This window comes from Camelus ferus, chromosome 14, assembly GCF_009834535.1.
Source record: "Camelus ferus isolate YT-003-E chromosome 14, BCGSAC_Cfer_1.0, whole genome shotgun sequence".
Classification (NCBI taxonomy): Eukaryota; Metazoa; Chordata; class Mammalia; order Artiodactyla; family Camelidae; genus Camelus; species Camelus ferus.
Window position 1 is genome coordinate 8,241,164 of NC_045709.1, and position 72,089 is coordinate 8,313,252.

Below are 72,089 nucleotides of genomic sequence, written 5' to 3' on the forward strand. Positions count from 1 at the left end.
GCATCGACCTGAGGCTGATTTTTCACTATAGCTGGAAGCCTTCACATGAGAAGCTTTAGGCGACTCATCCCAGGCCACTAGCTGTGCACCGTTGCCTTCCATTCTGTCCACACGGAGTGACAGAAGTGCTTTTCCAGAGTTGATCGGAGGGAAGGGATAGCAGATGCTGCGAAGGGATAGCAGATGCTGCAAAGGGCTGCCCAGAGCCCTGGCCCCTCAGGACCGAGGCACTCTTGGAATCCCCAGGTGCTGGGGGTGTTGGCTCATAACTGCACCCTTCTTCAGGAATTGCCCTCACCCCAGGTTACAGCCTCTCCCTGCAGCCTGCGTGAATGATTCTACCGTGTGTGGGGGACAAAGGCCAGGCCCCCTGGCCTCGATCTGGGACAATTCAGGAGGGCTATCCCAGCCCGAGTTCCGCACGGGATCTGACAAAGCCTTCACGGCAACTTCGTTACAGCCCAGTGCCCTTTATTCCTGTTTCCATTTCCCACTCACAGGGGTTGTTTCTGAGAGCACATCCACCAAACCTCCCCTCAGCCAGTCTCCGCATCTGTTTCTGGGGAACTTGAGCTAAGACAAAAAGAGATACAATTAAGGATTCAGCATGAACGTAACAATAAGTTGACCACATCTTGATTCTCTGCTCTTCAGTCCAATATATGAAAATATGAATAAAAGGAGAAGCAAATAAATGTGTGTGCGTGTGTGTATGCGTGTGTGAATGTGTGTGTGTGTACAATGCTTTGATTACTTCCTACAGTCAAGCACTGTTCTAAATGCTTGTCTTACATTAACTCACTTAATATTCAAAACAACACTAAGAATGCGGCACTGTTATTTTCCTTGTTTCCGGATCTGGAAACTGAGTTAATTGCCCATCTCATAAAGCAGTAACTGACAGAGCCCAGATTTTAACCTGAGCCAAAAGACTCGCACAATCATGGTAGAACGTTGAGGGCCACACTAAGAGCTGTGAGGGTCTGTTGCTTTGTTTGGGGCAGCAGCACCGCCTCTGAGTGATCAAAAGTTCTGTACATCTTTTTATTTCCGCTTTGTCCTCTACAGTCCCAAACCGGTCCCCATGTGGACAGGCTGCTTTTGATTAGTGTAAAATTACTCATTTTACGCCTGAAACCAGTAACATTCATCCTACTCCCCTTGCTAACAGTTGGTTTATGAATTGTTATGTTGTGCCTTTGTGACTGGGACATGGGAAGAAGTCTCTGGGGGTTTCTAGGAAAGCATCTGTTGGTTATAAAAAGACATAAATGAAGAGAAGGCTTCTTTTCTGTCCGGATGTTGTTTTCTGATGTGGCAGAGGGAGCAGCAGCAGCCAACTGTGATCACAAGGGATGGAAGCTTCTTTAGGACAAAGCCAACAGGCCACAGAAGGCAGAGAGGCAACATGGAAAGAATGTTGGTCCCTGGCATTTTGTTTAGATTCTGACTTAACCAGCTATACACTCATCATATCTACAGACTTCAACTTATGCGAAATAATAAAGTTATGTATTGTTTTAGCTCCTGAACTTGGGTTGGAGGCAGAGAAGGGGAGTTAGAAGGAAAAAAAGGAGATTGGAGGATTAGTAAAATAAATATCAAAAAGATACAGTAATAAATAGAGGACAAGAAATAAGTTGGAAATGAAAACTAACAGAAAAGGAAGACTAAGAAAGTAGGATAAATGATGAGAGAAAAAAGGTCAAATGTAACAGAATTAAAAATAAAGCATGAAATGAATTTTGCAAATCTTTATACAGTACTGAATCTGGACAGTCACTGAATTAAATGCACAGAAGTGGAAGGTCATTTATTTCCAAGATCCTTCAATCATTTGCATGTTTTTATAATATTGATCCCTCAAGAAGGATTCAGCGTAAATTCATTTGAATATGTTTTGTGTACCAGTAGCTTTATATTTATTATTTCAATTGCCATTGTTTACTCCATTTTTTAAGAGATGACTGTGGCTATAGTTATGTAGTTATGACACTTTAATTTTCTAATAACAGAAACCTAATTTGCCTCAATTTAAGGGTACAGGAAAGGATTTATTTCTAATAGATCTCCTTATCTCAAAGTAAGAAACTGTCATGCAGAGGAGCTGTGAAGACAAACCACTAGCACCATACAATGCAGTATAAAATCAGGCTCACCGAGGAAAGTGGAGCAGGAACACTCACTGTGGATCTCAACCTCCTACGGGTTAAGTAGGGTATAGACGATCCGTATGCACCACAGCCAGAGTTCCAGTAGTGAAGAGCCTGCCCCTGTGGCACTCCACACATTTATAGGACCAGCGGTCAGGGAACACCCATGTGGCTCTGCAACACTGGAAAAGCCAGGGACAGAAGTGGCCTTGTTACAGAGGGAGAGCCTCAGCGCCCGGTGGCTGATATGGGCACGCCCTTCCATGCCTAACCCAGACCCGCTGAGCCAGCTCCCTGCTGTACTATGGAAAGGGAAATAAATCCAGCTCCAGAGCCATCTGGACTTTTCTCTTGGCAAGAATGTAGGTGGGAACTGGGATTGAACAGTTCTCTCTATCCATCCTCTTTGTTACTGCCTCTGGACCTAGTTCAGTGTAACCCAGTGAAAAACAGGACTGTGATGGTTCCTGAGTGCACGTGCTATGGTACAGCCACCTAGAGACGGATCACAAGTATCTGAAAGAAGAACAAACTCATGAGCCCACGATAGCATCTGTTGATCTAATGAACTGTGGTCTGCAGGTTAGGTCATATTAAGTGCATATGGAGTGTCTGTTACAAGCCTTTGCATGGGTGTTAGGCAAAGAATTCAGTATGCTTCCACTACAGAGAGACTGTGCAAGTGGTAGTAAATGTTAGAGCCGAGGTTTAAACTTCACTCTGCTAATTCAAAACTTTCGTCTTCATCAGTGTTACAAAGATGAATGAACCGAACTTGGAGACACTAGAGGGCAGTAATTAATTTGTTCCCACTGAGCTTTTCGTATGCTCTTTGAGGTCTTTCTGAATCTTCAGAAATATTTATGCCTTTAATTTTTTCAATCAAGATTTTTTTTATATCTGCTGTAAAAACTATTTTGAAGGAATAGCAAAGAAGCAAATGGCCTGTTAAATAATGTCTATTTAACATATAAATTTGGAAATATCTTTAAAAGCCGCAATAATAGAGTAGTAAAGTAAATCATAATGCATCTATAAAGTGCTATGCAGCCATTAAAAATTATAATTTTGAAATGTTTTAATAACATAGAATGGTCATAATATAGGAAAAAATAGGATATGGTACTGTATGGCATAATCTCAGTTTTCTAGCATGAATAGTCATATATATTCATGGAGAAAAACTAGGATAGTCTGTGTGGCAGGATTGCAGGTGAATATCATTTAATTTTTTACTGTTCAAATAATATAAAACATGTTCACTTCTATATTCAGAAAAAGGTAATTCTTTTATATAGTGATTGTGCTAGAGACAGGTTATTATGAAAATTTATTTGTAGATTTAACTTATTTTATACAATTAAATTCCTTTTAAGTTTTTTTTTTTAAATAAGCAAAAGGTAGTCATTAAAATGGCAGAATTATACAAGAACTTCTAAACAAGATGAATGAGAAATTAGGTAATAAACAAAAATCAGATTTGTGAGATATGAACATTTTTCTTTCATTCTTTTGTTTTTATACTTTATCTTACAGAATTACAGATATATTTATCTCCCAGTAACAGCTTGATTAATAGCAAATAAAGCAGAAGGTCAAATAAGTGACTTGGAGTGCCTGGTGCTAAAAAGAACAAAGAAAGAAGGAAAAAAGCAAAACTTTCCCTATAGTTAAAATAATTAGGTTTATCAAAATGGCAAATGCTTTGCTGAAAAATCTGCTCATCTGGAAGTCAAAGATCAGGGTACTATTTGAAGAAACATTGATGTTTATTTTTTGTGAGCACCCGCCTTACTTTGTATGACCACTTCCCATGTCTTACCCCTTTCCAGGATGTTATCTCCTGGAAGACACAAATTGTTCTTTCACCTTTGCAGCTCTAATTTATAGCACGTTGCTGGAAACATTGTAACGTGAAATGGGGCTCCTCATTGACTTTCAACAGCCTGCTTTCTAGGCAATATCACCACATCTTGATTAGTTTTCTTCACTGCTCTCCACCCCAGCTAACCCATGTGGGGCAGAGAGGAAAAATTCCTGCCAAGCCCCACTCGAAAGACAGAGCTGAAGCATTTAATTAAATAGTTGTTGTTTTAAGCCTCTAAGTTAAGAAGTAGATTGTTATACAGAACTGAAATAGAAGACTTAATGTCCCCAAAAGGGGGAAAGTTCATTATTTAAAGTATATGCTTCTCATACTAGAAACATTTTTTTTTCCTCTAGGGACGTTAAATAATGTATCATGGTAAGCTTAGTCTCAGTGAGAAGGAGATCGCTGAAGATAAATGCGAAGATACAGAGTTATCAGAGAGCAGTAATGATTTTTTGTGAAACCTTGGAAACCAAAACATATACTTTAAATTCTGGTTGTGAGGCAATATAGCCACCAAGATTTAATCAATGAGCCCAGGGACCACAGTACATTATACAACCTGCACAATTATTAGATCCTTTTGTTTTTCAAACTAAAGATGAAAATGCTTATAAAATGGTAGTAACAACATTTCTACAAACTATTAAACATTTTTAATGTGCATTGCTAGCTGGTGTCCCACCGGAAAAAAAAAAGTGTTAAGGTAGCTATTTCAACAAATCCACACAACCACTATGTATTAATTAGTCTTTTTTTGTTTTTTTATTTTACTTTTTTTTAAAACTTTTTTTATGGAGTTATAGTCAGTTTACAATGTTGTGTCAATTTCCAGCGTAGAGCACAATTTTTCAGTCATACATGAACATACATGTATTCATTGTTGCATTCTTTTTCACTGTGAGCTACCACAAGATCTTGTATATATTTCCCTGTGCTATATTTTTTTAATTGAAGTATAGGTGATATACAGTATTATATAATTTACAGGTTACAGTATAGTGATTCACAATTTTTGAAGGTTATACTCCATTTTATAGTCACTATAAAATATTGGCTGTATTCCCCATGTTGTACAACAGATCCTTGTTGTTTATTTCTGCCTAATAGTTTGTACCTCTAACCCCCCTCCCCCTAGATTGCCCCTCCCCCTTCCCTCTCCCCACTGGTGACCACTAGCTTGTTCTCTGTGTCTGTGAGCCTGCTGCTTTTTTGCTATATTCACTAATTTGTTGTACTTTTTAGATTCCACATATAAATGATATCATACAGTATTTGTCTTTCTCTGTCTGACTTATTTCACTTAGCATAATACTCTCCAAGTCCGTCCATGTTGCTGCAAATGACAAAATTATATTCTATTTTTATGACTGAGTCGTATTTCGTCGTGTATATGCATACCACATCTTCTTGTCTTCATCTGTTTTTGGACACCTAGGTTGTTTCCATACCTTGGCAACTATAAATAATGCTGCTATGAACAGTGGGGTGCGTGTGTCTTTTCAAATTAGTTTTTTGTTTTTTCAGATATATACCCAGGAGTGGCATTGCTGGGTCATATGGTAGTTCTATTTTTAGTTTTTGAGAAACCTCCATACTGTTTCTCACAGCGGCTGCCCCAATTTACCATCCCACCAACAGTGTATGAGGGTTCCCTTTTCTCCACATCCTCACCAACATTTATTATTTGTGTTCTTTTTGATGATAGGCATTCTCACAGGTATTTGAAAAAAAAAAAAAACTTGCAGAATATGCCAGTTTAAACGTGTATTCCTCCTACACAGTCTTCAACATCCATTAAACCACTTGTCCTTTACAAAAGAGCAGCAGGGCCAGGCAAGCAGAGGCAGCACAACCCAGACAGTTTGGGAGCCACGGTCTCTGAAAAGCCCTCTAGAGGAGGAGGATGCCCAAGACCCTCTCCCTTCTGGTCAGAAGGGAGCTGCAGCGGTGCGGCTGGGGGCAGGCACTGACGTTTCAGGGTTGTGGATCACATATGGATTCTAAGCTTTCTAAACTGTGAACTCAATGACCAGATCAAACTTTTTGATTATTTCATATGGGGTAGGGGTGACTCTATCATGTGTGAGGTACAGATGGTGAATGGAATATTGTTAAACAGAAGGGCAGACGGTGATAGTAACATAGTTCTGTTTCTCCTCCATCCAGGCACAATGCAGGGTTGCATTCTCTGGCCCCCTGTGGTTGGGTAGGGCCATGTGACTCGTTCTGACAGACAAGTGGTGACAGAAGTGCTGTGTAATAGTTTTGGACTAGAGTTCTTAATTGATGACTTGGCTTGGTGATCAGCGATTCCCACAAAAATGAGTGTAAAATAAGACTAGAACTCCCTGGACATACACAAAGGGCATGGAACAAACATGATTGAGAAATAAGTCTTTGTTTTTAGCATTGATGTTAGGAGTTGGCACCACAATATCATCTAAGCTATCCTATCTAATACCGCCTCCTTTTTGTAGCATAAACTCCTCTCCAGACTTTTCCAGTCTGGAGTTAGCGAGGTTTTATGTGTTTCCTCCTTGAATCGCTGTTTACTTCATTTGCCTGTGGTTTTTCTCATTATAATGCCATTACCCCATGATGTGGGCCCGAGAAGTGGTACGTGTAAAACTACAACTGTTACTCTTTTCTCACTGCTGTGGAGTTTATCACTCACCGGATCTTGGCTCACCTTGCTTCTGTTCTGGCAAGAATGCAATCACTCAGCAGCTTTTCTCTCGGAATATTCTATCTACCTGTCTACTTATCAACTATCATTCTGTCTGCTTATCTATCCTACGAGTCCTTCTCTATCTACTCTGTTCTGTTCTATCCGGCCTACCCAGCTTCTCCAGGGAGACTACAGGCAGTATGATGGAGGTATCGCTCAGTATCTCTCAGTGAGGATCTGTGCTGACAGTAACTTGACCCTGGGGCCCCCACCAGGTTTGGAGAGCAAGTCATGCCCTTACTTAGGTTGAGCTGAGAATAGCAAGGGACACTGAGCAAGATCTGAGGAGGTCTGGGAGCCGGTTCACAGCTATGGATCAGGAATCAGGCCAGCCCTGAAGCAGTCTGTCGGCATCCAGGGAACCAAACTGGTTCCCCAACATCAGGAGAAGGACTGATGTGGATGGAAAAACAGATCCTCTCTGCCACATGAGGAAGTTGGGTACTCCATGGCTGCCGTGTCATTTCATTAGCTCTACTCTCTGACTAGGACCTGGGGGTCAGCTTGAAACTGGCTCCTATGAAGGACCACACCCCATTCACGTTATCTTCAATGCTCACGACATGCAAATCTCCACTTGAAAAGTAAAAAGAGAGATCAGATTTTATAAAGCAAAAAATCCTATCACAAACCAGTCATTGGAATTTCTACTTTTTTAAAAAAAATGGATTATTTGAAGCTTAACAGAATTTCAATAAAAGACATGCTTCTGTTTTGAAAAGATGTATCCACCAGGGGAGATAGATAGGCCAGTGTTCTTACACATTTCCTGTGAATTTTATGAATATCCAAGAATGGTGAATGTCAACATGAATATTACTTAGCATACTCCTCTTTGAAGCAAGAAGGAACAAATGCTGCCAGATCTAAACTATAATTGAAGTCAGAAGAAAAATCTAACTCAGTGCTCTCATTTTACAAAGAAAGAAATATCAGTTCACCAAACTACTAGAGCCTGAATGGTCCCCCTCTAAATTATTGGCCTTCATATTCATCCAGAGTAGTGATAAACTGAGAATTTATATTTAAATTTCCTTCTGCTCAGGGTCATTTAATTCAAATTTCAGACTGATTAAGCTATAATATTGACATTATTTTTCTGACCTTCAGAATTATTATCTTTAAATTGGCTGGTTGTTAACTTTCCTTTAGACATGAGGCGTCACTATTTAAGAACTCAAAGCAAAAGAATCACTAAGTAACTCAAACCCTAAGGTCTTGCTCAAAGAGTACATTCTTGTTTCATATTGTAACTTATTTTCCTTTTATGATTCAGGGTTTTTTGTATTCATAGTACTGAATAAATTCTATTAAAAAATTACTTTGAAATGGTGGCATCAAGAAATAGAAATTAAATGCGTAACTACATCTTCTCAGCTTCTCCCTCTTTCTAAGTGATAATTTCCTCAGCTTCCCACCTTCTAGCATAAAGTGCAGAACTTAGGAGTTCACTAAAAATAAAAAATATTTACTATGATGGTTTCAAGTCCCCAAACATTAACACTGAAGTGCAGTGTATGGCCATTTTCTAGCATCAGTGAGTCCAGCTGTCTCTCACCACCTTGGCCCAGTCCACCATCTCTCACTTGCCTAAGTAGAGTAGCCTCCCTAGTGATCTCCCACCTTCCTTCTTTGCTCCGTATTATCTTTTCCCAACACAGTGGACAGAGTGAAGCTGTTAAACACGTGTTCAGTCATGCCATTCCTCAGTCCAAATCTTCCAACAGCTTCTCATGTCCTTCAGAGGAAAAAAAAAGCTAAGACCTTGCAGTAGCCCTGAGCCCTGTGTCATCTGACCCCTCACCACCTCTTTACCCTGTTTCCTACTGTCCTCTCCTGCCTCACATGGCTTCAGCCACAGTGACCTTCTTACTGTTCCTCTAACACACCAGGCATCCTCCCATGTGGAGGTTTGGGATTGTTTGTTTGTTTGTTTGTTTGTTTGTTTCACTTCTGCTGTTCTCTCTACCTGTAATATCCTTCTCCCAATTACCCACATGACTTGCTTTCTCACCTCCTTCAAATCTCTGTGCAAATATTATCATCTCGAAGAGGGCTTCCCTGACACACTAAAATTCCATCATACCCATCATTCCCTGCTTTATTTTTATCCATAGCAGTTATCACCTTCCAACGCAATGTGTATTTCTTTGATTATTATCTGTCCCCTCACTAGGAAGTTCCCAGAAGAGGGGGACTTCCATCACGTTGTTCACTGTTCTATGTTGCCTAGAACAATGTCCTTCACACAGCAGATTTTCAATAATATTGTTGGATGAGTTCATCTTAATAAGCTTAAAAATAATAAAGATATCAAAAGAGAAATTAAAACCATAAGACAAGAATTAATTGCTATAAAAAGAATAGAAAATTTTTAAATACAACAGATGTCTTAGAAATGACACAGTCATGGAAGCTAAATACTTAACAGAGTGGTAGACACAGCCAGAGATATGATTTAAAAACTGGAAGAAATTACTCAAGAGAGCAGAAAATAAATATTAAGAGATAGGAAATAGATAAGAAACCTGGAGGACAGAATGAGAGGGTCCAAAAAATGTCCATAATAGTTCCAGAACAGGAAAGTAGGAATATAAGACAAATTCAGAAGATATCTGCTCATTTTCCAGAATTAGTGAAAAGTAAGAATCTGTGAATCCCAAACAAAACATATTCATGTCTATATACAAAAAGAAAGAAAGAAAAATGGTAAATCATCAACTAGTAGAAATATATAAAACAATGAGAGGGATAAACCAGATTACTTGCAGAGGAACAACTGTTAGGCTAATATGGACAAGTGATCTCTTTCCTGCATTCTCTCTCCTTCCTAGAAGTAAGCACTGTCTGATAGCTTTTAAAAAAAAATCAGATCAGTAAGAGAAAAATATGAAAATGAACAGGCACTTTAAAAAAAAAAAACACCAAAGAGAATTTCTAGAAATGAAAAATGTAACCATTAAACAGAAAACTTGTATAAATTAAACAGATTATTCATTCACTGATGATAGGGGGTTCATTGGCTTTTTTATTTATTTATTAATTTTGTTTGCAGGGGGAGATAATTAGTTTCATGTATTTATTTAGTTTTTTGATGCAGGTACTGGGGATTGAACCCAGGATCTCACGGATTGAACCGAGGACCTCATGCATGCTAAGCCTGTGCTCCTACCACTTGAGCTATGCCCTCCCCGATAGGGGGTTCATTGCCGTTTGTCTCTTGAGTTTAAGATTGTGAAAGCTTTTAATTTGTTCCTAATTCTTTTATGTATCATTTGAATTTATGTATAATTAGCTACAAGCAGTGTATCTTGTTTCAATGTAATAACTAAACTGCTTCAGAAATTCTGGGAACATTTTTGTGGAAAGGAACTCTCTGTTATTTGAGTGTGTATGTGTGTCTCTGATTGCCACTAAAGTCTTCATTAGTCAGGAGAGACTAGGCAGGCTTAAAACAACAGAAGCTTAATTCTTGGTTGTGATATAACCTCATCATGGGTTGGCTCAGGGCTCTGCCACTCTCACTCGGAACCCAGGTTCAAGGGAACTGCTCTCTCTGGAGTACTGCCAATAGCCATGGCAGCAAGAAAGCTCAAGTTCAGCAAATCGGCACTGGCTGTAAATAAAAATTCCTGTTGCAGGTGATGTATGTAATTTCACTTACATCATTGGCCAAAGCCAGCTCCCTACCCATGCCTAACTTGTAATCCTACCTTCCACCTAGAAGCAGAAATGAAAGTTTTACTGTAAAGCATTAACAGCTACCACAGAGTTAAATGATTTTTCTCCATATGTTATCTATTATTTGTATCTCTTCTTAATTGGATTGTCTATGTAGTTTCTTTATCTGTCTATTAAGATACTTAGAATTTTAGCAACACTCAGCTCATTCTTAACTGTAACTGGAACCCTAGTGAAGCATACTTCTAACCACAGTCCCCAGTCAATTTGAAACAGCTCTCTTTCACCCTAAATTGGGGACCGTCTCTACTGACTTTACTTGTCTTTCCTTTTTATAGCCCTGTGCAAATGTCCAACAAAGGCTTCTTATTGTTCTCTTGCCTCTCCTATATAGACAATTAATATAACCCTTCCTCATAATTTCTGGACCTAATTCTTCTAAAAGCCCCAAGTTCCGTCATTAATTCCATCATTCCCCATCTGCCACATCCATGTCCAGTCCCAGACCAGCAGCTCAGCTTGGTGACCAGAGCAGGTGTTTCCTTTTGCAGATCTCACTATTCATCCACATACTTTGACATCCCTTGACACATACTCATGGGACATTTTGCACATCAATGACCGAGATGCTGAGGAGGGTACCCAATGACTGCTCACTCCTGGCCTTCAAACTTTACATCCTCTGTAAGCCGAATCTTGCTAAAGCAACAGAAGAAAGAAAAAACATTGACAAACTCCCAGTACAATACAGTATTTCATTTGGCTCCTGAGTATTTTCCAAATGTTCTAAAAGTGCTAGCCCTGTGTTGGCACATAGAAGGTGTTCACTAAGTTGAACCCAAATCAAATAAGGAGCAGAACCACATATACAGAGTTCACGGTACCTATGAGATATTCTATATGGATTTTTTACTGATTATCCCCAACAGAAGCCAATACTTTTGGAAATTCAGAGCAATCAGAAAGAGAAAAAAGAGGGATCTTTAATTCTTTAAGCACACATTCTGCAAATATTCTGCAGTTTGTCTGTCTTAACTTTTGGCTAATTAATGCTATTTTGGTGAACATCCAAATTGTAATAGAGTTTATGTAATTAAAGCAAAAACTATCACCTGCTTAAAAGGAGTTGCAGGTGGGAGGAATTAATCTGCTAAGCAAAGTGCTTGCTTGGTTGCAGAGTATAAACCTTTCCTTACAATTTTCTCTCATATCTGTGATTCAGTGATTTGGTTATTTTGTGAGGAAGTTTTAAAGGAGCGTAGAATATCTTGATCTTTACATGATTTCTTTTTATTCTTATGGCCCATTATACAGTGAAGGCACATTTATCCAGGTATTAGCTATTAAAGCAAAGGGAAGATTGCCTGTGCTCAAAACTACCCCTTGAAAATCCCTTGACTCCCCAATAAAGAGGTTGGAAGACCTGGTATTGGGGGAAGGAGTTAAAAAATAATTTTAACAATGTTTTTCACAGCCTAGGGAGCACATCTTGCAGAAGCAACACTTTAAAGTCTTTGCCACTTTAAAGAATTTAGCCAAAGGAAAAGCATTTTTTTGGCCTCTTGAATCAGAAGATTGAATAAAGCATAATACCTTCCCCAATGTGGGTGGCTCTCATCTAATCAATTAAATACCTGAATAGGAGAAAAAGGCTAAGTCAGAGTGAACATTGGCTGCATGACTATTTGAGCCAGGACACTGGTTTTTTCTGCCCTCAGACTGTAGTTTACACCATTATTTCTCCTGGATCTCTGGCTTGCCAACTGCAGATCTTGAGATTCTCAGCCTCCATAGTTGTATGAGCCAATTTTTTAATATATATATTATATGTAATTCCTTATATAAATTATAATAAAAACATCTTTCAACTACATCTATATTATCTATATATAACCATATCCATACTTATATGTATATCTACATATCAAGCTAGATAGATAGATATCCTATTGGTTCTGTTTCTCTGGAGAATCCTATTACATACATCAACTATATGATCCACCCAAAAGAAAAGAAAGTATATGTATATACAAAGGCTTATACACAAATGTACCACAAATAAAAGCAGCTTTATTTGTAACGGCCCAAAACTGAAAACAGCCCAAATGGCCATTAGTAGACAAATCAAAAGAATTTTTAAAAGTGGTATGTCCATAGAATGGAATACTAGTCTGCCATGAAAAGAAATGAACTGTTGATACATGCAGTGACGTGGATGAATCTCAAAATAATTATGCGGAGTGAAAGAAGCAGACAAAAAGACTACAGTCTATATAATTCCATGTACAGAAAAGTCAAGAGAATGCAAACTAATCTATAGAAACAGTGCAGCATTTATCTAGAGAGAGAGGTGTCTGGTGCAGGGAAGAGGGATACAGGGATAACATAGGGCCATGAGGATACTTTTGGGAGTGATGGATACATTTACTGTCCTGATCATGATGGTGGTTTCACAGATGTGTATATACGTTAAAACTTACCAAATTTTACATGTTAAATATATGCAATTTATTTTAAGCTAGTTATTCCTCAATAAAAAACACTATTTTATATGTCACTATAGTTTGTGTTCCAAGTTGAAAGATACTTTGAATGAGCTAAGGATGTTCTCTCAGAAGAGGCTCCTTAGCTGCAGAAATAAATGTCTAATTATACTTTTTGTTTAGGGATAACACAGGTAGCATGTTTGAAATTTATTATCTTTAGAAACAATGTTCAAATATATGCTCATTCTTAGAAATCTTTGGAAGTTGAAGTAATTATTTTTGCTCGTGTGTCTTTACTTGGGGTGCAACAAGTAAAATACTTAACGAGATCAGTGCTGTGACTTACTCTCAATTGGCTGAAACTGTCATACATGAATTAATAAGATTCCACATCGTGTAATTATATTACTGATCTAGGAGCACACTGAAAGTGAAAATTGCAGTGTAGAACTTGCCAAATGCACTGTCTGAAGGATCAACTGGTCCCTCCAGGAGAAAGGAGTTGCTTTCACTCAATGGAATCATCCTAGATTGTTCAAGAAATCATAGATCACATAGCCAAATGAATAAATAAATAATACATAATCCACCTGTATGAACAAACTTGCAGGAAAAGCATCTGACATTGTCAGTGAGCAACTAGGACCGGGGAGAAGTGTTCCTTTGATACTCAGGAACTAGGATGAGATAAATGATGCTTTTGGGTTCAGGGAAGGTGTTTAGATTGCTTTAATACTGCCCCAAAGAGAGGGGGGTGTTACAAGTAACAAATGAGAATCTGCCACACACGTGTGCACATGCACACACGTGTACATACACATATGCACATGCATATCATATACCAGCACTGTTAGTATGATGAGGGAATTGGTGTAGCATACATCCAACAATGTCTAGACTCAGACAGCCCTTGTACATAGTCTTTTAACTGAGCATCAAATACTTTGTGATCTCCCCTTGGCCAAAATTCCAGAAGCCAGTATGATGAGGTGCTGAGATGCGGCTTGCTGCAGAGATGCTAGTGGAGGGAACAAAAGTAATAAATGGCTGCATTGTTCTAAGGGGAGGGTTATCTTCTCCTGGGGCTGCGGGGACCCGGATGCAACTGACACAGTGAGCGTTGGGGGTTGAACTGAAAGCATCAAGTAAAGGAGGAGACTTTAGATTGCATCTTGTAGCTGTGGGAAGTCAATGCGGGGGAAATACCAGAATCCATTTTTGGGTTTTGTTTCATTATTTTAAAAAGAACACAGTGTAGAAGACACATTCCTATGTCTATGTTGTCCTGCTCTCGAAGATTTTTTCCCGGCTTTAATAGTTTTATTACTTACCTTAATTCTGCAGAGAATTGGTACTCACTCCACTTCCATGTGCTCAGAGTTGTTCCCAGAGCTGTGCTACGTAAGCTGCGAGGATAAAGCCCGGGAACTGTAATGATCTCAGACATTTGATGTTGCTGAGAGATACTTAGGAAGAATATCAAGAGATAAGTAAGAAATAAACTCCATCTCCTGTAGCTCACAGGCAGTACATCCTCCTTATGAAGGAGAAGGGAAGGAAAAAAGAACACCTGCATGATGAGCAGGAATGAGGAAATCACAAACCGCGCCCAGCTGAAATAGGGCGTGAGATAACCCTGCGTGGAAGCCCAGGAACTCACACGCTCTGGAGATGCTCATTCAAGGCTGATGATGTGATAATAAACTAGAGCTGTTTTAACTATTCGTTGTTTTCATTTTCTGTAAGACAAACTTTCCTTCTGGAAGGAGAGGGTCTGCACTCTTCAAAAGTCGCCAGTGTCTTTGTCACCACTGCTAAATCCAATGAACTTTTTCTTACCTTCACCTTAACGGACCTCATTGAACACTATTGAAGTGTTCCCTGCCTTTCATAAGGCCGCGCTGTTCTGCTTGTCTGACATTTTGATAGGTTTGTATTATTGTTACCTCTTATGAAGGCTTTCTTCTCCATACTTCTATCATCTTGTCTTCAGCTCCCTGTATTTCTTCATCTAAACTCTCTGTGTCCCCCAACTACAGTGCTGGCTGTGCCCCGAACACCATGAACACAAGACCCCATGCCTTGGCTGAGTCCTCCTCCCTTGCTGGAAACACTTTCTTCCCCACTCTTTTCTGTCTGTAGAAACCTCTTCCTTCAATGCCCAGGTCAAGGGTCACCTCCTTGGTGAAGTGTTCCACAATCTGTTGTCTTCAGTGTTTCTTATATAACAAACCAACACCAAAATTTAGTGGCTGCTAAACAACTACTATTTATCTCCTAATTTTATGAGTTGGCAATTTAAGCTGGGCTCAACTGAGAGGCTGTTCTATTCTATGTGGTCTTACCTGGGGCTGGCCAGCACTACTGGCATTTAGCAAGTGTGCATCGGGATGCTGGTGTCCTGTGATGCTCGGCAGTCTGGGACAAGCAGGAATTGTCCCGTGTCGTGCATGACTTTCTAATGTTCCTCTGACATTGAGGAGGATGAAAAGCCTATTATAATTAATTAGCTTAGCACCTAACTCTGTTTTACATATGAAAGCAAGCTGCTTCTTGCACAGTTTTAATATATACTGGTCCTACTAGTTTCTATCGCAGTATCTCCCTGTACCTCTGTGCTGGCATTTTCTTTCTGCTGGTACAGAATGGCTCCTGAGCTTCCTTTAATTCTAACTTATTCAGTATAAGTAGTACAAGTCTCTGACTACGTCAGTATGGCTTCTAGAACAGAATATTATATCTGCGAATTTATGAATTGAAATATCTATTATGTATCAAAATAAATCACTTTTATCTTATTTCTCACATATATTATAGTTAAGGCATTTTTAGTTGTGTGTGTATATAAATTACCTATCTATAAATTTTATTTTAGGATAATAGAGGGGTGTTATAAAATGTTTGTCATAAAAGTGCTCTTGGGTCTGAAAGGTTGAAAGTGACTAGCCTAGATGCTCCGAGGTTCCTCTCTTCCTCTGAAATGCCATGACTCACCACTGGTCCACATTATCCTTCACTGAGAGCAAACAGCAGGAGAAAAGTAGAATATTTTACTTGTGGCGACACACTCTACTGCCCATAACTTGAATACGTATTTGATTGTACTTTTACACGAAGATGGTGATGTGAGTGTTGACCTGTCCCCCTACAAATAGCCACCCAATACTTGAATAACCTAACTAAATTATCTCCAAATAATGGAAACTGAGTTGAGCCACGTCCATAGTTTCCACCAATTTCCTGTCACTTACAAAGACACATGCAGAGTATCTCAATTATGCTGACTTTCAATGATCTATAAAGACATCCCTTCTGTTAATAGTTCTCTGAACCTCATGCCCAGCTTGCTTTGCCTCAGCGGGCTTCCGCATCCTGTTCCCTTCAAAAGACTCTTCTTAATTTGTTTTGCCACCAAAAGAGATAAATGAAACTATTTCTCAAAAAAAAGCTTTTCATAGAGCTGAAATGGCATGGCAAATAGAGACAGCTGAAATAACTTGTTTGGTTACTGTCTATGGTTCTCAAAGAAAACAGTCCCCATTGGGAGCTGTATGTAGTTCTGCAGTGCTTAAACAATCTAAGTTATTTATTTTTGTTTCACCTCTGAAAATACAGCCATACAAAAAGTACAGGAGTAATGCATATTTTAAATACTGAATATTTTACTCCCCCTGTGTTTTGCAAAATGTAAGCTTCTTTGTTTTTCTATAACCAGAACAACTTTTTTATCTTTACCCACCTCCAAAATATTTATTTGACTTCATTCCAAGTGAAGTTTGTCAAATTCAGTGATCTCTTAATCATTCGGGGTTTCAAACAGTTTTTTTAGGATTGTCTCCACCTCTTATCCTGCAGGGAGTAGCACTGGGAGGGAAGGGGGCACCACTCTTTTGTCGTGAACTGTTCTCCGATGGCCTTTGCTGAAGCCACTGGCACCTCCTAACGTTGGTGTCTGCTGGAAAGCCGCCTCCCCCATCATAATTGCTCTGTCCACACTCTCCTGTGTAGATGTGTTGCTCACTCATGGCCCCAAGGACACTTCTGGGTCCTTCTTGCTCTCAGTGTCTTAATCAAGCCTCACTTTACTAGCAAGGAAAACGTCTGACTATTCCCACATTTCATTGGAGTCAGAGAGGACTCAGATGGGAGTAAACTCAGACCCATCTGTCCAAGGGGCTGTGTGCAGCCATCTCTGGTTTGATGAGTTGTGACACAAGGTTGCTTCTATGGGAAAGGGACCTCCCAGAGGGGGTGAAGGAGACCTAAAGGTTTCATTCATCTCCTTTACTCTTAGACCTCCAAATTTAAACGGGAGTAGGGTTCCTTTATCTCCTGTCCCTACCCAGGACTTGGCCCATGGAAATAAAAGACGAGGCACATAACTCCCCACATTCACACACTCTCTCTCTCTCCCCCCACCCCACCCTGCCCACCTCCAAAATCCAGAGGTACCTAATTTTTGATTGGCTAGTGAGAAAAAAGAATTATTTCATTCACTATCCTTCTCAGGTTCTTCCTAAATGTTTTAAGACTTTGACGAATTTTAACATCTTTCTTTTACTTATGGTATTAAAGTAAAATGAACTCCTTAGTAGACTGGTAATGGAAGTGTAGCTGGGCAGACTTTTGGCATTAGGTTTTGTGAGATCTAAAGAATTCTATTCCTGTGAATCAAGCTTAAGAAAATCATCATAAAACTAAAAACTATTTTTACACAAAAATGCTACGTACCACATCATTTATAATAATATCCCAAAATGAAAGCCTTCCATGTCACAAAATATGGAAATAAAAAATGACAGTACTTTTCTGTGATGGAATAACATGCAGCCATCAGATACCATGCTGAATAAGGAGATTAGCAATGCAGAGAAATACCTGTGAGAGAAAATTAAATTAAAACGTAAATATAAAATACACACCAGATTTCAAAGACTTGATATAAATAAAAAGAATGCAAAATATCTCATTGACAACTTTTCTACTGATTATATGTTGAAATAATATTTTTGGGTACCTTGGATTAAATAAAATGTATAAATATATATATATATTTTTTGAAGTACAGTCAATAATAGTGTGTCAATCTCTGGTGTCCCAATGTACCAGTCATGCATATACATACATATATTCTTTAAAATTAATTTTACTTGTTTAACTTTTTTAATGTGACTACTTAGGAGATTTCAAATTGCACGTGTGGCGCAAATAGTATTTCTGTAGGACAGTGCTTCTCTGGAGACGGACACAAGCAGAAGGATCAATGAACGCTGTTTATTCCAATCATATACATTTATGCACATAAAGTGAACCGCCCCCAGCACAAAGATGCTCTCAACAGATGCTTCCAACTCTCTTAAAGTTAGTCTCTTCTCTAATTTTTTTGTCTGCTCTTCTAAGCACACGGAGTGAGGGCTTCTGATAGACGCGAACCTCTCTTGACCTCATTACTTGGGCTTTTGATGGTATCTCCCGCCTCTCCCCAGGAGGGAAGCCTGAACCTGTTTCTTGGAACCAGGCAGCAGCTATTCAGGTTATTCTGCGCCTGAATCCATGATGAATGGGCAGAACAGTAGGAAATACCGTCAAATGCTAATAGTGAATAAGATAGACTCTGAATATCAATACCTGATTATAAAGCCTACTTACCTGATTTACTGTATACGAGTCCCCTGTGGCATTTTGTGCAGCGGATCCTCAAAGCACATGCCACAAATCCTAAAAACCTCTTTAGAGGACAGCTCTGTCCCTCCACGTGAGGTGAGGTCATTGACAGGAGACTCAGCCTGTCACTTCAGAGGGCTCCTGCTGGGAGAGAAGGGCTCCAGAGGACAGAGCTGGGAGGGGAGGCACTACATGACCCATGGCCCAGGTGCTGCTGACTCGAGACTTGGCCCCAGACGCGGGCCTTTTGGACAGACAAATGGCGAGAACAGTGAATTATTCAACCAATGCCGTCAGCGGGAATTTCAGTGACTAATTTGCTGTTGCTGTTGTTTTTCTGAGGGGAACTGTGTAAGTCAGCAAAACACAGAAAATAAACCTTTCCTCTCTGAGCCTGACAGACCAAACATACCCTGATTAAGAGCACATCAGTTCTCCAGGCTGGCATCTACCGACCGGCAAGCAATTTCGCCGTGTTCCTTTGTGAAGAAGTGCGCGTTTCTGCATTTCGTCTCTTCTAAGGATTGCTATTATTCATCAAAAGATGATCTACCAATTATGTTTTTGTTTATTTTTGGAATCCATGAGCTCATTTAATTTACAAGGAAGGGAGAGTTATAACTGTGATGGGAACATTCAATTCCTCAAAACTCTGCCTTTGCTAAATGACCTCACCAGAAACCTGGCCTCCAGGTTTCTCTAGAGCTGTGTTTCTAACCAGATTAGCAAAGTATCTTCCTGCTCTCGGAACTGCCTGCAGGAGGAAAGACCTCCATCTTTCAGGAGCTCTGCTGAGCCGACCCACACTGCACCTGACTTGTTCAGCCACTTGTTACTTTTTACTGCATCCTCTTCCTTCTGACCAGCTTTGTAGTTTTGCCCTGATCCGCAATAAAGATGCTCTGGATCAGGACCCTCAGTCCCCTGTCCTAACGCCCCTTCTACATTCCACATGGTTTCTGGCAACCTTGCATCTCAGTGGATGGCTTTTCTCATCTTGCCTCATGTGAGCCAGAGCTATGCACCGAGAGCCATGAGGCGGTTGCAGGCACGAGGACTGGAAGAAAAAGCATCATGTGTTCCCACGACAGGGAAATGATTGACAGAGGAAGAGCCACAGGGGGTTAGAGGTTAAAGGGGGTTAAATACTGGTGTGAATGGAACTTTCATTTCATTGTACCAGCAGCAGCTCAGGAAATTCTGTTACTGATAACTGAAAAGAACTTAAAGAAGAAATAATAACTAGTTAGGGGAGAAACTGGACAAAACCTTTGCTGGGTGATCAAAATTAATATCACCCAGGAGAGGCAGATGGCTACTGAGCACCTCTGGATGCAATGCCCTGAGAAATACACATATCAATGTCTAGGATTCCATCAAGGGGTACATAGCCTGAATCTAATTATGAGGAAACATGAAACAAAAATAATGCAGGGATCTTTCTATAAATTAACTGACTTACATTTTTCGAAGGTGTCAATGAAACAAAAGAAGAAGAAAGGCTGAAATATTCCAGCTGAAAAGAGATTAATGAGACATGGAAATTAAATGCAACACCTAACCCTGGGTGGAATCCTGAAGGAAAAATTACACTATAAAGGGCATTATTAAGACAACTGACAAATCAAACTACAGACTAAATTGTATTGTAGACTAGATTAAAAATAGTACATCAATATTAAATCCTTAGAACTTAATAACTGTACGGTAGTAGCTTAAAAGAATATCCTTGGAATGGGAGAAAATATTTGCAAACGATGCAACTGACAAGATCTTAATTTCCAGAATATACAAACAGCTCAGGCAATTCAATAACAAAAAACAAACAACCCAGTCAAAAAATGGGCAGAAGACCTAAACATACATTTCTCCAATGAAGACATAGAAAAAATGCTCAATATCATTGATTATCAGAGAAAGTAATAAATCAAAACTACAAGGAGGTATCACCTCACACCAGTTAGAATGGCCATCATTCAAAAGTCCACAAATGATAAATGCTGGAGAGGGTGTGGAGAAAAGAGAACCCTCCTACACTGCTGGTGGGAATGTAGTTTTGTGCAACAATTATGGAAAGCAGTATGGAGATTCCTCAAAAAACTAAAAATAGACTTACCATATGATCCAGCAATACCAGTCCTGGGCATATACCCAGAGGGAACTCTAATTTGAAAAGATACATGCACCCTTATGTTCACAGCAGCACTATATACTATAATCAAGACATGGTAGCAACCTAAATGCCCATTGACAGATGATTGGATAAAGAAATTGTGATATATTTATACAATGGAATAGTATTCAGCCATAAAAAATAATAAAATAATGCTATTTGCAGCAACATGGATGGGTCTGGAGATCGTCACACTAAGTGAAGTAAGCCAGAAAGAAAAAGAAAAATACCATATGATATCACTAATATTGGAAATCTAAAAAAAAAAAAAAAAAAAGGAGGGGCACAAACAAACTTATTTATAAAACAGAGGCAGACTTAGAGACATAGAAAACAAACTTATGGTTAATGGGGGTGCGGGGCAAGATAAATTGGGAGTTCAGGATTTGCAGATACTATTATATATAAAATTGATAAACAACAAAGTCTTACTGTATATCACAGGGAAATATATTCAATACCCTTTAATGGCCTATAATGAAAAGAATATGAAAGGAATATATATATATGAATCACTATGCTGTACCAGAAATTAACACAGCATTGTAAATCGACTATACTTCAATTGAAAAAAAAAAAGAATATCCTTGTCTCAGGAGAGAGGGAAAAAGTATGGAAAATGTTAAAAATTAGCAAATCCTGACAGGGAACACAGGAGTTCTGTATATTAATCTTGCAACTTTTGCGTCAATTTAAATTATTTTAAAATAAAAAGATTTTCCACTTAACTCCCCAGGTGATCAGGTGATTCTGAACAGCCCATCCGAGACTAGCATTTGGAGACCACTGATGTAACAGTGTGACTGTCACCTTAAGAAGGCTAATGGGATGCTTTTTCATCTTCTCTTACTTTTATAATAGCCCTTGAATGAATAATCAATGTATGATATGGAGTTAACCATTCAAGAAAACAACCAGGTGGAAATGATCATAGGTATTAAATTAGGAGAGGAAATTGTCATGCATTTGTGCTTAGGCGTCTGCAAAAACTTTTCATGCAATCAGTTACTTGTCTCAACAGTTCCAGACTTTTCTAAGATAATTGCATGTGCAATAATGATCTTCCTGCATTCTTATTCATTATGATCGCAACAATAATGTTATATAAAAGAAACCTCAATATTCCACAGATACTCCAGTCTGTTTGCTTCTTCCTTCCTATCTCCTCACTAATGATAAGACGTTAAAACAAAAGCTCTTTGGAGAATATGTCTAATTGAATCGTAATAAGATTTCAAATTTAATAACTATATTTTTGGGTTCTTGTGATGTGCCAGAAGTTTTATCAAGCACTTACAAGCTATTTCAGGAAAGGATGGGTTATGTGACTGTAGCTAACAACATCAAAGATCTTAGTGGCTTATAACAGGGAAGGTTTATAACTTGCTTACACTACAGGTACACTGGAGATCAGCAGTGGGATACTGCTCATAGGAGTTAGTCAGGGAGTAAATTAACAGAGTGGCCACCATCTCGAACATGTGATTCCCATTCTGGAGAGAAAGGGGTTGCTAGAGGGTTAGGTACCAGCCCCAAAATGGTACCCAGAGCTTCCATCCACAATTCATTGGCCAGAGTAAGTCATACGGCAGCACTCCTTCCAACAAGGAGCTAGGACATGCAGTGGACCTGGGAGACAGAGGATCTCCCATCCAGTAGCACTAATGCCTACAAAGCATGCATCAAATCATTTATGTTTATCACTGACCAAGAGCTCAATGAAGTAGTGACTTTCATTATCCTCATTTTCTAGGTGAGAAACCAGGGCTTATAGAAATTTAGAAAACCACCCACAAGTTACACAGAAAAGGAAGCAGGATTTGAATCCAGATCTGTATGATTCCTGAGTCTGTGATCATACCCACTACCTAGCTGTTCAATCTTAGTTCAGGTTTTTCTGTTCAGTTATGGAGAAGCTTTACTCAGAAGTATGCAGGACTAACAGGGCAATGGAGGGACAGCCTTACCTGTGAGAGAAAATACTTTTACTCCGGCTAGCTGGAGTTGTTCAACTCATTCCCACCAGTCTGCCTTGGCAATGTTTTCCTTCAGTTTAACGCTAACTGCTGTCTTCCCCAATTCACTCCACGGCCAGCAATTTTCCCTCCATCTGTAAGGTCTCTTTGCTTCTGCTACTCTCTCAGACAAGAACATTCAACCTCTAGTTGGCGGACTTCTTCCCTAAATCCTGACCATGCCTGTTTTCAGATGTGTGAGTACAACTAAACTTTGTGCTGAGAACCTATTTATAGCTTGGAATTCTGAGGCTTTATCACCTGTTGGATAATCTTCCCAAAGTACCCCCTTGTCATGTTTTTCATCAGTTGGCTAGCAGCATTCAGTGAGCTGCTCTGCACAGGAGGGGCCAAGCACAGCACTGATGGGGTGGGAAATACACTCCCCCAACCCAGTAGGAGGACTGCACGTGACAAAGAGTGTACAAGGATGTATATTTCTATAAGAAAGAATGAGTAATGAATCAGGAACAGACTTAGACCCCAAAGGAACAGGAGATGAAGTAGCTGATGGATAAGTGCTTTTTATCCTTATCCCCACCCTTCTACCCCAGGAATAATTCCCAGGCCAGGTGGTTCCCTGAGGACTCTCCAGAGACACTACACATGATAAAACAATCAGCTCAGTATTTTTGCAGGACTGTTACTCCAGCACAATGGTACACCACCTTGTATTTATTTTCTCTCCTCTCTACTTCACTTCCTTCCTAGAATCGGACTCTAATAAAACATGAAGCTTGTAAGATTTGCTTCAGTATCTTTTCTAGGGAACTGGACTTAAGATAGTAGGATTATGAGAGACACATCCCTAACGTGTTTACCATAATGGTGGGATGGAGATACATATATTCAAAGATGCAGACCTGTGACGTTGAGTCACCATCATGCTTCATCTTAACTTATCCCAAACCCAGGTGAAAGTCAGTATTTTAAATTGCGATCACAGTAGAACGCTTTGCAGGTCTCCCCTGTGCCCCTAAACATTCTTTTCTCTCTGCTTATCGTTCCTTTGTTCCACTCACAGAAATATATTTCTCCTTCCAAGCTCTGATGCTCTCTGACTACCTCCCTATGAAACCTTCCTTTTCAGATCTTTATTACCCACAACCAGATGCTGTATCTTCCTGCTTGTCATACAATTCATTTTTATAGGTTTTATTAGCAATGGAGGTAGAGCTGTCTTTTTTTTTTATTAACACATGCTTTTTATTTTGCTAAAATCAAGCAACAATCTGGCAATAAAAAAGTTACTTTTGAAATACTGTTATGTTAAATCCTACTTACAGAAGATGATACAGCCTTACAACTAAGGTTTTCCCAAGACAAAGATGAATGAAACCATCAGTTGCTTTCCAGAGTTGATAGTAGCTGCTTTAAAAGTGATTTTACTCAAATACTGAATTAGAACAAAAAAGCCTTTAGGCAAAAATGAGTTGACTTATTTTGGTTTGCAGCCACATTTCAGGACTTAGCAGTTCCAAAAAGATCAGAAAAGGTGACAATTTGCCAAGAAGTGAAAACCCACTGGGGGCCCTGCCGGACACACTGAGCTCTTTCTGAGTTCCCAGGGAGGAGCGTGCACCAAAATCAAGGAAGACCCTGAATTCAAGGTTAGTTTTGTTCTGTATTTGAGATTCCAAGCTAGTTCTCAAATGGACAAGAGGGTGATTGAAACAGAGCTCTGTTTGTTTAAAGCATATCTTTTCAGTTTGCAAAAGCAAAAGTAAATACAGAGAAAGAATACAGTTCATTCAGAGGAAATGTGTGTGCTAAAAATGTCACTATGTGTCCTTTCTTCAAATGAAACCACCAAGACTTTTGAAAGCTGTCGGGGCTGAGCAATCCTAGTAAATGACTGCTTTTTCCCCCTAAATCAAAATTGGAGTTAAAAACCCTTCAGCTGGTGACAGCATCTAGGTCTACCAGTCCATTAGAACCATTTACTCCATTTATGAAAACATTGTTTACAAATCTTAAAACTGGAAGAGCTTTTAACTATTGTGGTCCACATTCTATCTTAAAGACTGTATAATTGGTTTTCATTCAGTTGTTCTTGGAAGCCCAGTTACTGTCCCTGTCCATCTTGTGTATGTGTTTGTCATCTTCTGGGTGCCATCTCCCTCTCATTGTGAAGTTCTTCTAATGTCAGACATGTCAAAGGACTTTTAGTCCCAAGTCGTTGTAGGTTTTTGTCTCGTATCACTGACACTGAGAGAGCTGGCTTTCTTTATGGGGGCTGCAGGTACTCTCCGTGTTTATTCAGATGACCCACTCAGTTCAGGGCAAATTATCATTATAAGACCACACAAATGCCCCTTTTGTTTTATTATTATTATTATTATTATTATTATTATTATTATTATTATTATTATTATTATTATTATTATTTCTGATGTCATTCTCCTTGACTCTAAATATTCTGTCTTGATTTTGGTAGATATCTTTCCAATCTATCTAACATGCCTTTATTCTCAACCATATTATCCTTGGAAATACCAATTATTAATTTTGTGGGGAATTTTTAAATTTTTCAAAATGATCCAGTGCTGTTACTCTTATTCTATTTAAACTTATATGAAATGTATCCATGTTGGAAAAGGTAAATCTAATCCATTTCTTGCATCTGCTCTACAGTTTCCATCCTCTATCAAAAAAAAAAAAAAACCCAACCCTTTTATTATTTCTTTTAATGATGTTACTTCAACTTTTGCTATCACAAACAACGGTGAAATAGGTAACTTTACAGATGTGGCTTCTGCGATCACACAGAAATTTCTCTGGGATATTTACCCAGAAGTAGGAGTGCAGGCTCGTAGTGCATCACGTATTTAATTTTGTGAAGTACGGCTATATTGTTCTTTTAAAAGGAGGCACCGATTGATGGTCCACCCGGCAGACCATGATGGTTCCTGTTTCTCCTTCTTCCTGTCACCACTTGATATCATCCACTTAATTCCTTCTTGCTGTCTGGTGGTTGTAAAGCAGTATCTCCATTGTGAACCGAATCTGATTTCACCGATTTCTATTGAAAATGAACATCCTAGTATACTTCATCTTCTCCATTTCCCCTTCTGAAAATTCTTATTTGATTTCTTCGTCATTTTTATTTTTGTTTTTTCTTACCTTTTCTTGAAGGTTTATAGAATTTTATTTTTCTAGATGTTAGTGCTTTGTTGATTATCAATACTGCAAAAACCTTACAGTGTATCATAAATCTGCTAAATTTCTCCATGGTATAACTTCATGAAACAGAGTTTTTTTATAAGTACAGGACAAATCCATCAATCTCCCTCTTTAACTTAAAATTTTATCTTACTTACACTCTCTACTTGACTTGCAAAGTACTCTCTACTTTTGTTTCAAAAGTTGTACACCATCCTAAAACCACAAAGATACTCTTCTAAGTTTTTTTTCCACTTGACCTTACAGTTTTTCTTTCCATATTTCAGTGTTAATTACTTTGCAATTTATCTACATGCCTTTATTTATTTTTCTCACCTTCCACAGATTAGACCCTTCAGTACACTCTGGAATAAACATGATGAGAGTAAACATCCTTGTCCTCCTCCTAATCTTAGAGGAAAGCATTCAGTCTTTCACGGTTAAGTGTACCATGAGTTGTAGGTTTTTCCTAGATGTTCTTACCAAATTAAGGAAGTACCTTCTATTCCTAGTTTGCTGAAAGTTTTTAATCATAAATGCATGTTGCATTTTTCTAATGCCTTACTGTGTCTACTGAGATTTAGTTTGTTAATAGAGTGAAATACATAGATTGACTTTTGAATGTTACACTAACCCTGCATTCCTGGGATAAACCCTATGTAGTCATGATATGTTTGTCTATTTTATATTGTTGGATTTAATTTTCTAAAGCTGTTTAGAATTTTTATATCTATGTTTACTAGCAATATCGTCTGTAGTTTCCTTTTCTTATAATCTTTGTTGGCCTTTGGTATCAGGATAATGATGGCCTCTAGAATAATCTCAGCAGTATTTCCTCCTCTTCAATTTCCTGGAAGAGTTTATGTAGAATGACTATTATTTCTTCCTTAAACATTTGGTGGCATTCACCATGGAAGCTGTCTGTGCCTAGAGTTAGCTTTTATGTGAGAGAGAGAGAGAGAGAGAGAGTGTGTGTGTGTGTGTGTGTGTGTGTGAAGGTTTTGAACTAGAAATTCAATTTCTTCAAGAGACATGACTTTTCAAATTAACCTTTTTCTTTTCAGTTACTACTGTTGTGTCTTTCAAGGAATTGCCCCACTTTATCAAGTTGTCATATTTACTGAAATAAAGTTGATCACAATACTCCCTTATCGTCATTTGAATATCTATAATTTCTGTTGTGATGTCCGTTCTCTGATTCCTGATCATTTCCTGAGAGGTCTGCCTAGTGGCTTATACATTTTATCAACCTTCTCAAAGAACGAACTTTTGGTTTCACTGACTTTCTCTTTAGCGTTTCTGTTTTTAATTAATTTACTTCTTCTCTGTCTTTACTTCTTTCTCTCTGCTTACTTTGGATTTCATTTGGACTTTTTTTCTAGTTTCTTATCATTTGCCAACTCTTCACTCTGAGACCTGTAAGATGAATGATGATTGACAATGGCTGGAGTCCGTGAGGTTAACCCCCTTTGAAATACTGGACGACTGCTTGGAATCCAGGCATTCTGTTATTTCTATTCTCTACCTCAATCGTTGCAGAGCATTTTTTCAGGTGCCTGTATGATAGCACATCATATTTTAGTCTGTGATTAGATGGGTTTTGCTTGGTTTTGCTCTGTTTCCCAACTAGTCTCAGAACCATGACGGGGAAGACATTTGTCCAGCTATCACCCCCAAGAGCTCCTATTACTGAGCCCTGGTCTGAGAAGCTGTTCAATAACATTTGTTAAATTGATTTGACCTGAGCTGGCTCAAATCCATTTTCCGAGGTGCCACAAGCTGTATTCTGACATGCTAGCTCTAAAGTGATTGAGTGAAGCCAGTTGAGGTTAATGATGTCAATCACAGCCAAGCCTACAGAAATCTAACACTGAATTTGAGGTTTTTCAAAGAATCAATAGTCCTGAAAAACACTGTAGAGGGAAACTAAAAACTGATGCATTGTAATTTCTTCTGAACTGTAATGGGGAGAAAATTCATGCTAGTTCAAACTAGCTCAAGCTAGTTTGCTAGTTCAAGCAGCAGGTGGGCGACTGTGCCTTTTTAGAAGTGACTACGGTGATCCGTGTTCTTATGGATGGTGATTTCAGACTCTGGCAAATAACGTGACACCAAAAAACACCTTAGGCTTTTAAGTCCCTTCTCTTTCTAAGCAATATGAGGCCCACCTGCCTGATGTCTATCACCAGACAAATAGATTTTTTGGAAAAACTACACAATCAGAAAACACAACAAAACTTTTGAGTTAATTCTGACTTGAGCAAATAACCCTGGGAAAAGAACATGCATTATAAGAAAATTGTATTAGGGAAATTGAGTCATTTGTAAAGTAGGGATTGGTAGCTGGGAGAAGAGACGTTTTAGTCTGGCATTCTATAGCCCAAAAGAGCCTCTCCCCGTGTTAGTTAGTTCTAGTGCCCTTGGCATATAGTTGCCTTCATTCATACATGCATGTGAATATGCATGTATGTGTATGTGAGTGTGCACATGTTTGTGCTCCCCTGTATGTTCAGCATGGGTGCTAGGCCTTGGATACAGTGGTAAATGAGAAAAACATGGTCTCTGCTCTCCTAGGTTAGTATCCAGTGGGAATTTTAAGGAGTGACATGAGATTTTGAGATTCTTTGAAGGCCAGGACTGACTGTCCATGTCTAAGACAGTGCTTTAAAAATCCTAAGTGTTCGATTAGTGTCTGCTAAATGCTTTTTACATGTCAGTTTCAGTTTGAAATCACTATCACAGCCTGTGATTTGTGCCAAAATGAATTGTTCAACATAAATGTGTGTATGTCTGTTTTAACAGATACGTAGGTGATAGAAAGATAGATAGATGGATAGATGGATGATAGATGGATAGATGGATGGGTGGATAGATGGATAGACGGACGGATGGATGGATGGATAGAGGGATGGATGGATGGGTAGATGGATGGATAGACACATACACAGTTGCAGTCAACAGAATCTCCTCTAGCTAGTTAGAGCAGAAAGCCATTTATCAGAGAATACTGGGTGACAAACAGCACCTCCAGGAGGCCACCAGTCAAGAATAGGTGCTACCCAGCCAGGAAGAGCTACAGATGAGAAAAATACCCTACCTGCTGTGAGACCGTTACAGCAAAAACCTCATTCCTGCCACCATCCACATCCTTCCCCAGGTTTTTTTTTTATCAGAGCTGCCCCAGAAGACTAAATGCTTCTACCACCAGGCCACACATTGCTCACTTTCTTCTTCCAAATCTCATGTATGTATAAAATCTGAGCCATGTATAGAACTCTACTGCAAGGGAAAGTAGAAATTATAGCAGTTTACTTCCCAGCCTCCCTAGTACCCCAAAGGCATACTTAGAAGGGAACTTGGAACAAGTAACATGCAAGTCAAACCATCATGAAATTGCCTCAGTGTACACTAAGGTGTTTGTAATAACCAGCTGACTGGTTGGGACTGCGTTCCTAGAAGATGTCAGTAAATAGAAGTACAGGGAAAGTTGTGACTGCAAGAGTGGAGGTGAGATGGATAAACCCTTTCGCTTACTCCTGCTCCTCGTCTCCTGAGTGCTTGTGGCAAGCAAGTGACTCTACAGATCTGGAGAATCTTAGGTTTTGAAACTGAGCTGAGCCTTATCACAGACTCCTCCCTTTATCTCTCCTGCCTCAACTGACTCAGTCACCAAGATCTGTTTCATCCACTTCAAAAATGGCACTCGAATCTGGGCTCCCCTTCCCATCTCCACTATGGAGTCAGTGTGGTTCCTCATCCTGTCTCACCTAGGTTGGTACAGGTGTTCTGTTAATCTTGCCTCTGGCCTCACCAACTTCCCACCTGTCCATCCTAAAAAATAAATCAGATCATGCTGCTATCTAGCTTAAGTGTCATTTTCATTGTAATTGCACCAAAATTCAAACTGTGGAAATACTGCTCTCTGAGCAAAGAGCCCCTTTCTAAGTGAGTAATTCCATAGAGAACTCTGGTCACCTGTTAGAAGTGTTACAAGTTTCAGAAGGGTGAAAAATTAAAAATTAAATGATATTCCAATGATCACTTCTAGAGATGGATTGATATGAAAACTGGAATGTTCTCTTCAACAAGGATGCTTTTTTAAACCTCCTCCACATACTTCCTCTTCTCATTCATCACGAATGACACAACTCTCCCATTTCTCTGAATTACTATTTCATCTTTTCTCTGTCAACTTCACCCAGTGCCTCCCCTAGCTGGTCTCCACACCTGTGATTTTTGCACCAAAAAAAGTGGGATATTGGCTGTTTTACCTTTATATTGCACCAAATGATACATCTCAGCCACATCCTTGGTGTCATCCAACCCGCCTCATGCTGTCTTTGCTTTGGAAGAAACCCTACCTACATCTGCTACCTAATTTGGAGCCTCCTTTCCCGGTTTTCACCACATTTACCTCAAAATAGTTACTTCTCTGACAGGTAAAAAGTGGAACAAACTCTCTCTAATAAAGTGAACTGTATTGACACTTCCTAAAATTTTAAAGTTAATTCTAGGTTATTACTTTATTTTTACATCCAGGTAGCTTCTAAACAAGAACATACTGGGCTAAACAAGTTATTTGGGATCAGATCTCCACCTCTTTATGGGGAGTGTCCTAACTGCACGTGGTCACATGAGCATGTGTAATGGGAGTTTTGTGGCCATCTTGAAAGGTCATATTTAGGCACAACAGTCAACACTCTCAGCTGAATTCGCACCACCAACTGCCAGCCAGAGTGAAACATCTTGACCATCCAGCCCAGTTGAGACTTCAGCTGATGGTCACCCCAGGCAACATCATAATGTAACCAAATAAGAGAATCTGAGCAAGAACTAAGCACTTTTCACCTGGCTAACCTCACTCAGCCCTCAGGTCTTAGCTCTCATCTCTTTAAGAATACTAAAAGGACATACAGCAAGAGGGGAAGATTGGTTTATTGCTGCTGTTAAATGGAAGAAACTTGAGCCAAAGGATCCATTAATGGGAAGGAGATGGTGGAAAAGGAGAGGCTGGTGATAAGTGAGAGAAAAGCTGATCAGTGGAGAATGGGGGGCTGCAGGCATCGCATCTCTGTCTCAGACGAGGAAGAGAAGGAAGACAGCATAGGTAGCATGTGGGTACCTCCTTCATTCCCTGCAAACCTGCCTCACCAGCTAAGGCTAACATATAGGGTCTGCTTCAGCAGGCTCCCATGCCTTCTGGTGGCCCTTGGGATCAGCCAATGGGAAGGGGACTGGTGAAAGGGAAGAGAGAGAAGGAGAAATATTTATTCCCCAGGTCTCTCCCCATAGGGTCACTCCTGGCTGGCTGTTTCTCTCATCTTGCAAAGTTCACTGCTCCTCTCCCACTGGCCCTCTCCACACTGGCTCCATTAGGATTCCAGGACTTACTTCCTTTTCTCCCCACTGCAGTCCCCTCAGTTGCTAGCACTCAGTGATCCGCTATTCCCTGGGGTTCCCTACACCCCACCAATGTCTTTGTAAATCGCCTGTTTATTAAGCCATTCTCAAATTATCCTAATTTAAGTGTGACATCAGTTTCCTGCCGAGCCCTTGTCAGATACTGGGAAGAATGCTGATGAGTAAGTAGGTGGAAAGGGCAAGGAAATGTTTAGCAAGTAAGAAACAACATCTGGTTCTAGTCCAATTAAAATATATAGAAGACTGAGAAATATATCACTAAAACAATATTATCAGTAAACCAAGGAGTAAAATGGAAGGGCTGAGGGGTTGTCATCTGTTTAAATACAGAGAGAATGCTTATGCAGACAAAGAGTTCTCTTCCATTAAACAATGCCATCAAGCTTTTCTTTTTCCCACTTGAATGTCTGAATGAGCAGGGTCAAGTTCATGAGAAATTATGGAAAACAAACCAGATGAATCATTTTATCCCTTCTTGATTACCCATACATGACAGACTTAGGACATCACTCCTGCCATGCAGTGGCCTCTGCAGATTAGAATACCTTAAGTGTTATTTTTCTTTTTCCTTAAGTTTTACCAAATTCAAAAATAAGACAACAACATTTTTTGAATGAATGCCTGAAGCAGGACAGATGCACTCTGCCTGAGATCCACTGGGCCTGGGTCAACTCCTGAAATGACCCCTGCTCCTGAAATGGGAACAGCAAGAGTGTAAATGAGAAATTCTGGTCTAAGTTGACTTGCTGCCATCTTCAACGTCTCCAGTAGGCTATTTTTATGGTTTTTTATATTATTTTTGCTATTGTCATTACGCTTGGACTGCTGGAGAGAAATACTCAGAGCATTCATATCATTTATGGAGCATTTTCTCTGCCAGGCAGTGTTCTAAGAAATTATATAAATCAACTCCTACTATTCTCCTGATAACCCTCTGATGGAAGACATTATCACTCCTATTTTCAGATAAGGAAACAAACACATAGAGAGGTTACGTAAGTTGCCAAGGTCACACTCTTACTAGCTGTATCACAAAGAAACCCAAGGCCCACAGGACCATCAGGACAACTTATAACTGGACATCTTGAGAGAAGAGCTTTTGTTTTTACTTCTTTTCTTTTTAACTTCTAAGAAATGATCTTCAGCTTGGGGAAATTTGGGTCTGTTTTGACTTCAACGTTCTTGTATTTTTTAAATTCCAAATACTGTGTGATATAAGTGATACTGTGTGATATAAACGATATCACACAGTATTTGTCTTTCTCTGTCTGACTTATTTCACTTAGCATAATTCCCTCCAAATCCATCCATGTTGCTGCAAATGGCAAAATTTTATTCTTTTTTATGGCTGAGTAGTATTCACTTGATAGACACTTAGGTTGCTTCATACCTTAGCAACTGTAAATAATGCTGCTGTGAACATTGGGGTGCACTATACATCAGTCTTTTGGTATTTTAGAAAATATTGGTCATTTCTTCTGCCATTGATCAAGCCAAGTACTCAAGCAAAACTGACTTTCTACACTTGCAGTTGGAAATATCAGGACTCCAAACCCCCAAAAATATTACCCAGTAAAACCAGCTCGCCACTCTAGATATAATCTCGACGTTCTATTATATTCAGTTTATATATCTCCCTTTCTCAATTACTCCATATTTCTAACACCAGAATACTGCCCGATATATTCTGGAAGGTTAATAAATGGATATAGACTCTAATTACTAAAGGGCAAGGGCGATGCCTACCTCAGAGAAACAAGGGAATTTTCACCTAGGTTTATTTGTTAAGCCAAACCCAAACAGTAAAGTTTACACTCTTATAACAGCTCCTATAATTACCTCATGATATATGTTTCCCCAAGTTAGCTAAAGAAAATGGGGAAGACAGGGAAGCACTTAGCCCTGTTTTCCTTAGCCCAACCCACACTGATCATTGGATTTAACACCCAGCACCACTCAACACCCCTGAAGGTGGAGTGGACATAAACAACCAGCAGCAGAGTTTTGGTGTTTCCACTGAGCTGGCAGTAAGTGTAGCAACAGACACTATTCTTGGCCAATGGCTGGGCCCCTGCTGAGCTGTCAGCTTTTAACTTTTATTCCAAGAAGACACCAATATGTTAAGCTCTTCCTCAACGTGCCAACAGATTCTCCCCAGCAACCTCAGATTACACTCAAGACCTGATCTACTTAGAATGTTTTTCCCAAACTCCTTGGCTCAAATACTGGAATTTGAACCCAGATCTGACTGACAGCAACATCTATGCTTTACTGCCTTTCAAAATCAAAGGACCACTTTCTAGAGTCATAACTTTCACATAAATTTTCACATAGACTTTCACATAAAAATAATTGCATTTTCAGCCTCTGATGAATATGAAAACAACATTTGTCTATTTGGGCTGATGGACCTCTTGCAAGAATTCTGTAACTTTGCAGGACTTTGAGAACCAAATTTAAGAAACACTGATCAAAAGAAGCTCTTTATCTTTCTCTGAGGTCTTCAAAATTGTTTTCTTAAACTAAATTGCAGTTCTTAGAGAAAATATAGGAAATGGTTCTGGTATTTTCATCTTGACAGATTAATGGAAATCACTTTGGTATATCAATACAGCATGAGAAGACAGTATTTTGTCTATTTATTTATGCCCTACCTTGATGCAGTAAAGGATAAAGTGACTTCTAAAGACACACATAGGATAGTTTGGTAAAATTTAACCATAAACAGCAATTAAGCATATGCCACACACAGCTGTCCACTGAAGTGCTCGTATCATCCTCATAGATAGCTTAGAAATGCCATGCTGATAAGATTGGTATTTAGGTGACCCCAGATCATTTAGAAGATTTTTTTTCTTTCACTTTGCAGTATAAAATTCCTGGTTTTGCTGCATAACTCTTGTTCAACACACTTCTGCCATCAATGTTTTGATTTTAAGTGTTATTATATAAATTATTATTATTTAATTACCACACTGGTGCGTTCTTTCTTTAACCCCATTTTTCTGATTGTTTAATTTTCCACTTCAAAAGTAATACATGCTAATCACATCATAATAGATGAATGTAAAACAGATCTCCCAATGTCCCACCATCCAGAGACAACCAGTATTAACCACTTCCTGTGTTACTTTCTAGTCTTTTTGCTCTGTATAGTTTTTTACAGTATACTGAAACTTATGCACAATGATTTTTAAGAATGTCTATTTTTCAGCATATGAAAGTAATATATGCCATTGGAGCAGACTCGCAAAATGCAGACAAAACATAAAATATATAGATTAGAATCTCTCCACTCAAAGATAACCATTGCTAGTAAACACTTTCATGTTATTTATCATTTTTATGTGCACATATTTTTCCATGGAGCAATGATAAATTTGAGTATAATCAATACAGAGATGCAGTTCTAAAACTACTTCAGTCATTGATGTTGACTAAGGGTTATTTGCTGAATCTTCTGGGCTGCGGGTACAGAAGGTTTTGGTGAAGGTGGAGATTAAATCTCTGTTTCAACAAGACTTTGCAAAATACAGTGGTACGTTTGCACCAGCAGTGAGCTTGGAGTTGTTCTGTACCTTTCTTGATACCATGGGAAGAAATGCCTTGGTGCCCTTGAACAGATTTTCCACCTCCCTGTGTTCTTCCCTTGGTTCAAAGACCAAGCTAGGATGATAGTATCAAAAGTGTCCTCCTTTATACTATCACTGTTAACCACAGAGGAATTTATCAGAATGGAAAGCAATGGTGGGAAGCACATGTTTTGTAGCAAGCAAGCAAAATAAAATGTCACAAGTGTTTTTTATTTTATTTTTAAAATCTAAGATAGTTCTGGGGAGCCAGGAGGAGGACAAGTCTCACCCAAAGCAATTTAGGTCTCAGTTTATTCTAACTAGATGGCTGTCAGTACTCTTCAATTCTGATTCGTGAGGGTGGCCCCCTCCTGCCTCATTCAGAAGTAAATACCGAGGGGAGAGATTATACAAGTGACTGCAGAGTTGGTTCTCCCACTTGTGTATCTGTGCTAGGAAGGTCCCGAATGACAGAAAAGGATGTAATTTAAAGGGAGAAATTGGCAATTAGTTAACGCTCCCTTTGATTTGCACAGGGCCAGCAGTGGGTTTGATTCAGCTCCTTGAAATAATTACCGTGAACGGGGAAAGTCAGCCCCCTGCCAGTGACACACGGCTTACAACCTCACACGTCTCGTCACCATTTCCAATACGGCTGACCTCTTCTCTGGCACCAGCTTGTTCTTTTTCCCTTATGTAGTCATTAAGAAGTAAAGGCTGAAAACCCTTCTCCTCCAGGGAGGAGCAGGAGAAAGAAACGCAGACATCATCAGGATGTGCTGCCCAGGGCCGATTATGTCCCCAAGGACAAGCATCACTTCTAATCAGTTCTGAAAGCAGTGGCTATTTCCTTTCTACAAGGAAAACAAAATCATCCCTCTCTGGGGTTCTAACGGATCCACTGAAGGTTTCAGGGGATTATAAAAGAAACTGTCTCAAAGGGAAAGACAAAGAAGTGACGCCTTCACAAAAGACAGTTTATTTGAAAGGCGCATCACTCCTTGGAAAGGGGACATTGGGATGCTGCCCTCAAGACAGTGATGTTATGAGAGTAGCCACGGTCAGTCACTCAGAAATCCTGAGAGTAAGTGCAGCTCTGCACGCATAGCTGTGTGACCGTGGGTCACTCACTTGAGCTTTCTGGGCCTCAAATTTCTCATTTCTCAATGAGATCTATTCATATCACACCCTTGGTATATTGAATTGTTCAAATGAGAATAAATTTGAAATCTCTTCCCGTGATCACTGTTGTCAGGACTGAACAAGAGACATGGACCATTACCTTGTGAAATTTAAAATTTAGTAAGCGAAACACACAAACCAAGTAGGCAGGCTGACAGACAGCTGAGAAAGAGGAAAGGGAGAGGAAGCTGCATTTGGTGACCAGGGAGGGAGGTGCCAAATAGACTGAAACGTGAAGGACGGGACAGTGAAGGTCACGAGCAAAAGCTGGGGGAGATTCCAGGCAGAATGGGCGGAGGTTCTGTGGTAGATAAAATAGCTCGGTGAGCTGAAGAAAATGAAGCAGGATTAGAGGCTCTGGAATGTAGTAAATGAGTGGGAGAATAGCATGAAATGGGGATGGAGAGAGAGATTCTGGAAGCTTCTTTTCTACCTCTCATGTCTGCTCTGGGATAGGAAAGTCTGGATGTGGCAGCCTGCACAGAACTGGAGAACAGTAACACAACAGCTCACACTCAGCCGTAACAAAGACACGTCCAGAGACTTAAATTCTAAAATTTGGCATGACCACCCTTAACAAAATTTCAAATCCTTATCTATGTTAAGCCTACAGCATTCCAACAATCTTCCACTGTCAAAATATAGGGAGATAATATATGAGTATTGCATGGTGACCATTGGAGACCATGATTTGGTACCTAGGCCATCTCCAGTGTGGAAGGGTGGATCACTGAGATTACTTTGAAAGAGAACTTCAGCAGCAGCGTACAGCCCCACTCTTCAATCTCAAGTGAAGAACACATCGTCACTTTTCCATTCTGGCTACTCTCCGCTGCCTGTTAACCAACCTGAGCAATTGATCCATCCAGTTGCTAATGTTCTTAATTCACTGCTCACAGGCACTCCCATCAGGAAATTGTTTTTAAAATGATGGCCACCCAATTTGTACGGGAGACACATTTGTCTCCTTGGGGCACTGACCCAGGATTTCTGTTCTTTAATCCCTACAGCCCCACCCTGAATGGTCACACCCAAACCATGAATAATTGGGTGACTCCCAAATCTACCCTCTGGCTTCAATCTCTGTCCCACATACTAAAACTCTTTGCTAACCATCTCCTGGGTAACCTCATTAGTCTATCCCACTGGCAAATTCAAAATCTCCAGAGCAGAACTGATCATCTTTCCCTAAACCCAGTAAAAGCACTACCATCCACCAAATTACTTAAGCAAGAAAGCTTTTTTTTTTTTTTTTTGGTATTAAAATTGTATTTTTTAATTAGCAACCTTAGGGGTTAAAAGTTACATCTGGGCTTAGAGGCAAAGGCAGGGATCCAAAACCAGCTGGTTGTCCCCTATCAGGCTGAAGCAGAGTTTAAACCAGGCCAGACCCACTCCAACTCTGGCCACAGCCTGCTTGAAACATCCCGGTCCCTGGTTCATGGTTTGCAAACTGGTGCTAAGTTTCCCTCTTCTGCATTCAGTCAAGCATCAGTCCCTAAAGCTTCTCCTGCCTTCATACCTCTTGAGTCTTCCCCCTCCCACCCAGCCTTCATTGCTTCTTGCCTGAGTCTCCCAGCTTCCCATCTGGCCCACCTGAATTTATCCTCCATGGAGTATCTCAATGGTCCTTATGAAAGGCAAACTTAGCCATGTCAGTTTTGTGCTTAGCCCTTACGCCCAGCTTTCAAAACGGTGGTCATATGCTCTCACGGAGGACACAGGCTCTTCAAGCTCTGACTCCCTGTCCCACTGGCTCGCTTTCTTCCCTCCCCTACACATGCCTTTGACTCCAACCCAGCTAAGCCATTTGAACCTCCTCAGACACAAACCTCATAGCTGATTTTATCTCCATTTATTTCTCTAGTTCTTCACTTTAACTCCTTTCCATCCTCCAGATCTCAGTTCGAGCCTTTCATCCCCCTCTATCTGGTTTAGCTGTGCTTCCTTCATGCCTCCAAAGCACCCTGATCCTATTCGTATCTGACTTACCACCCTGGGCTACACTTACTGCTTCACTTGTTTGTTTCTCTAAATTGATGCTAAGATCCCTCCGGAGAGAGAGCACCTCTTCTTTGCTTCCCCGAAACCTAGTACCACGCACTGTGTAAACACAGGTGCAGAATATTTAGCCAGTAGGATATTAACGATAAGCCACAATATTAGTGATCAGAAAACTATAAAACGTATGGGAGAAGAATGACATCGGGTTTATCTGGGCACATTCCATATACACTTGTATTTGATAGGAAGGGTATTCCATCAAGTGAAACTGTCAGGAGAAACATCTTTGGAACATGAGTCTTGTTTTCCTACTCTTGAAGTCATTTTCCAACACAAAATACCCCCTCCATCCCTAGTGCAGGGAACAACTGTCCTCTTCTGGTGCTGATAAATATAGGGAAAATCATTTCAGAGAAACAGAACTCAGACCATTTGCATTATGCAAACCTACAATCTCTTAACTGAAATTCTGAAACCCAAAAAAGCTCTGAAAACAAAAGTTATTTTAGAAACTCATTTGGGAGCGAAACTGGCCTAGCCTGATCCCTACTGATGCAAAACCCGAACCCAAGGGCTATTTAAAGTTGTTATTTACCGCATCCTCAAGACAATAATGTGACTCTTTTTTTCAATAATCCCTCTCATTTTACCCTAAAATCCAGTTAATAGCTTTTTTAAAAAGTGACTCTGTGATTTGTCCTCAGATTTCTGGTTCCATACCCTCATGGTACATTGCTGTAATAACAAAAAAGGGTAGAAATGAAATTACTTCTCGTGTCTTTGGGTGTTGAAATCATGGCGGCCACCACTCACTCCAAAAATGTTTCCCAAACACTCTCCCCTTTTAGTTAAAAAAATTTTTTTTTGCAAATTTCTCTCTCAATTAATTTCTTAGTTAAAACCACTTTTTCCAGGTCTAAACTAAGTTTTTCGTCAGGGACTCCAAATTAATACATGGAAAAACTCCACATATCTTTTAAAATTAAAATACAAACAGAACAATAAAATAACAGAGGGAAAATAGGAGAATTTTCTTACAGTTTCACAATAAGGAAGACCTTTGTAATTATTATACCTTGTGAAATTTAGAAGTAATTTTTAAACAACTGACAAATTTGACTACATAAAAGTTAAAACTTTCTACAAAGCAAAACACCATAAGCAAAATCAAAAGACGAAAAATAACTTGGGGAAAATTTATCTATTAATTTCATTAATACACAAGGAATCTTTATAAAAAGTAAATCAATAGAAAAGGTAAAAGGTATGCATAAGTAATTCACAGAAAAGGAAATATAAATAATTCAAATACAGTTGACATCTGATCACATTCATAATAAGAAAAATGCAAATTAAAATATGTGGTATTATTTGTAATTTATCATATTGGTAACATTTAAAAATTTTGGAAACTGGCTTGTTGGCAAAGGAGTGGAGAAAACAAGAACTCTTGTATGTTGCTAGTGAGAATGAAAATTGGAACCTCATATAGAGGCAATTTGGCAGTATTACTGAAATTACAAATGCACATGTCATTTGATGCTGCAATTTACTTTTAGGAATTTATCATGCAGATCTATTAGCAGATTGTAAAAATGATGCATGAAAGGGTTACTCATTGCAGCATTGTTGGTAACGGAAAATATTAGAAATTACCTTCATTTCCAGCACTATGGACTTGGCTATCTATTATCATACATTCATTCAGTAGATACACTGCACAGCTATTTTTATAAAAAAGAATAAAGAAGCTCATTGTGTAGTGATATGGAAAGATATCCAAGACGTATTTTTAAATGAAGAAAAAGAAAAACACTGGACACAACTGCATCTGATAGATTTTTTTTTAATGTTTCAGATACTATTTTCTAAAATGTCTCTTCCATAAAATTGAATTTTGAACATCAATCTCTTCTTGAACTAAACTTTTAGAGAAAAGGAGATTGAAGGTAATACAATAAAAATGAGAGAAATAATATATTTTCCAAATGAACTGCTCAAAGAAAGTGCCCTTCATACTGAAGTTTTTTTCATTCACTCCCTTACATTCTGATCAGATTGGCTCCCTACACTGTAAGGTTCCGTTGACTCCCCAGCTCTACTGAAGGGTCTTTTTCACACATTCCGTTTTAAGACAAGCGTTCATTCAGTAATATTATTCTGAGCACCAGCATTGGGCAGATGCTCTAAATCTCTGCATTCCCCTGATTTAAATAGTGATTCATTTGCAAAGGTAATTTATCCTATCAATTCGACCGTAAGGTTGGAGGCATTTTGCACTTTTAACAGGTTCTCCTACCTTTCTGGCAAATGTCTCTTACCCTTGGCTGACTTGTCTTCTGCTCTTGTCTATTTCTCAACTGTTAGTGTAACCAAGGATCTTCTGACTCTATATAATGACCCAGATGATCCATTTACTCCAGTAGTTTCCTTTTCTAATGTAATGAGACGAACTTCCATTGACTCCATCTAGGTGTCCTATGATCCCTCAAGCACATGTCCAAAAATGAAACTCTTCTTTTTCCCCAAAAACATCTTTTCTCTTCCTGAATCACAGAGCCTCCTTTCTTCCCTACCTCAGTGTCCATCATTTACTGAATCCTATTATTCTACTTCCTAAATACATCTGAGCCCTGTAGTCCATCCCCACCACCCCCACCGAGCTCAGGCCCATTTCACGTCTCACGCAAGTGGTTGCAGTCGCTTACTAACATGTCTCCTTCCTCTCTCCGACCTGTCCTCAAATCCTTCCTCAGCACAGCTAACAGAATTTTATCTTTAAAACAAAAGCTTGGTCCTAGTATTTCTTGCCTCAATCCTTTAATAAGCAGCTCCCTGTCACCTCTAGAATAAAGCCTGTATTACCACCTTGCCCAGCACTCTAAGCCTCCAGGAACTGGCTCCTCTCCACATTTTATCCATGCCCCTCCCCACTCCCTTAAACCTACCGTGCATGTTTCAACCACATGTTCCATCCATTTCTGAGCAGCACCATGCTGTTTGTTCTCTCCAGCCTTCACACAGGCTATTCCCATGACCCTGAAAAGCCTTCCTCTGTCCTTCCCCTATCTTTGGTCACTTAGTGAGCTCCCAGACATCTTTCAAAATCCAACTCAAATGTAGCAACCCCCCCCCACCCCCGTTAAGTGCTCTGGTCACCCCCAGGTAGAATTGTCCATTATACTCCCCCTCCAGTAAGGTGCATATTGCATTGACCAGTAGGATCTGCTTGTTTAAGGCGAGTCCATTTCCTCTAACCTGCCTATGTGATAAGATCTAAAGAAGGATCAGCTTCCTTATCTCTTCATCCCCATACTTAACACAACACCTTGTACACGAGTGCTCAGTAAATTATGATTGAACTGAATTGAATTGAATCGAATTGAATTGAATGATAATACCTAATACATGTTCATTTTTAAAGCTCCAGTGTCAAGGTGAGTTAAAGAATAAATGTTTGAAAGATTAGAGGTGGGGTATCTTAAAAATCAAGTCAAAGAGAAGGATTTAAAGAAATGTCCTGGCAAATGTTCAGGAAAGAGGGGTAAAAATGATGCGTCTCAAGTAAGGAGTGGGCTGAGAAGAGAGGACTGGCATGATTAATAGATGCCTCCCCGGAGACTGAGCAGTGATAAGCTTTCTCCTTTTGCCAAAACCCCAGTAGGATATGGGAACTATTGCCTTGCCTTTTCACTTCCCCTAGAATCACTAGGAATTCATAGACACAGGGTCTGTTTTAGACGGTGCTAACACCCCTCTGCATATTGACCAGGCCTCTATTGTATTCCAGGCATCTATAGTATTCCATTTCCAATTCCACTTTTACCAGCACTTGCTGGTAACCCCAGTCCAAGTGCTCAACTTTTTTGGTACCGAGAAAACCAGTACCTTTGAGGTCAATTTCCAAGTAATCCTTCCCTATTGCACTTTTAAACAACATCTCCAGGTGTCTAACTACTTACCTAGATCTTGTCCTGAAAAAGTTGGCTCCTGAATCATTAAATCCCTTGTCACAAGACCTTAAATTGGCCTCTCTTTCTTATTAGCCCAGAATTAGCCCAGAAAAGGAAGACTAGCTGAATTCCTGCCTCATTCCTATTTTCTTCCTTCTGGGACCTTCCTATCTGTCTGAAAAGATTTCCCTAAGTGGCTGGTCACCTTTTTCCTAGCTGTCTAGTCAGTAAATATAGTCCCAACCCTGGCACTTGCTTCAAGTCAAACTAATTTCTGTTTATCAACTGTCTCAAAAACTGATTTCTGTTTATTAACTGTCTCAAGGAATTTCCCTTTTCTCTCTTTAGTTCTCTTCTGCCTCTTCCTCCTGGCTCCTTCCTAATCTCTCTCCCTCTCTCCCTCTCTCTCTCACAAACAGAATTCGTAGACACAATCTCCATCATTTGTCTTTCTCAACAATTGCTAACGTTCACAAAGCACACGTCTACGTTTAGGATGGCTCCAGACTCTCACAACAGATGCACTTGCAGTTCCAAACATTCTTTGGAGAGACAGATTTTGCCATCAAGAGAAATGCCTGAGAGACAAACACTCTGGAAACTAAATGGAAAGAAAAAAGTCCACGCCAAAGTAAGAGAAAACTTTATTTCCTTCTTGGCATTCCCAGAATGCATACTCGAAAATGCAACCTGTGTGCAAAAGTGACAGAAGCAAAAGATTTAGATTCACAGTGGGATGAAATATCTATAGCTTAATAAAAGCCAGCAGAGCAATTGCAGAGCAAGGAGAAATAATAAAGAGATGTCAGAGGGAGATGGGCATACAAAGCAGTTTCAAAATTGGCTTGGCTCTGCTCTTGTAAATTAAGAATCCAGTTATGCATATGGTCAGTAGATACAGATAGCACTCAATATCTAACTCTTTATAACTTTAAAATATCTTTTTCCTCATCCTAAGAACTGCTACCAAAGCATTATACCGTACAGTTCCTACCCACATTATCACAAGATTACATTCCAAATATATATACTCTTTGTTACTCCTTATTATATTTTCTTTCAATCTCCTGAACTCTAAGGTATTTTTGTCTGCATTCGTTTCTGAACCCACTTGCTATTATAAATCTCATCCACATTATTCTGTACCTTCATACACACAGACACACACATACACACACACACAACATGAGCAAACACAATTTTGCACCAAGAGAACTCATCCAGTTCTAAACTGGTGGGAATTAAGCAATATATTTGCACCTTCTTATCTTTATCTTTTATCTTTTGAATCTCAGTTTAAATGCTAGCTCTTCAAAAGATTTTGCTAGTTATTTCTAGATCAGAGTAACATTTATTTTCTCCATTCAGATGTGTAATTTAAAACTGTATTTAATGGTTATTCTCTGATTCTTCCAATAAAATGTGAGCTCCATGAAGACAGGGACCATCTGTCTTTCTTGTTTTGCATCCCAATTGCATAGAATTGTGCCAGACACATTGTAGAGGTTTTATAAATATTAATTAACTAATTAAAGAAGTATATATTTTTATCTTCTATAAACATGCAAGGACATGTGACATGAAGTAAATCTGCTTACACAGTGCTTCTCACCCCAAGTTCTTAATGTTACTACATAAACTAAGCCCATGTAACAAAATAGAAAGTCACATTGAGATAAAGCAATAGAATTGGGAGGTAATAGAAACTAATGAAAATGCTTTATCCTTAGTATTCTGAAATGGACAGTGGATTAAAATTGTTTCCTATTGCTGTTTAACAATACATAAAACCACATATATTTATTATCTCAATTTCTATGTATCAGGAGTATGGGAAGGGCTTAACTAGGTTCTTAACTGGGTTCTCATGATTTCATAAGGTTCCAGTCAAAGTGTCAGCCAGGGCTGCAGTCTCATCTGAGTCCTGACGGGAGAAGTACCCACTTCCAAGCCCTTATGGTTGTTGGCAGAATTCCTTGTGAGTCAGTTTCTTGCTGACTGTTGGCTGAAAGACGCTCTCAGTTCCTTGTCACGTGGGCCTCCCCAATGTGGCTACTTCTTTCCTCAAAGGCAGCAGGGGAGATGCTCCTTGCAGGACAAGGTTTATAATCTTATGTAACCTAATCACTAATAACCACATACATCCCACCACATTTGTCATAGTCTATCTGTTACAAATCACAGGTCCCAGCCACACTAAGGGGAGGGGACTGCAGGAGTAGGAGCACCCAGAGACAGGGGTCGTGGAGACACCCTAGAGTCTGCCTACCACAGGGAAACAGTAACTAAGACCTGGTTCATCTAACAATATTAATAAATGAAAAATATATTCTGGTAGTAAGAAAGTATCCAACCTCACTAACTTCTCCAGAGTAGTTTAAGTATAATACTCACCTTGAAGCGTTTTCAATGGTGCTTTATGGCTGAAGGCTAAATCAAAGAAATGTGAATGTCTTCAGAGTTTTATCAAAGACGGAATGTAATAAATAAGTTAGATGATGCCAATAGCATAAAGCAGCTAAAGACTCCATGTGCAAGACGCTAAGTGAAAGCCAGAGATGTATGTGGGAGATTGTATCTCTGTAAGCAGAAAGTATTTCCTTGTCCCATTGGTTTTGGACTTGGTCGTGTGACTTGCTTTAACCAATCAGATGTGCGCAGAGATGACAATATGCCAGCTCTGAGCAGAGACTATGAGAGATATTACAAGTTTCCATTTTTGCCCCTTTGGCACTGCTGCCCTCCCACCATGAGAATAACTCATGCCAGGGAAAATCTCAGAATGAGAAAACATTTCAAGCCAAGGAAAGTACAGCAGAGCCATGGCCAACCCTCAGACTTAGAAGCAGTGAGTAACCATTTGTTGTCATAGCCACTAAATTTTAGGATTGTTCATTATGTAACACTGCGTAACATTTTGCATCAGCAAAAAGCTGACTAATACGGTACAGAATTTTCCAAGTAACTGATCAATAAAATGAGAAGTGACTTCGCATATTCTGTATAATTAAATTGCCTTTGTTTCAAGATGAAAGTGTTTCTGTGAATTTGTGTACCCTACATTCTGATCTCTGCCAACGTTACCACTAGTTTTATCACCATTATTGAAGAGCAAGATTTAAGTGTAAGAGTCAGAGGTCTGTCAATGTGAACACCAGAATGAAGCTTTCCACTCAGGTTCAGCCAAACATGGACAAATCTTTGCTTCAAAGGGCAGGAGCCTCTACCACTAAACTTGATGCATTACAGAGAGCAGACCTGAACATCACTTCTCCTCCTGTGGTGGGAAGAGAGGCCAGGAGTGTTACTTTAAGGAAGTTTCTGGAAGAAAATGTGTGTTCTAAAAGCACTAATCTCTTCTACTCCAGCATTTTCACAACATTTTAGTTACAGAACTTATTAGAGCTACCTTGTATTTAAGCTCTTTATGTCTGGCCCTGTTACTACTCCATCCCTGGGACTCTCTAAAGAGGAGGGGCCACAGTTTATTCATGTTTACATTCCACGTGATACACAGTCCCCATAGAAAATAGGCATTCAGGAAATGCGTTGAACTGAATTACTGTATATCTTGCTAAAAGTTGTTCCTTGCTGATCAATGAGAAATAACTAGGTAACTTAAGTGCTAAATGGAAGGAAAATTGGTCGAGTTTCATTTTAGGCAAAACTTGAGAAAGTCTCAGTTTCTGTTGAGGATAGAAGGCCAAATGTCCCATGCCCAGAGACCTGAGACTAAACCCATAAGCACTGGATTTTTTCTCAGATGAGGTCTGATTTCTGGCAGTACCTGTTGAGATTTATCTTCGATGAGTTAGTTCCACGACCCTATAAGTATTGCTGATAAAAAGCATAGTTTATATATTAAGGGAGACATAAAAGTTTGTATATTTAGCTTAACAAAACAGACTCATCTCCTGTATGACTTGAATGTAACACACTCGAAAGTGTATTTTTAAATTACCTCCTAGATTTTCTGACCCATAGTCTGTCACTCTTACATAAATATTAGCACAAGGCTGTTTTTGGAGAGTCAAACTTTAAACAAAACTAATCATGCATCCATTCAAAGATGAAAAATCATGTAGTCTGTCACAATAAAACGTGCATTTCTGTTCTGAAGGGAAGCAACTGCAGTAATTGAAAATTCCTGAACTCAATGGAAAGTGCTTCTTTCTGAGAATTTGTTCCAATTTCATAGAAGTAAAAGGTACTGGGTCAGAGTGAGCAGATTCTGATTCAGAATGTACATCCTAGCTGGAGATGTGCTAGACTTGGGAAATACCCAGCAAGGAGTTGTCCGCAGGCGGGCAGGGCGCTATTCTCCAATCAGCACTCCACTTGACAATTCTGATTGATACAAGGTTGCATTCCGCAAAGGGGCCAAGAAAACTTACATGCTAGCTCCCATGATTACAAAAATGCTAAGAAGCATGGACAAAGAGCAGGAAGTTTGTGGAGAATAAGAAAACTTGATAGCCAAGCACGGTAAAAAGTAAAATGTGGCTGAGAACAAATTATTAGCTGTCAAACCTTGACTCTAGGATTGAATCAAAAACAATCGCGAGTAAGATTGCCCTATACAAATACAAGGCGTCAGAGGCGCTCCACGCAGGCTGTTGTTGTGTGTGGTTCTGTTAATCCCAAGTGGAAGCTCTGTTCGAGCATATTTGCTCTAGGATAGACTCACAGAATATTAGAGCTGGGAGGCCACTGGAGGTCACCAAAGACAATTCCCATCCGCCCCACTCCTGTGGCCACTCCTATTTTACCAAGGGAGCCGAAGTCCAAAGAGAGATGGGGCTTGTCCTCTGGCTGAGTAATTTTGCAGTTAAGATAAAGAATGACAGAACCTGTAAGCTCAGTGCCTCTGGAGACAGACTGGTCTGGTTATTAAATGATCCAAACGTGGAACCAGAAAGAGCTGCTTGGTAGTTCTGATACTGCCACTCATTAACTGTGTGAACTTGAATAAGTTGTTTAGCCTCCGTTACCTTGTGTGTGAAATGGAATGATAATGTTTGGCTCATAGATAGCTTTGAGGAGTAAGTAAAATGTTATTGTAAAATTATTATTCTAAAATGCTTAGTACATAGCTAGGCACATAATATAATATAATACAATATATGATGACCCCCCCCCCCAACTGGCTCAGCTAGGTTCCCAACAGTGCTAGGCAAAGCATTCATTTTTGACCCTAGGTAACCCTCTTTCTCATTCCCGTAGAGGCACTTCCAAATCCTCATTATTCATCTTATTAACCCCTCTATGTTCTTTCCACCTTACTCAAAGTTAGACTTACTTGAGACAAAGCTGAACAAAAGGATGGAAAATATTTGATTGTTCAGGATAAGGTCCCTCATTGATTCAATTCAATGTATCAATTAAATATCACGTGCCAGGCACCACGCATATGATCCCTGCCCACAGGTGGCTTCTAGCAGAGAATAAAAACTAGATAAATTCGTAGACTAAAATGTAAGTATAATAAAACAACTGTGTATTAGAGGTACAAAATGTTATGGCAATAGCCATATGAAAAAAATGTTTGATATCACTAATCACCAGGGAAATACAAATCTAAACCACAGTGAGATATCACCTCACACCTATCAGGACAGCCATTATCTAAATAAATAAATAAATAAATAAATAAATAAATATAAATAAACAAATAAATAAGTAAGACAAGAGTGATGATTAGGTGGATAAATTGAAATCATTTTTCCCTGTTGGTAGGAATGCAAAATGGTGCAACTGCAATGGAAAAAAGTATAGAGATTCCTCAAAAAATTAAAAATAAAACTACCATGTGACCTGATAATTCCAGTTTGGGATATTTATTTAAAAGACTTAAAATCAAGGTCACTAAGAACAACGACAATGGCCTAATAATCACAAAGGTTTGAGAGGCAACCAGGACCTCAGGAGGCTGATTGATGAGGTTCATTTCCTACACAAAACCAGTCTATCAAGATTAAGAGAGGTGGCTGTTTTATCTACAGTGCAGAAACCAACACAGAGAATCAAAGAAAATAAAGTAAAGGGGAATATATTTCAAATAAAAGAACAAGATAAATCTCCAGAACAGATCTTAATGAAACAGAGATGAATGATTTACCAGATAAAGGTTTCAAAATGAAGGTCAAAAGATGCTCACCATGGTCAGAAAAGCAATACATGAACAAAGTAAGAATTTCAACAAAGAGATAGAAATATTTTTAAATGCCAAACAGAAATCATAGTGCAAAAGAATACAATACTGACCTAAAACATTAAATAGAGAAGTTCAACCATAGACTTTATTAAGAGGAAGAAAGGATCAGCAAACTCAAAGACAGGGTAGTGGAATTAATCCAGAGAAGCAAAAAAGGATAAAAAGGAGTAGATAAATTAAAAGACCTATGGGACACCATCAGAGGGAGTAATATTTCACATTATTGGGGTCACAGAGGGAAAAGAGAGAAAGGGGCAGAAACATAATTTGAAGAAACAATGGCTGAAAAGTTTCCTAGCCAGGGGAAAGAGAAACATCTGGATACAGGAAGTCCAAAGAATACTAAATTAAAAGACTCCAAAAAGACCCATACTGATACACATTGTAATTAAATTATCAACAGTTAAAGACAAAGAGAGAAACTTACTTAAAAGCAGTAAGATAAAAGTAACTTATTGTGTACAAAGTTACTTCCATAATATTATTAACAGATTTTTTTCAACAGAAATATTGTAGTCCAGAAAAGAGTGGATGATAAATTCAAAGTCCTGAAATTGAAAAAATTTAACAACCAAGAATACTCTACCTGGCAAAGCTGTCCTTTAGAACTGAAGGACAGATAAAAAGATTCCCAAACAAATAAAATCTAAAGGAGTTCATCACCACTAGATTGGTCTTACAAGGAGGTACTTCTTCAAGCTGAAATGAGAGAATGCTTAGTAACATGAAAATCTGGCAAAGTATAAAACTCACTGGTAAAGGTAAATATATAACTAAATTTAGAATACTCTAATATTATAATTTTGGTGGATAAATCACTTATAACTCTAATGTAAAGGTTAAAACACAGAAGCATTAAAAATACATACTACAATAATTTATTAATAGATATACAATATAAAAGATGTAAATTATGACATCAAAATCATAAAATGTATGAGGAGGACTATAAAAACATAAAACTTGTTTATGTGTTTGAAATTAAGCTAGTATCAGCTTAAAATAGGCCATTGTAAGTGTAAGATGTTTTATGTAAATCTTGTAGTAATCACAAAGCAAAACCTGTAGTAGGTACACAAAAGACAAGATATACAAGATAAGTATTACCCTGATTCCAGAACCAGCTAAGGACACTACAAGAATAGAGAACAAAATCAAAGCATACCACTACAGAAAATCAACACGTCACAAAGGAAAAGAGTATGAGAAAGGAACAAAGAACAAACCAGTCAGAAACAAGTAACAAAATGACAACACTATGTCCATACTTGTCAATAATTACTCTAAAGGTAAATGGACTGTATTCTCCAAACAAAAGACATAAAGTGGCTGAATGATTACAACAACAACTATATGTTGCCTTCAAGAGACTCACTTCAGCTTCAAGGACACGCACAGGCTAAAAGTCAAGGGATGGGAAAAAATAGTCCATGCAAATGGAAACCAGAGAAAGCAGAGACAGCTATACTTACAGCAGACAAAACAGACGTTAAGCCAAAGATGCAATGAGACAAAGTACGTCATTAAATAATGATAAAGGGGTCAATTCATCAAGAGGATATAACAACAGTAAATATTTATGTACCCTACATCAAAGCACTTACATATATAAAGCAAATACTAACATTTGAAGGGAGAAATAGACAGCAATACAATGACTTTAGAGGAATTCAATACCTTAATTTCAACACTAGGTAGATCATCCAGACAGAAAATCATTAAGAAAACATTGGACATAAACTGCACATTAGGCCAGTAAGACCTAATGTACATATACAGAACTTTCTATCCAACAGCAGCAGGAAACACATTCTTCTCAAGGACAGGTAAAACATTCTCCAGGATAAGTCATATGTGTGGCCATGAAACAAGTCTTAACTAATTTAAGAAGACTGAAATCACACCAAGCATCTTTTGGACACTGTGGTATGAAACTAAACATCAATAATAAGAGGAAAACTGAAAAACTTATAAATATGTGGTTAAACATGTTCCTGAACAACCAGTGGGTCAAACAAGGAATCAAAAGAGAAATCAAAAAATACCTTCAGACAAACGAAAATGGAAATATATCAAAACTTACAGAATACAGCAAAAGCAGTTCTAAGAGGGAAGTTTATAGCCATAAAAATCAATACAATAGAAAAAAAAATGTTGAACAACCTAACTTCACACCTCAAGGAACTGTGAAAAGAAGAACAAAATTAGTAAAAGAAAAGAAATAACAAAGATCAGAGTGGAAATCAATAAAATAGAGACTAGAAAGAAAATAGAAAAGATCAATGAAACTAAGAGTTAATCTGTCTAAAAGATAAATGAAATTGATAAATTTTTACCTAGGCAAACTAAAAGAAAAAAGAGAGAAGACTCAAATAAATCAGAAATGAAAGAGGTGACATTACAGCTGATAACACAGAAATACTAAGGATCATAATAAAGTACTATGAACAATTATGAAACCAACAAATTAGATAACCCAGAAGAATTTGACAAATTCCAAAAACATAGAACCTACAAGACTGAATTGCAAAGAAATAGAATATCTTAACAGACCAATTACAACTAAGGAGGCTGAATCAGTAATCAAAAACTCCCAGCAAAAAAGGTCAGGACCAAAGTTATGACAGATGTAGACATAATACATATTATGTCATGAAAATGTTCGCAAGCAAATACCAGTTGAACAGCTGAATTAGATACTCAAAATGAGAAATTGGATTTGGAGCAGGTATTTATGACCCAGTCTCATTGTGAAACATCATTCAGTCATTCAACAAATACTAATTAAGCATTTGCATTGTGCCAGGCACTGTGCTGAGTTTGTCCTTGGGATATATGAATGAACAATCCAAATATCCCTGTAGTCTTGAGGTTCAAATTCCAGCAGGAGAAAAAAGATAAAAATAGTGAACATAGTAAGTAAGTAGCCTAGTATGTTAGAGGCTGGCAAGCGCTAAGAAGCAGACAAGAAGAGCAAGGAATGGGGGGTGTGGAGTGTTACAATTTTAAATAAGGTGGTTCAGGATGGATGTCCTTAGGAGGGTAGTATCTGAACAAAATTTCACTAACAGATTATCGGTAAACACTGCGGCCTCAAAGACTGCTTAAAAAATTCCAACCAAAATGCCCAAGAGTTTATCATTGGAGGTTCCAAAAAAATACCAGTTTCCAAACTTCTGGATTTCTGGAGTAAAAGCAACAAGAAAGGATAGCTGACACCACCTTAAAATTGTGGATGCACTTGTTGCTGTTGTATTGAGAAGTAGCGCCTGGAACAGAGCAGAAGGCAGCAGAGTTAGAAAGGAGGTATTGCCCATTTACCTTCTTCGCCACCCCCCTTTCACTGTGATCCCCCCAGACTCTCTGCACTGTGTGGTAAGGCTATTTTATAGTGCATTCCCGGATCTTAGCTCAAAAGAATCAAGTCTTTTAGACTTGATTTTTGCTGTTAATCAAAATTCCTACACTGAACTCACTATAGTCAGCAAGGATTTTTTTTTTAATCCAGGGCTTACAGCAGGGAAAGGGGCACAGTTTTCTGAGAGATTAGACGTGTATGCATTATGCAATTCAGTAAAGATGTAAGTAGGGGGTCTAAGTACAGAAAATAACAGAGTACAAGGCTCAAGAGCTCAAGAAAAACACCTGGGATGCATCTATCATAGAATTAGCCAGCAATTAGCTTGATACACATCAGCCACTGTGCAGAGACTAAATGGAGAAGTAGCCAAAATCCTTCTGGAACTGGGTCTACATCAGCCAACAGAGAGCAGGGGAAATGTTAATGGATCTGTGAAGAACATAATTTGGCAACCTCAGAGACTGTATCTCTAATTATAATTCACACTCAAGTTGACTTTTATTGGCAATGTCTTTAAACAAGGAGAAATTTAGTGAAAATTGGAGACAGAGGGGAAAGGGGAGGATTTATTTGAAATTGCTTTCCCTTTTAAATTTTCACGGGACTGGAACCTTTCAGGCATCCCTAAAGAATTGAAGGATGCAGTTACTGTTAAGCAACCCAGTTCTGCACTTGGACATGTTCTAAAAAATAATGGTTGTTTTTAAATGACACCTGATCTTTTAGCAGATCTATCCAAAATACTTCAGCTCGCACTCAATGACTTGATATAATTAAACCATCTCTGATGAAATGAATTGAAGGACTCAGAGGAAAGATAAAGGACCATATACAAAGCCACCTTTACAGTTTAATCCTCATTTTGTTTTGTTCGGTCACTTCACAATGCCAAGTGGTAAAAAAATAGAGGGCTATTTTTATACAGAGAGAAGCTTCTTGAGGCTGAGCAGCCTGGAGAATGGAGGGAACATCCAGTGTAGCACATGTCTCCAGAATGGCCTTTTAAAAACTTAGATCAGATCATGTCACTCCCTAGCTTAACACCTTCCAATCTCCCTTCCATCCAATTAAATCCAAACTCCTTACAATAGCCTATGAGGCCCTGCACAACCACCCTTTTCTTCCCCTCTCTTGTTTACTACCTCTACCAAGCTGGCTTCTTCCCAATCCCAAACAAGCTAAGCTCCTTCCTACCCCAGGGCCTTTGCACATTCTTCCCTCTGCCTGGCTCATTTCTCCATCCACTCTCTTATTCATGTGTCTCACTCCTTATCATTTGGGGTATGCCCAGACATCACCTTTTCCAGGAAATCCTGCTTTATTACCTCCAGAAGTTGTGGTCTTAATAAAAGGAACTCATCTAACCCACAGTGACCAGCAGGGAAGAACCAATGAATAAATACCCCAATCTGATGGTCCTCCCTCCCTCCCATCACTTGCTAGTGTTTTCCTTTGATCAAATCCACCCAGAGCCAGAGGGTAGGAGATCCTTTGATTTAGTCTATAATGGTTGACCTCCCAGGGCTCAGAGCACCATGGAAAAGGGAAGAAAGTGGAACTGAATGGGCGAACAGGAAACATCCAGCACAACTTCAGTCACTGTGCTTACGTGGTATAATGTCTCTGAACTGAGCTGTGACTCCCATGCCTCTTTGATGCTGGAGCTGAGGAAGTGCTCAGGAAGCTCAGTGACCACACCAATAACATAAAGTTAGGGTTTTCTTCTCTCTCCTTTAATTCTTTTCCTTTCGTTTCTACTCTGAAAAGAAAAAAATAGAAGTCACTGAAATGCTGCCCTTTTCTAACTTTCATAGGAAAACCCTCCATCTGTGCCTTCCATGGGGTTGAATATACGGAGGGATTGCATAGTAGCTATGACCCTCCCTGGGCCACTGAGTGGCCATGTGTTCATGCCGCATACTGTGATAAGCATTCCCAGGTCCCAGAGGCCCGAAGGCCACCTCCCTGGGAGATATCTGTCCTGCTGTCAGAGGCATTGTGGGAGGCCAGTGCTCACCCTACCTGCCCCAATGTGGTCGGGGCTCCAGTGTCAGCCAGCAGGGACCAGGCACACACATCCTCACGACCCTTAGCAGACGAAAACGGAGATAGGAGCTGCAGGTCTATTTTCAAGGACTGAAGGCAATTCTCAGAACAGCACACGTTGAATACATATTACAGTAAAACATTGGAATCCCTGATGAGAAAATCAAAGTAAGTGTTCACTGTGGGCATATCTGCTATTTCCTGGGCCCTTCCTCTTCTAGTCAGAGGTATGGACGAGAATCAGGATGAGATCTGAGCTCATCTAATTGCCGAAGGCAAATGCCGCACCACAAGCTCTGCTTGTTCTGTTCAAGCTCATTGGTTTTATCAAGTCAGGCTCTTTTCCCTCCCAGGGCTGCTTAATTCAACCAAAGAGCAGAACACTAAGGCCCCTGGGAGCGAGAAAGGAGCTCTCCTCAGCCGTGATGCTTCAGCCCCTGGGAACAGCAGCAACGGGGATGCGTCTTCTTCCGGGGCTCCCGTAGCTCAAGAAAATTTAACCACATTCTCTCCTTTGATATCCTCTAAAAACCATCTTTCAGATTCTTCCCAAAGCTTAGCTTCAAAGTCCGATCTGAAGTTTGCATAAGCATGGTGAAGGGGCAGCGTCTGCTCCCACTCCAGGCTAGGCGTGTAAAGGGTTTCCCAAGCACCCCCATGTGGGTTAAGAGCATCTCTGTAGGGCAGCTTCCTTGCAGAGGTCTGTTTTTCAGGCCTGAGGCTCTCTCTCTCTGCAATTATTCTGATTTCTGAAATGACACCCCTGCCTGATGTTAATAATCACTTGGTGTGCATTCCACCCATATAACATTCTAGCCAGCTTAGGAATCTAAGGCTCCTTTATCTACTAGATGAAAAATTCTTAGTGGCACGAGTTAAAATCATGTTGACTCAACTGAGTAGACATCCATCAAGTGCCTTGTGTGTGCAAAGCATTTGCTGGGCATTTGGGGGAAGGACGAAGAAGAGTCTGAGACACAGTCCCTTGCTTCAAGGGAATTTGCAAATGACTTGTATTGAGCCAGAGAGGCACAAATAGAGAGCAGGAGGTTAGTGCCTAAGAGAAGGGCCGAAAGGAAGTGGTATTTCAGCATGAGAGGAGAAGAGGCCCCTTCCAGCTGGAGCACCTCAGGGAGTGGAGGGAGAATCTCCTATGGTCCCAGAATGGTGTGCTCAAACTCCAGAAGCAGAAACAGCTGCAAGCAAAGAGATGGCGTTAGCAGCGTGAACGAACATCTCTCTACCAACTTGATTCAGTCATGCATTTGTTCATGCAATAAGCCAACTACATGCCTGCACTGGGGATATAAAGATAAATAAGATAAATCTTGCCACAACCAGTTCACGGGCTGGTAGGGGAGGAGAGATAAACAGTAGTTACTATACTGTGTGAAGTATGATCATAGAAATACAGCCCATGAGAGATTCCCTCTGTCTAGGAAGGAAGGCTTCACAGAGGAAAAGCCATTTGGACTGGGTCTTAAAGGATGATTACACGTTTGATACATATTCAAAAGGACAAGAGCATTTGATGTAGAAGGAAAATACAAATGCAAACCACGGACACCGGAAATGACATGGGATGCCAGGGAACCCCAAGTCATCTAGCCTGGCTAGGACACAGGTTCCTGAGAGGGGGTGGCAAGGAGATGAGGGGAGAGACTCTGGCATAGGCACACCCAACAGGGTCCTCTAGCCATGATGGCCCGAGAAGTTTTGGGTCTCATCTGTAAGCCATAGAGCCCCAAAGAGTGGTTTTTAAGTGAAGCGATAACATGATCTGATTTACATTCGGAAGAACACTAGAAGCTTTATAGAAGACCGAGTGCTGGAGAGGAGAAGACTGGTTAAGAGGATTGCCTGGGTACAGGCAAGAGGTGAGAGGGATCTGAGCTGAGTTAATAGGGAAAAGGGGAAGAATGAATGGACAAGATGCAGAGATGCTACAAGAAAGTAAAGGAAACTGAGCACTGAGAGATGCCCAGTGGATTTGGAAATTTAGAGGTCCTTAGTAACATGAGCTCAAGCAGTCTTGAAGTTATGGGAAATAGATGGCTGGAAAGTGAGGAAGTGGAGCCACGAGCACATGCATCTGTGTCAAGGAGTTTGACTGTGAAGAGAGAGAATGGCAGTGGGTGATAGCGAGATAAGCACCTAGGCTTAGGGTGAATTTATTAAGATGACAGATGTTTAAGCATGTCTCTTTTTGTTTAAGTGAATCTAGTAGAGAGGAAGGTTTAAAAAATAAAGTCAAAACCACAAATCCCTAGCTCTTTTTAGATAAAGGAGATGTATGGCTTTAGAACCATACTTCTCCAACTTGAATAATGTGCATACAAATCTGGAGCTCTTGTTAAAAGGCAGATTCTGATTCAGGAAGTATGCGGGATAGGGCCCCAAATTCTGCACTTCTGACCAGATCCAAGTGAAGTCAGTGTTATTGGACCAAATATCACACGTTGAAGAGCAAGACCTTAGTTAGTAAGAGGGTCCTTTCCTAAAGATAAACACCCTCCCCAAAGTAACTTAGAAATTCCGAGCCCTCAAAATCTCAACAGGGCTTTTCATGAAATTTGACCCTAAAATTTACTTTAAAGAATAAAAATGTGAAAATAGACAAGGCAATTTTCAAGAAAGTAAGTATCAAGGAGTCACTCACCCTTGACACCCTGCCAGATATGAAGACTCACAATAAAGCTGTAAAAGTGTGGCATGGGAACAGGGAATCGCATAGACCGATGAATGAAAGAACCTGGGCTCAGACAATAGGCCTCCATGTGACAAAATTATATTCTGATTTTACACCAGACATAAAAGTCAATGCAAGTGGAACAAATTTTTTTTAAAACAAAATTCAACTTTTGGAAGAAAATATAGTAGAGTAGTTTTATGACCTTGTGGTGAGAAAAGGTTTCTTACACAAGGATAAAGAAGAGTGAAAATTCATAAAGGAAAAGTTGATAAATTTGACTCCTTTAATATTTAAAGCTTTTCTATGACAAAAAATAACTTAGAGTTTAAAGACAAGCCACAGAGTAGAAAAAGATATATAGGATGCACATAATGGCAATGGATTCATATACAGAATATATATATATACACCTTCTACCTCTTAACCATAAGAAAAGACAAAAACCCCAATAGGAAAAAAAATGTGGAAAAGGAAACTCAAATAGCTAATATACATTTTTTAAATGCTCATCCTGATTAATAATTAGGGAAATGCAAATTAATTAAACCAAAGCTGATTACACCATCAGATTGGGGGGGGGGGGATTTAATAATAAAAGCTGGCAAGGATATGGGAGAAGGTACTGCACAGATATACTTGGAAATGAAATTTAATCTAGTAAATGTGAATAGATGCATCGCCTACTTTCTAGCAATTCCACTTCTAGGATTATACCCTAGAGAGATTCTTGCACATGAGTCCAAAAAGACATAGGCAAAAATCTCCCCTGCAGCAATGTTTTTGGTACTAACAGATTGGACATAAACTACCTGTTCCTCAGTAGGGCAATAGATAAACAAATTGTAATTTATTCATATAATAAAGTTTAAATGAATCAATTAGATCTTTATGCTTCAACCTGAACCCATGTGAAAAAAAAAAAAGCACGAAAAAGATCAAGAGCAAGTTTCAAAATTATGTGTACAGAGTGAATTCGTTTATGTCAATTTCATGTAACTAAAATACACACAAAAAAGTGCATATAAGTGCTATCTGTGAACTTCAAAATAGTCATTTCTTTGGGGGAGAAAGGAAGAATGTATCGGCCAACACCCAGCCAGAAAAGCAGAAGCCATGACAGTTGTTTTAACAAACAGAATATAGGAAATTGGTTAAACAAGTATTGGAAAATGGACAAAAAAATGTAAAAAGTGAACTCTGAGATAATATGCGAAGTGTAACTGCCAGAAACTCCCTCTACTGCTCCTAGAGTTGGGGGAATAAAGGAAGAGATGGGTTATTAGGACATAAAGGCTTGGAGGGAACGGGCTGCAGGTTCAGGATCCAGGTCTCTGAGGAGACCCATCATCCAGCTGGTACTGAAAGCTCAGGGAGGCAGATGAGCACCCTGTAAGCTCAGACTCAGTCTTTGGGAAGGAGGCGCTGACTAATGAGTGCGGGGGGTGCTGGTATCTCAAAGGCCCCAGGAGTGAAGGGGAACCAGTGCTCTGATACCAGCTGCTGCTGGACCAGTCCCAGCTGTCAGTTTGGAGAAGCATCACTGAGATTGCCCCAGCCTTCTCATCTCCCTCTATCATCTCTTAGCAGCAGGTAGGGGGGATTCAGTTGGCAAAGACAGGGAGGTTGACAAAGTCCCAGTCCTGGCACAACAGAGCGGAGTATAAAGGCGTGGGTGTGGAGCTGGGAGACGAGACTTTAATAACCAGCACAGAGGCGTGTGGTTTGGGGTTGGGGCTTTGGCGTAACTTGCTGAAAGATGCATCTGAAGCAAATATGGCATCTATTAAATTTGGGTGGTGGGTACACGGATACCTATGCTATTGGGTATATTTTTAAATACTGTAATTATTTTTAAAATGGAATGAATGCATATTGACCCCAAACTGACAATTAGCCAAGCACCTGTGACAGAGGAGTACTTGAAGGGAAGAGAGGGGGAGGGAAAGGAAGAGAAGAGAAGGGGGAAAAGATGTACCCTAGGTCTAGATAGGATGCCAAATTGGACATAGGAAGGAGAAGAAACATTTAAAAGAGGAACTGAGGGAATTGGAGGTTTTATTGGAGTAAAGAAATGTATTTTGTGTGAGACTGAAAGTAACAAACCTGGAAGGACATAAAAGTGTGGTTGAAGTGTGGAGAGTGACATTTAAAGTGTCAGAACCTGGGCGGTTCCAGTGTTACCCATTTTCCAGCCTTGGAAGTGGGTTCAATTTAACACATCATCAGTTGGAATATTCACCTTCATCCTATGAGGCACTAAGAAAGAAAAAAAATGAAGATAATTAAACTATAACACAATTCATTCTTACCACGACTTTTACTTTTATGAAAAAATCTTTTTAGACTTAGACGTAGATTTCTTTCACATATCACTCCTGTAACATTCATTAAAAGGGAAATGTATATAAAATGGAATGTTAAGGCATTCCCCAAGCATTTCCCCATGGGGTCCAGTTCTTCGAAATCACTTGGACTCAAAGTTGTTGATTCCCGTGCTTCTCTGCAGCACGACTGTCCTTTGTGTCGTTAAAAGCAGCACTTGTCTCCAGCCGTTTCTTCTAAGCCTCTTACCACCCAGTCTGCCAATTTTGATACTGGCGCTTTCTTCCTCTTACCAGAAGGTATCGTCAGAAAGCTTCCAGAAAAAGGCTAGTGTTCTTATTCCTTCCTCAAATTGTCTTTAAAAAGTTGTTGACGGAAGGTGAAGGGCTGCAGACATCCAGTCATGCCTCTCAAAAACAACCGCCAAGCACCTAAACTTTACATTTGCTTCCTCTTTAATTATTTGAATACATATCCACAGATTACATGAAGAATCAGCATTCTTGGTGCTTTATGCACAGCTCCCAGACGTCTACTTCAGATTACTTTAAGCCCGTCTTCTATCAATTCAGCTATCATCTATCCATCCTTTTTTTAAATCTTCTTTGACGAATGTCTCAATTTTTGGCTACTGAAATTATGCATATTATTACAGTGATAGAATGCTTTTTCCAACCCATGATCACGTTCTTTATCTCCCTCCTATCGCTCATAAATTTCTAAACATGCCAAAACTACTGAGGTTTCATCAACATTTCCCACTTGGTTTAATTTATATGCTTTCCCTCAATTGAATTACATGTTGCTGGAAATTAATCTGTTACTGTTCAAAGTTAGCAAGAAGTTTCTGACAAATTGATGTTTAGTGGTTTAATGCTTTAATCATAGTTCTCTCCAACACACAGCCTCTTGTATCTTGAAATTTTCTCTTCATGCATTCTGAGAACATGGACAATTTCTCCATCTTCAGTTGTGTATTTAGGCATAGGGTTGACAATCCTTGCGCATGTGTGTCAGCAACAAAGCATAACACAGCTTCATATACTTGTAGGAATCTTCCTTCTTCGGGTCCCAAGATACCTTTGACTCTTGCTTTCCAAGAGAATATGCAATTCCATTCATGCCTCCAAACACAAATATCTGCTTCACTAAAATCAAATGCACAAGTTGTTGCTCTGTTTCCAGGTCTATTTAGGTTCATAGTTTATCATTTAAATGCCAAGTATCAGTGTACTCTTTATTAAGATATTTCAAGTAGCAATTAAACCAACAATGTATAGAACTCGTTTGCATTAACAATAATATGAATGGCTACGGCCCAGTTTGTTCATGCCATGGCAGACAATGACAACCACATCACAGTTCCTGGCTGGCCCATAGCCACTGTAAAACACCATCAATTTGAGATGCACCCCAATTTTTGCCATGTAAAAATGTACCCCTAAGAGCTGATGAAGTATGGTAAATGGAGTTGAGAAGAAAAGGAGTTTTGGACTCAGGGTTGGTAAGTCTCTCCAAGGAGATTGAAAGTAGTCTCAGAAAATGGTGAATCTTGAGACGGAGTGGCTGCTTATCCATATGCGCCCAGTCTCTCCACTTCCGTTCATCCTTTCCTCTAAATGTCTGGAGAATTCAAATACTCGATCCATTTATTCCTGCAATTCCTGTGTTGCAGGCATTGTTCAGCATGTCATATATGAGTATACATCACACATTTAAACTTCGCAACAAACCAGTGAGATGGGTATCATTATTATCTGAGGAATAATGGATAAACTTAGGAACAGAGAGGTTAAGTAACCTGCCCAAGGTGATACATGGCAGAATCTGGATTTAAATCCAGTTTGTCTGAATCCAAAGGCTGTGCATTTGGCCATTATGCTTCTCTTCCTACCTCCCTATGTCTTCCCCGCAGGATCAGATCTGCCAGCAGACGTGCCTTTGCCCTCCAGAGACTTTATGATGGGCCCCCATCTGCCACGCCCCCGCCAGATGGTTTCACGCATACACCAGGAATGGGGAAAGCAATACAAGCTGACATTATAATAGTACTTTACAATTTCTAAACCCTTCTGTACATGGTGTGACAACCCTCACAGCAGCTCTGTCAAAGAGTGATTTCCCCAGTCTTACAAATGAAGATATAGATATTGTGTTAATTAAGGTTAAGACTAATCAGCTATAATAGAGACAAAAATAGAATGGATTAGATAAGATAGACGGCCATTCCTCTCTCACTGTGTAGTATGGAGCTTGGAGGTCCCAGCTGGCAGGGCAGCTGTATGTCGTGAAGTCATCCTGGGATCCAGGTGACATCTCTTGGTCTGCAGTCCCCTCGATGTGTTGTCCTCAACTGCCCTGTAGAAGCTGTCACCTAACGTCATCTGGAATCCAGCCCAAGAGAAGAAGGAGGAGAGAGATTCCAGGGCAGGCAAGTCCCTCACACATCACTTCTGTTCCATCGGCGAGAGCTTAGTCACAAAATCATACCCAGCTGTGAAGGAGGCTGAGGAATGTGGTCTCTGGCTGGGCAGCCATGTGCCCAGGAGGAAGGAAGGAACAGATTTTGAAGGACAGCAGATGCTCAGAAACGCTAAATGACTTTGCTAAGGGAAAGTCTTAACTAATGAGTTGGAACTCAAACCCAGCCAAGTCCAGACTCAAGGTAGATTTTCCCACCCCAAAGCATCTTCATAACAGAAATGTGGGAGAGCCCTTAAACACACATCCTCATAGAGCAACTCAAACAACTCAATTTAAAGAGACTAAAGCCAGTCCTCATTTGATCAAGGAAAGACGGGCAGCCAGGGAGACATGCTCTCTCTAAATGGGTGACAACAGCCCCTGAGGATGGCTTTCAGAGGTCCCAGCAGAGACGGCAAGTGACACAGTGGCTTCCAATCATACAAGGGTTAATTGCACTATCACTGACTTGTTCAGATCCTTTTCTTTCTTACACCATTTGGAGTGCCAGCTTTTCAGTCATTTCTGGTTTCTCGGCATGTCTGCAGCTCTTGTAAAAATTTGGCAGTAGACGGGGCTGAAAAGGAACAGCTTAACGGAACAGCTGTTAGTCAGTGATGGGCGGCACCTGGGAGCTGCACTGTGACATTTTAGGAGAAGGAGATATGGAGGATGAAGTGAGACAGAGAAGACTCTGGAGCCTTGGACTAGCATTAAATGAAAAAAAAACTTGAGGCACACTAAGACCATGCAGATATTTAATGGTGGCTAACACGTGGAGGCCAGTAAGGACTGGGTAGAACTCACTGGGGTGGGTCCAATGAGAACTCTGTGGAGGGAACAGCAAGAGGAGTGTGTCATCATGAATATGACCTGAAAAGAGAGGGATAAAAATATATTGTGAATCAATACCCCATTGTCTTTGCCAACCACCACGCAGACAGCGGGGGTAGGAGGTTGACTTGATGTCGCCTTCAGGGCCTTGTCCTGTCATGATTGGAGCATCAGACATCCTTTGAGTTCACTCCATCTCCTTCTCATTAGCCCTTCTGGAAAATCCCCTGTTGAGGTTTTCCTCTGTATCTTATGCTTCAATTTCTCTTGCATCTCACTCTCCCTCCTTCTCTTGGACTTTTACATCCCTCAGACCATCAGACAGCCCTGAGCTGTCTCTGTCAAATCACTGCTTAGTGGAGCTCTGCTTCTCTGATTCCCTCATTTGGCTTCTCCCTGGGTCCCGCCCCTGCCTCTTGCATCATTACGGCTGCTCTGCCCTGAGCTCACGCTCTTTCCCTCTCTCTCTTTCTGACTTCAGTTCCCCAAGGCCCAGAACTGACTGCAAATGACCCCCACCATCGCAGCATGATGCCCCGGAGGAAAAATGACAGGGCATTTCATCCAGTAACAGAGCAGTTATGCATATGTATCACGTTTTACGAGATGTAAGGTTGGCAGTATTCAGTGCAGCTCCGCCTGGGTGTCTTGTCCAAGTGTCTTGTGCAGACATAACCCTTTCCTTCCCAGGAGTCATCTCCACTTCAGGGTCTCTTCAAGGGCAGGAATGAGCATTTAGTGGCTAATACCACTCTATCCAGCCTACAGATGGAGAAACGGAGGCCCAGAGCAGCAGAAAGGCTGAACCAAAACCTTAGCGTGATGGCCTGGAGCTGTGCTCCTCGAACTCTAAGACGCATACGAATTAGCTGGGATTTCAGATTCTGTGTTTCTTTACAAGCTCCCAGGTTCTGCCTCCCTGGTCCATAAAACTCAGCAACTCTTTATATCACCCCTCACTGTATCCACTTCTTAGTCTATTGAATGAATTCAAGGCATTCTGTCTTTCAATTCTGGGATCAAGTGTGTTTTATAAAGATCAGGTGACATGTGGAATGATTCTAGAGTTAGGAGTCTAGTATTTACTCTTGGTGTAAATCAAAAGCTTTTTTTCTAAGCAATTTAATCAGTAGATTGTATTCTACCAAATTTCAGCTCTTTTATTATTTCTAAAACCCATTCCCTTCTATTCCTTGCTTTCCTTGACCATTAAGTACATTTTGTACAGATGTTTACTTCTAGGCCTAACGTACATTTTGATAACCTAAAGTTAACTTCTTTTGTCATCATATTCCTTACAGAACTCTCATTTATATCAGTGAAAGCGTATTTTTAAACATGGAAGAAAAAGACAGAAGACATTTCCCTTTTAGGATTAACACTCCATATTACAGTTTTGAGTTTTGAAGCCACATTTAGTAATGCTGATCATGTACCATAAAAACTTTTATGGGACAGTCCAGGTAACTTACAGTATATAAGTGCTAGTAAAACAAAAAAATTCAATCAAGTGCATTTTAAAGCTCTAATCATCCTTACTGAACGTTTCACGAATCAGGCAGCAGCCCACCCAGCAGGTGAGGGGGGCTCCAAAGGGCAGCAGAAAAGGAAAGGTTTTTAAAGGCCGGACAAGGAAGTCATACACAGAAAAAAGGATTATTTCAGATTAGGTGATCTCCTTTTGGGGGAAAAAAGAAAGTCTTGTTGAAGTGGATTACCTGATCTTCCTTTGGGGGTGGACGGAGCCCACGTGACAGATTACCTGTTGGTGCTGATCAGAAAATTCCTGACACACCGGTTAAGACTACCTCTCTGGGCAAAGTTGAAGCTTCAGTTAGATTAGGTACTAAACCCTGGTTTGGTGGCTAGCCTAGCATAAGTGACTTCATTTGGGGCCTATGGATTTCTTTTTAACAGTTCTTACCTTCCATTCAATGTGGTATCGTCACTTTGAGCCCCTAAAGTGCACAGACATTTTTCAGTGTGCATCAGGACACAGCTGAGAGATCCCAGCAGTTCTCAAGAAGGATTATCTAATCACAGAGCCTGCAAGGTGACTGATTCCCTAAAACAAATGGGCTGCTTATGACTTCAGATGATCAGTCTGGCTTTTCAAATCACCTGCAGGTAATTCACAGTCTCACTTAAAAATGACATGTTTGTTAAGGTAAATTATGCTGAAAATGGGACATAATACCTTCTCCGCTTCCACTCCATCTCAAGGGGGGGGGGGCTTAAAATAACAGTTTCCACCAGGGAAAGCTAAACCACATATTTTTTCATCATCAATTTAGCATAATTAGTCCTGACATTGTATCATATGTTAATCTTCTTTACCCAATGAGAATTAACTTTCTCACTACCAGAATTACACTGTATAATGCCCCTTGGTTTCTTTAAAAATCAAAAGCTTTTTTTCTAAGCAATTTAATCAGTAGATTGTATTCTACCCAATTTCAGCTCTTTTTGTATTTCTTGTTTCTTGGTCATGTCATCTATTATTGGGACATATTTCACTAACTTTCTAGCAGTGGAATGGACACTTCTGCATACTGGTATAGCGTGATTAAATGTAGGGTATGTCTGAACATCTAACATAAGCAAAAAGTTATTGTTTAGAAACTGGGTGGATAAAGGTTGTGAATAACAACCGACTCCATGAAACAGCAGCCAATCTGTTGCCTATTTCAGTCACCCATTCATTTGCTAAATATCTTGTGAATGCCTCTCATGTGATTGACTCTGTAGAAGTCACTTGGGATCCAAAGATAAATGGGGTCTGATCTCCACTGTCAAGATGCTCAAGGTCTATTGGAGAGCAAGACCAGTAAGGACAGTTGCCCTTCAGTGCGACAGGTGCTACTGTGGAAGAATGCTGTGGTTCTGCAGGAGCACCCTGGAGGAGCATCTAACCAGAGGAGTTAAGGCAGTATTGTGTAGAAGATACTGGAGCTTGATGAGTAGGAGTTAGCCATTCCTAGAAGGGGAGAAAAGGAATGGACACACTGAGCAGAGGAATAGCACCTGCAAAAGTCAAGAATTTATGCGAGCAATGCACATAAACTTCAGATACATCAGAATGATTAGAAACATAGAGTAGGAAGGTAAAGGTGAATGTGCCTGGAGAAGCACTGGAAGGTAGATGGAGGAATACTCCATCCCAGTCTTTCCAACTCCATACACTGGTGCTTCCACCATACGGAACTGCACAGGGCAAGTATATGAAAAGCCATAGATAGACATCCTGGAGGAGGCTGGAGGAGGCAGAGGTCACTTTAGGTTGAATCAGGGAAGGCTCCGTGGAGTAAGGAGAAACTGCGCTGTATCTGGCTCACGTTGAACAGATGGCAATGTCATGGTGAGTGGTCCTGTGTCATTCCTCTCCCTTTCCGCTGGATCACTGCCGACAGCATACACAGGCTCAAGGACTTTCCATCTTTAGAAAATCTCCCATCAACCCAAATCACACACCCTCTCCCACTCTATTTCCCTGCTCCTCTTCCCATGTGATTTATTGAAAGAGTCTTTGACACCGGATAGTCTCCACGTCCTCACCTCCAGTTCTGTCCTCAGCCACTCTAGTCTGCCTTCCCACCATCAAATTCATGGAACGTCTCTTGTCAAGGTCACCGATGCTGCCAATGGTTACCCCACCAGTCCAAAACGGTGGCCACTCCTTCACCGAGCTCAGAAAAGAAGCATAGAACTTTTCACATTGTATTAGTCAAAACTGGTCACATGACCCTACTTTGATTCAAGGGCATCTGGGAAGTGTGGTCCCTGGCTGGGCACGTGCCCTCTACATAAAGGGGGCCCAGGTGCGTGCTGGGCAGCTAGTTGTCTCTGCCACAGCCAGCGAAACCAAGGAACCTAGGGGTGGGGTTTATCTGAGGAGAATTAAAGATATGAGGAGAAATTACAAATTTAAAACAAAGGAAAGGAATTTTTCATGGGAGGGAAGAAAAGAAAGAGAGGATTCTAAGAGGACAGAGAAGGGAAGTGAGATGTGAAAGTACTGTCATATTTTTCTGAGATTCCGTAGCTCCCACCTTCCCTAGTCAGCCTACCTGAAGCTCCTGGCCCTCTGGACTCCTGGGAGCTGTGTCTTTTTAGGACAGGAAGCAGGACAGTCCTTCCTTGAGACCACCATGGGAAAAAAAACTGACAACTGGATTTCTACTAACTCTTGCCAGCATTTTTAAATGAGTGCACACACAAGTATGTTCTGACAGTTGCAAGAAAAGGATAAATAATGAAGTAGATCCAGAAAAAGAGATTGTCAACTAATTGTCTTCTGCCACTCTTATGTTCCCATGGGTGTCTGCTACAAATGAAGTTTGTAGTAAATGTGGTTTTCAAGGTAGCCTAGGATCTTACCTAGGGATTTGGCAGCCCTGTGGAATGAGCTGCCAGTGAATGGGGTGCTGAAGGCAATGAAGAATTGAGTGCTCCGAGCCTCTCTTCCTCCTCCTCGACTTCATGTTCTTATTATGCACAAGTGGGTCATGAACAGGAAGAGAACTTTATTCAAGTGTCGGGACAGACAGCTGACGAAGTAGATCCCTGCCTTGGAGAAGACAGAAAATCACAAGATCATGACAGGGCATGGGTCACAGAGGGCACATCAGGGTCACAAACAGTGATCAGATTTGCAGCCACATGCCCCTCTGCCTTTGAAAAGTTTGACTTTCCCACAGAATCAAGGAACTGGGACACTGGCCACTCCAAAATAGAGAAGATGGGCTGGAGATGGGGAGGTGGTGTCATGTCAGGTGCACATCAGTAGCGTCCCTAATTATGAAATGTAAGGACCTAAATCTTCCTCAGGGCAGATTGAGGGGATAATTTGATTCTAAGGAGAGGCTCTGAGACTTATTAGAAATGAAAAATAAAGAGCTGCTGGCAGTTTTCCGTAAGTCAGCATGGCCGGGGTGCATGTTCTCACCCCACTTCGTTGCCACAAAGACTTCCAACTGGGTTACCATGGAGACAGCTAGAAATCAAAGACATGACTTAAATTATTAAAACCTACTAATCCAAGAGGAAGAAACTCTGATAATTTGAATAGTTTTCCTCTGGGACTGGTCATACTTATTTCAGGACAAAAGAAGAATTGAAATCTTTTCCTACGTTGTTTACGAGCTGTGATGCCAGGTTTATCTCACTATGTTCATTGTTAGTTTAGATCCAGAACTTTTTACTGCACAGTAACTTCTGCAGCTTCCTGCTGTCAGTCTACCAATGTATATAGATGTGATTTATAAAGTATATTAGACTCATGCATAACAAATGTGTTAACCACCCCCTCGAATAATTTACGTTCCATTTCAGTGCTATATCAGAAGATGGCATAATTCACTGGCACATAAATCAGCTGTTGGACTGATATTCAGTGCTGCTGGTGGCTTGCTCATTAAATATGCTCGTAAAAGTAGAACACAACGCTTTTGCTCTGGAGGCCACCCTGTTCAAAGGCTGTTCACCAGGAATCTAGAAAGCATTTGCACGGGTCCTGGGTTGTCTGTGTCACTAATGTGAGTTAAAGGACAAGGTCCATTGCCAAACACCTTTTTGCTTAGGCTAAGTGGAGAACGTTTTATATGGTGTAACCTGGTATCTTCACAAGTCCCACCTGCCTAAAAGTAGCTGCCTTGCTGATCTAATAAACTCTGCCCTTCCTAAGTGCTCAGCCTAAAAACAGTCTCTTTGGAGTTATGCTTTTGCTTTAGACAACAAATGTAGAGTCAGCGTCTCCAGAGGAATGGGGAAGAGAAGTCCAAACCCAAAGAAGCCAATTTGGTTGTTGACAGAGAAGACACAGGACTACCGTGCAGCTATCATGGGCCAATGCAAATTCTCCTAAAGCTCATCAAGCAATCATGGGCGAGCAAGGGGCTCTCCTTTCGGAGAGGGCAGGCAGGGCAAGTGGCACGAAGGTTAAGGGATTCTTGTCTCCTAGATCTCCTCTTGTAGAAACAGAGTGAAACCTTACGTGCAGTGGAAATTGATTAAATGTACTAAAAATGAAGGGAATCTATTCCTCTAGCATCCAATTCCTCTCCCTGACAGTCTCCTCCTCCTTTCCCTATCTTTTCTCCCAGACCCTCTCATTTCTGTTCACCAACTTCAACACATACTAACTTTGGAAAAGAAGAAACAAGTCATGAGTAGTAGAAAATTCCAGAACCCCTTCATCCTTTCCTCCTTACATAGAGTATCCCAATTTTGTTTTGGGAAGTAATATGACCAGTGAAAAATATTCACCTCCCCAGACTCCTGTAGCCTGGAATGGCCATGGAACCCGGTTCTGGCCAATGAAATAAGAGCAGAGTAAGGTGTTTTTCTGACGACGAGGATAAGAACCAGTTGGAATAAACCTTCTACTCTTGCCTTTTCCTCCTTTCTGCTAGAATGGAAGCACAAAGCTGTATTTGGGCAAAGGATTAGTAGAATTTTACTATTGTCTTGCTGTCAAGAGTAGGAAAACCATGCTCTAGGGGTGGCAGTGGGAAGTCAGAAGGGGTCTTGGTCCTTGACGTTTCCCTCGAGAACCCAGCCTGGACTGCCTACCTTAGGACTAATTTTTGTATGAAAACAATAAAGCCCTTTTTGCTTAAGACATTGTGTCTGTTTTATGCCCCTGAAGATGCTCTTGTCTGATACGCCACGGCTATTCCTTGACAGTGTGAGAATTTCCATGAAAGGAGACAAGTAGTCAAACATGAGGAAATAACGTGAGAATAATGGTGCGAGAGATGCCCAAAGGGACATGTCTGTGCCAATTCAGGAGCTGTGGCTAATGGTTTGGTTGGATTGCCAGGGACTTGGAAGGAACAAGATTAGAATATTGGTAACTAGGAGGTCTAGGAAAGAGGTATGCAATGGACATTTTTAAATGGGCACAGAGTATAAAGATATTCATGTCCCATGGGAATGGTCTCAGAGGAGGATTTTAACATTTCAGTGGTTTCGATGGCCAAGCATAGTCAGCCTCTTCCCACAGCCACCCCTGTCGTTGCTCAACAGGCTCATGAACAAAGTGGCCATGGCTGCGGGGATGGAGGTTGTATATGGGCTGAGCCACGTGGACTTCCGCTCACCAAGGCCAAATGGCTATGGCCACTGCCAATCTACCAACAGCCAGCAACGTCATGAATGAGCTTGGAAACAGGTCTCCCCACAGTCAGGTCTTGAGATGCCTATACCCCCAGCCAATGGCTTCACTGCAACCTCATGATCGACCTTGAGGTGGAACCACCCAATGAAGCCACTTCCTAGTTTCTGACTCACAGAAGCACTGCTATAATAAATGTGTGTTATTTTAAGCTGCTAATCTTAGCTTCACTCATTACACATAAATAGATAACATATACTAGCATGAAAAAAACCTGATTGCTGAGTCCCAAATAACCTAGATTGTAATAGGGGTCAGCGTCTCCAAGAGATCTACTCCCTACTTCCTTTATTTTAGTTTTCACTCTTGGAACTTTTCTTTCTTAATTCTTGCATTATGTGACAAACAGAACCATGCCTCATATTTATAGGTAAGTAGGTTTTCAAAAATTACACATTCTTTTTTATCTATTTCCCCAGAAAATTGTATCTGGACCTTACCAATTTGGGGAAAGTGATGTCTCTTTCACCTGTCACCCAGAGCACTATGATGATGATAAGAACTTATGGAAATAAAAGAGAGAGAGGAGGATCAGAGCCATAGGAACAGCTGTGTGAGGTCTCTGACCCAGTAATAGCCACGAAAAAAGAAAATGTATGATGGATATTACCGTGAAAATGGAGAATTTATAAAATTGTGACAAAATGAACAGGAGCATCCCGGCTTCTATATTTTGCTCCCCCTGATTGATATGCCCTTCTGGTGGCACAGAGCTTGGCCACCTGCAAGTGACCAGTGGACTCTGACCTGAAATCAAATCTGCCTCCACAGCTTTTTTAACCAGGAATAATTTTTTATTCATGTGTCAGACCCCAGTTAGCTGACACTCAAATAGAAACCACAACCCCTTTTGACAGATTTATTTCCAGGTATAAATGTACGGGGTTTTTTTAATTGCATTCTTGTAGCTGCTGTTCAGAGAAAAGGTTAATTCCATGACCTTGCCATATAATTTTCCTCTTTGATTTTCTAGCAAAGAAAATAGAGCTCTTGGAGCAATCATCACGTGGACGTGGACAAGTTTCTTTTATCAGAAAGCTATTCTCCTTTCTCTCCTGTCTAGTGAGATACAGATCTCGTACCACATTAGCTCCAGAACTGGTGTCTTTATCACAAGTCTTTAAGATTTAATCCACTTCATTTTTCATCTTAGGGCTGTAATTATTCACTGTGAATCACTTGCAAATAACCCTCGGTCACTTTATTCACTTTCAGATGTCAAGAGATCACTCTAATTCTTACCTCAATACTGTCCTACAGGAATTTAATTTTAAAGTGATGCACAAGGTGGCAGTTGTTGCATCTCTGCAAAGAATGTTTTAAACTACCCACGGGTGACTTTCAGATCTAGTGGCACCAAGTTGCTGGGGAGCTAGAATGGATTTGCCAAGTAATGAGACAATCTTCTTTGCCCATTTCCCTAATTAGTGTTTTCCATATTTAATGGAAATTCTGACCTCACCTTTCTGTCTTCCCCTAAGCAAAGGATTAAAGATAAAACACTGACCTTGGGTCTCGGAGACCCAGATTTCTAAACCCTTCAAACTTCCCTCAGTGTCATCTAAGCTTGCTCTCTTCAAGAGTGGTTGGAAGCCGCCCTCGAGCCGCAGCACGAGCAGAGGCAGCCACAGCAGTAAGAGTCAAGCTAACAACTTTGCTTCAAAGTTTGGAACAGTGTCTGTGATGAAAACCACAGGAGGGGGAAGGCACTCAAGAAATGTAATTTCTTATCGTTGTACTTAGCCTATGCCTATAAATTCACAGTGCATTAGTTTCCTGATTGTAGTAACAAATGACTACAAATTTGGTGACTTTGAACAACAGAAATGTACTCTTTCACAGTTCTGGAGGCCAGACATCTGAAATCACGGTGTTGACAGGGCTGTGCTCTCCTGTAAGGTTTTACACTCAAAATCCTTCCTTGCCTCTTCGTGCTTTTGGTGGCTCTAGGCGTTCCTTGGCTTGTGGCCCCATCGCTCCAGTGTCCACCTCTGGGGTCACTTCTACCTGTCTCACAGCTCACTCTGCCTCTCTTATAAAGACACTTGTCATTGGACTTAGGGCCCATCTGGGTTCTCCAGGATGACCTCCTCATCTCAAGATCCTTAACTCAATCTGCAGAGACCCTTTTTCCAGTTAAGGTAACATTCACAGGGCCCAGAAATGTGACAAGGGTATCTTTGCGGGGGACCATTTTCAGCTGCCCCGACATGAATATATGGATAAAGGTGCAGACATACACACCAGGGAAACCTGTTTCTGGTGCTGGTTGAGGGATGGGATACCGGATCAGTAAAGTGTAACTGCATCAGGTTAGCATCCGTTGTGTCTGCTTGGCGCTTGTCATGTGTGATTCTGTGAGAACACAAAACTTGTGAAAACTTGGTTCACAAAATACTAGAATAGAATAAAATACACTTAATGCTAGAACCCTGCTGATGCAACAGAGAGAAAAAGGAAGAGCAGAAAGAGCATGTGGGCACGTGAGTCAGAACGAACTGGGTTTAAATTACCCTGGCTATGGTGAATGCCAGTCCTATGGCCCTGGGTAAATTAATTTAAGTTCTTTATTATTTTTACTAGTAAATAAGTATACTAAATCTGATGGTTATAACAGTAGTTTGGAGAGATGCATGGAGAGGCAGCCAACCACTGGGGCAGAGCCTAGCGATGACCCACAGGAGGAAGGGGGTTTCAGACATACAGCACCTGCTCACTGGCACTCTTGGGTACCTTATACTTACCGCTTTACTGCATCCTCATAACAACGCTAAGACACAGCCTATTATCCGAAGGTCCGTAACTCACCCGGAGTCTCACAGTTTCACACATGGCTTGAATCCAGATGCAGATCTTTCTGCCCACAAAGTCTATGAAATGAGAAAAATAAATGATAAGGATGAGTTATCCTTATTA

At 40.1% G+C, this 72,089-nt stretch overlaps 1 long non-coding RNA gene across 1 annotated transcript; it reads right to left on the reverse strand.

Moving 5' to 3' along the window:
- Positions 1-34,993: 34,993 nt before the first annotated feature.
- Positions 34,994-52,207, reverse strand: LOC116668529. Its single transcript, XR_004325642.1, has 3 exons — positions 51,558-52,207; positions 38,566-38,570; positions 34,994-35,004 (listed from the first exon to the last, which is right to left on the reverse strand). It is a non-coding gene; the product is annotated as an uncharacterized LOC116668529 (long non-coding RNA).
- Between the last annotated feature and the right edge of the window lie 19,882 nt (positions 52,208-72,089).